The sequence below is a fragment of the Benincasa hispida genome, chromosome 4, assembly GCF_027475165.1.
Source record: "Benincasa hispida cultivar pf3 chromosome 4, pf3_genome.v1.1, whole genome shotgun sequence".
Lineage (NCBI taxonomy): Eukaryota > Viridiplantae > Streptophyta > Magnoliopsida > Cucurbitales > Cucurbitaceae > Benincasa > Benincasa hispida.
In genome coordinates, this window is record NC_143481.1 from 64580483 (window position 1) to 64652571 (window position 72089).

The 72089-nt window shown below is 32.1% G+C and overlaps 2 protein-coding genes, 1 non-coding gene and 1 pseudogene across 5 annotated transcripts; 2 read left to right on the forward strand and 2 right to left on the reverse strand.

Moving 5' to 3' along the window:
- Positions 1-27486: 27486 nt before the first annotated feature.
- Positions 27487-29248, reverse strand: LOC150036891 (uncharacterized). Its single transcript, XM_090313265.1, has 3 exons — positions 29018-29248; positions 27923-28229; positions 27487-27729 (listed from the first exon to the last, which is right to left on the reverse strand). Exons 1-3 carry the CDS (start codon positions 29246-29248, stop codon positions 27641-27643), a joined length of 627 nt encoding a protein of 208 aa, XP_090169391.1. The 3' UTR covers positions 27487-27640.
- Positions 29249-53976: 24728 nt separating this feature from the next.
- Positions 53977-54057, forward strand: LOC120076925 (small nucleolar RNA R38). Its single transcript, XR_005481672.1, has one exon. It is a non-coding gene; the product is annotated as a small nucleolar RNA R38 (small nucleolar RNA).
- Positions 54058-58745: 4688 nt separating this feature from the next.
- LOC120076604 (flocculation protein) lies at positions 58746-64333 on the forward strand. 3 transcript variants are annotated; one of them, XM_039030482.2, is made up of 5 exons: positions 58809-59499; positions 59613-59655; positions 59857-59972; positions 62225-62465; positions 62761-64333. In XM_039030482.2, the coding sequence occupies exons 2-5, from the start codon at positions 59638-59640 to the stop codon at positions 64102-64104; spliced, it is 1719 nt and encodes a 572-aa protein (XP_038886410.1). In that variant the 5' UTR covers positions 58809-59499; positions 59613-59637; the 3' UTR covers positions 64105-64333. The 3 variants fall into 3 exon arrangements, with proteins under 3 accessions (XP_038886408.1, XP_038886410.1, XP_038886409.1); XM_039030480.2 differs by lacking the exon at positions 59613-59655 and having other exon boundaries at positions 58746-59499; XM_039030481.2 differs by lacking the exon at positions 58809-59499 and having other exon boundaries at positions 59506-59655.
- Positions 64334-70067: 5734 nt separating this feature from the next.
- The window catches only part of LOC150036892 (uncharacterized), a 3176-nt pseudogene continuing 1154 nt past the window's right edge, over positions 70068-72089 (reverse strand).

Genomic DNA, 72089 nt, shown 5'->3' on the forward strand with positions numbered 1-72089 from the left:
GTGTTCCTAACCATATTAAACTTAACCTCGATCCTTTAATCTTGTCGGCAGGTGGGGTCGCACTGAGGTACAGTTGACAAACTTCTAACCAGTCATCGTACATCACTCCGGTGACCGGCTCACCGTCAACAGGTAACCCCAACAACACTTCTATGTCTTGTAGAGTGATAGTACATTCTCCAACAGACATATGAAATGTATGCGTCTCGGGCCCTCATCTCTCGACCAAGGTTGTGATCAGACGCCAGTCCAACTGAATAAATCATAATCTGGCAACCCCATAGAATCCAGATGTGCGCAATAGTGGTAGTATTCGAGGGTAGAGCGGGATAGTGCGCTGGAGAACTGCCTCTCGACGTCTGCAAGATATTTCTCCAATAATACGATCTCGCCATACAACAGATGATCGATGAATAGACTGGTCGTACAAAACATCGGGATCAACAGGTCCTGGGTTTAAAGCTATGATCTGAAAGAAAAAAAAAATATTTATTTCTCAATTAAAAAATATTTGTTTCTCAATTAGAAGAATAATGTACAACTTAATTAAAAGAATTATGTACAACTTAATTAAAAGAATAATATACAGCTTTATAATAAAAAAAATTGAATATACAATAAAAGTATTTACACTTAATTAAATAAACATGATAAAATAAGTATTTATTTCTCAATTAAAAGAATAATGTAAAACTTTATTGATTACAATAAAAAAAAAATGAATATACAATAAATTATAATAAAAAAATTGAATATACAATAAAATGAATATATAATAAAAAAAAATTATTTATTATTCAATCCCTAACTATCTGGAGCCCGTCTTAGTAACGAAGGACACTTCCTTCAATTATGTCCTAACTGGTTACAAAATCCACATCGTTGTCGAGTGGCTGGTTCTGTCCAATCCATCTCGTTGTGATAACGTGAACTTTTCGGTCTACCAGGTTTTCTCAACAACGATGGATCAGGATGTAAGACGGGCATATTAGGGTGCGTGATCCAGTAATCTTCATGCGGTACAGGTTGAAATTGAGGAGAGTAACATTCAGCATACGTTGACAATTTGTAGTAGTCCTCAATAAAATCTTCGTAGTTCATGTTAAAATGTGAGCAAACGGCCATTAAATGTGAGCATGGAATGCCGAATGCTTGCCACTTGTTACATTAACAGTACCGCTCGGACTTGTTTAGCCTCAATATTTGAACGTTTCCTCCTTTGGCATTGAGACTATGACGTCCGATCTTCACATGAAACACACCTTCATACCGATCGTATGATTGTACTTCATGTTTACTAGATCATGCAGCCCATTTATTTATTTTTTCGTGTGAATACCTGGATTTTTACTCCACTTAGTATTATAAAATATGTTTGAAATAAATTATTAATAATATATATATATAATATTACCGGGTGTATTTATCTTGACGCTCCAATGCATCCCTTATTTCTTCTTTTCTTTTCTCGAAATAGTTCACGCATTTGAAGAATGTTATCCGAGCAAGAGCATTTATAGGCAACATTCGAGCTCCTTTGAGGACTCCATTTATGCATTCTGATAGATTTGTCGTCATCCACCCATATCTGAATCCTCCATCATGTGCTTGAGTCCATTGCTCTAAACTAATGTTGTCAAAAAAAAAAAAAAAAAAAAACTCAGACAGCTCCGATTTATTCATTTGATATCTTCAATTTCTTTATTGAACTTTCGAATTTGAAACTGACACCCGGCACGATAAACATAATTTCTCAATGAATTAAATTTATACTTTTTATTGAAGTTGCTGACGATATGTCGTAAGCAGAAACGATGGTGACATTTCGGTCCCGTTCAACCATTTGCTGGATTCTTCACTACTGCGATTATACCAGCATGTCAATCTGAAATTAAACACACCTCTTCGTGTGTTACAATTTCTCTCAGGTTTTTCAGGAACCATCCCTATGAGTCTGCAGACTCTTCATCAGCAACGACAAACGCAAGTGGAAGAAGATGGTCGTTCGAGTCAACTGATGTAGCAATCAACAATTTTCCTCTATATTTGTCGTACAAGTGTGTACCATCTATCTGAATTATCGACCGACATTTATTAAAAGCTTCTATACAAGGACCAAATGCCCAAAATACAGAAGTTAGGATAACATGACCTTCAGTTTAAACATATATAACCACCTAGGTAACAATTTGTAAGATTCATCCCAATCACTGAACACTTTAGCCAACGCTTTTCTTTTGCACTCCCATATCCTATGGTAAGGAACATGATATCCAAACTTTGATTTGATGTTGGATTGCAGTTGTGCCACACTAATAGATGATTTTTCTCTTACGACATCACAGAACTCTAGTGCAATCATTGATGAATCCAATTGCACATGACTTTGACTTAGTTCTGAATAAAAATAGTATGTTGCTTATCGTACTTAGTGATCTTGAACAAACCATACGATTTTTTCTTTATTGCACGAAGTCTCCACTTGCAACCTTCCTCTCACTTCTTACACCGATTTGTCCAAATCGTCATTGTAGATTCAACAACCTCATATGGTGCATGACATTTTATTGCAAAACATTTGACCGGGTGTTGTGGCATTTCCTTGTCTTGACAAATCATTCCTTTATACAATTGAGTATTGTCAACGTCCACAGGGCTACAATTGGGTCATGTTCTCGAATGCTATCCAGTACATTCATATCCAAATCATTGAATGTATCTGAAAGCATCTCATGTTCACGACCATCGAAATCCAACTCTTCAAATTCATCATCTGTTTCAGTTCTGAAGTCTCTGTACAAGGTGTTAGCCGCCATATCTTCATTATCACATGGCGATACAACTGACTCTAGATCAGGATCAATACATTGAGTTGGATCTTCAAACTGGTTAAATGATGTATCAGGATCCACCCCTATCCTATTTACATTTACATACAAATGCACTAAATTCGACAGTGACATTGCCATTGAGAACATCAAGTTCATAGCTTATGCATTCGAAATAGGGAATGACATAAACCTTATTGATCCTGATGGTTCTAGATTAGGATGTCTATATATTATTTCTATCTGATTTGTTCCCATATCTACACTAAGTAACATCCCAACCATTTCAATGAATTGTTCAAATACAATTCCATTGTTCACATTTATGCTAAAACTCCCACTTGGTGGTTGGTCAAAATCAACTCCATCAATACCATCAATCATATTACCATTGTAAACAACAAAAATCCCAAGCATTTGCCTACCATTTTCTAAAAAAAAAAAAAGACAAACATCAACTTTTTGTATTATACTTTTTATAAGAAGTATATTAAAAAATATTAAACTTTTAAAAAAAATCACAATAATTTTACTTTTTATAAGAAGTATATTAAAAAATCACAATAATTTTGTATTAAACTAAAAATATTAAACTTTTTAATTTATAAACATAAACTTTTTAAGTTTTATGAACATCAACTTTTTAAACATAACAATAAATTAAACTTTTTATAACTATTTTTAAATATAACAACAAATTAAACTTTTCAAATTACAATGAGGTAAACTTTTTAAAACTATTTTTTCAAATTTAATACAAAATAAAAAATTAAATTAAATTAAACTTTTTCAAACTATTTTAAACTATATTTTCAAAGTTAATACTAGAAAATCAAATATCATAAGAAATATATTAAAAAAAGCACAATAACTATCACAATAATTTTGTATTAAACTATAAATATCAACTTTTTAAACATAACAATAAACTAAACATTTTAACACTATAATCATCAAAGTTAATACTAAATAAATCAAATATCGTATGAATAAACTAAACTTTTCAAACTATACTAAACTTTTTAAACTATACTAAACTTGTTAATTATCACAATAATTTTGTATTAAACTATAAATATCAACTTTTTAAACATAACAATAAACTAAACATTTTAACACTATAAACATCAAAGTTAATACTAAAGAAATCAAATATCATATGAATAAACTAAACTTTTGAAACTATACTAAACTTGTTAACTATCACAATAATTTTGTATTAAACTATAAATATCAACTTTTTAAACATAACAATAAACTAAACATTTTAACACTATAAACATAAAAGTTAATACCAAAAAAATAAAATATCATAAGAATAAACTAAACTTTTCAAATATCATAAGTTCAACTCACAGATTCGACGGTAGTTCTCTTTTTTCCTTCAAAGTGACAACGTTCACCATTTTTTCCTGTTATTTGTTATCTGACAACAACTACAAAAAATTAAAAAAAAATAGAATCTATAAAAAATTAATAATATAAGAACAAAAATAAAATTTATAATTATTCTTAAAAAAAAATAATTTAGTAGAGTAACAAACCAGTATAGTTTGTGATCAAGGGTTGTGTGAGAACAATTTGTATGAAACGAAATACAAGAGAAATGAAAATGGAAAGCAATGAGTTAAAAAATGGGAGGAGAGGGATATTAAGAAGAAGAGAAATGGAAACGGAAAGCAAATGGGAGGAGAGGAAGATGATTTCGAGGGTTGAACTTTCGACCTACATAAGTCGAAAGTTCAACGTTTGACTTATCTTCCTTGTCGAGGGTTGAACTTTCGACTTATGTAGGTCGAAAGTTCAACTTTTGACAACCCTCCATGCAAAACTAGCGCTCCATTTTTCTTTGCTTATCGAGTTCTCAACCTTCGACCTCCATATTCGTCGAATCCTCAACCCTTGACTTCTAGCCTCGAACAGACAAAACAATAACATTTCTCTAATTAGTTTCAAAACCACCTTATTTTGCTAATAAGTTTGCAAAACTACAATATTATAATAAAAGGTCTGAATAAAGGAGGCTGTTATTTTTCTCTATATTTTATATGTTTGTGTATGAATATTTACATAGGTTTAACCCTTTTCCCAAAAAATAAAAAATAAAAAAATAGAGGTTTAATATTTGTATCTTTATTTCTTAAAGAAGTAATTATTATTTTTTTTTACATAAAGAAAATTGAAAATTTTCAATGGGTGAAAATCTAAAATGTATAATTAAGGACATGCTTTCAACATATGAAACATTGTAGATATGGCAAAATTCTCAAATTAAAATTTTGGTTTATTTCGTATTCCAATTTTGTCCTTTTAACAAATTCATGTTCCTTGGTATATCAGTCAACTTATATATATTATATTTAAAGTATATCAGTTGTGTATTTTTTTTCATTGAACTATATACTTTTTGTATTATTTGTTTGTAACAATATGAGTTATTATTCACTTTAATTTTTGTATTTGCTACAATTGTTTATCCCTTTTGTATTTTTATCCTTTCTAAATAATATTGTTCCTTTCATTTTTAAGTAGAAATGTGCAATAGGTTGGGTAGATTCAACCTAAAACTGATTAATACTCAATTTAATATACTCATTGTGATAATTTGGACATGTTTGGAATAAGTAGAGAAAATAGTATTTTTCAAAAAATTCATTTTTATGATTCTTTAAATACTTAAATAACTAATCATTTTCAACTGTGTATCGATATTATATCAAAAGTATCAAGTGTATATCAATAGTGTATCAATTGTATCAAATGTATCATGTAGATTAAGCTTGTTTTTTTTTATTATTTTTGTAAAAGTAATAAGTCTGGACTATGGGCCTAGTTTTAAAACTTATTTTGCTAAATCTACAAGTTTGTTTGTGTATGAATATTTACAAAGGTTTAACCCGTTTCCCAAATAAATAAATAAATAAATAAAGAATAGAGGTTTAATATTAGGGTCATTTTAAATATAAAAAAAATATTTAAAAATATTGACCCTTTGTAGTAGAATAGTCTAAAAATACAAAGCATTTTGAAAAAGTCTAAATATTTTTTAGATTTTTCTATTTATAAGAATTTTTCAATATCTTTATATCTTAGAGAAGTAATTATTCGTTTTTCTTTAGATAAAGAAAGAGGAGTAATACGGATTTTTCATATGGAAACTGAAAATTTGTGAATATGTCAAATTATGTAACTATATAATATATAATATAACTTCTTTTTGCATATGTTTGGAAGTTTTCGCTTTTAGATATGTTTTACAAAACTACTATTTTCTAAAAAAGAAAATAATAGTTTTGAAAGATTATAAATAAAAAAAATATTATATTTATATATATATATATCGTGAAAGTGAACTTCGTTCGAAAGTAATAATTTTGTAACATACATTTAAAATATATAATTTTTTCAAAGTGAATTAAATTCAATTGGCATAAAGTAGGTTAATTTTTTTTTCTTTTTTTTAAAAAACATATATTTTTAAGACTAATTGTTTTAAATGAAAAATTGTTAAAAATATTTTCAAATATAACAAAATGTCATTATTTGTTAATGATAGATAGTGATAGACATTAATAGATAGATGTCAATGTTAGATATTGATAGATGTCTATCAATGTCTATCGCTTATAGATGATAACATTTTGTTATATTTGTAAATAAGTTGCTTAGTTTCCTATATTTGAAAACAACCATTTTTTAGATTTTTTTTAAAATTTTTTTTAAAGATATTGAAAATATTGAATTTATCCTTAATTTATGAATTAAAGTTTTTGGGTCTAAATGGTTTAATATATTATCATATTTGAGAAATATCTAAAATTAAAATTTGTGTTAAAGAAAAAGTTCTTTCTAGTTTATCTCTAAATTTAAAATTGTGTGAAATAGATTTGTGTTATTAACTCTACTAGTAAGCTTATACCATCAAACACTTAAACTAGTCTAAAATCAGCTTGTCATACTAGTTAAGGATTGAAATTAATTGGAATTCAAATTTGAAATTTCAAACACTTATCTTTTAAAAGAATAATAGGAAATTGAAACTATAGGAATATCATGAATAGTTTTTATTAGTATAAGGGAAATTTAATTATTTTTCTTAAACTAGCTTTTGTTTAAGTATTAAACTAAAAAGAAAATTAAATTGAGACTTCAGTTATAATTTTGATAATAATTATTATAATCAACTTCGCAAAAGGTCTAATCAAAATAGAAAATTGTCTTGAACTAAGAAAAAGAAAGCTTTTGAATTTCAAGCAAGGAAGAAACAAGAAGGGAGCAAAAGGGAGAGAAGTGATTGTTGATATAAATACACAAAATGGTGTTTTAATTTAACAAAATTAAGAATTAAAGAACATAATAATGATGATGGATAAATGAATATTGAATAATAGTATGATGAAACATTTTGTTTGGTTATGTGGGTAACAAAAGAAGCAAAAAAAGAAGAAAAAAAAAAGTTAGGAAAATATATAAGAGAAAATTAAAGAATAAAGTGGAAGAAAGGGCAATCAAGTCAAGCATATATGTTGAAGATATGATATGGTATATAATGAACAGTGACCAAATTAAACAAAGTTATAATGGCCAACCAATTAGAATAAGAGAGAAAAGAAAAGTTATCAAATCAAGTTTAAAGTTGAAAAACACATTTTCAAAATTTTGGTGAGGTTTTGTACAATAAAATTAATAATGGTGGAGGTGGAAGATGTCCACTCTGTTAAAAGGCTTTGGTTATCCAATCTCCTTCAATCTCCTCTCTTTACACTCAACTGTCAAATCAATGCTTTTTTTTTTTTTTTTTTTCTTTCAATTTTAACCCAAGAATCAAGATAAGTATTGCAATCCTAATATTAATTAAAAAAAAGTGTTGTAATTTTAATAAGTATTCACTTCCAATATAGTTTTTTTTTATTCTTATGTATTTAATATGAGAATATAAAATGAGCAATAGTTGGGTGCATCTCAAAATGCATCGATCTCTATACATTTCATTATTATCATGTACATGAAAAATAAATTAAAATATTTCAAAAAAGATGTAAGAAGAATTTTTTATGTGACAAATTATGATAGAACAAGTTAGAGGGATGCACAAAAATAGGTGTTACCCCAGATGCACATATGTGTTTTCTATATAAAACATATGTAAGATAGAAAATTGACAAGGCAATAGGTGAATTATTGGATATTGAATTGAAGGTATCAATATCATGGGTCCAACTTGATGAAATTATATTAGATAAACATGTAGATTCATCTTAAAACCAACTGATTATTAGAAGAGTATTTTTTTTAGTACAAAGGAAAGAAACAAAAAAGAAAGACTTAATAACAAATTGAATAAAAAAAAAAAGGTTAACATCTGCCCAAAGAGGGTGATCTTCCAACGAAATAGCCGAAAACCAAAACTTTGATATGGATAGCTAACTCATGAGTGATAGAATTACTCCTGTGGTTGGCCCATAGAAAACAAAGAATTGAACCACTATGATGGAGATGACAAATAGAGCCAAATGAAAGTTTGAACCTCATAAGCAAATTTGGTTTGCCTAATTAAAAGCTACCAAAGAATTTGGGAATCATTTTCGACCTAGAGTTTGGCCATATTAACCTCTAGAGTTGTAAAGAGGGCATGAAACAAGGAAAGGGCCTGAACAAGCTCAATAGATCCCGTTATGGAAAAATGTCACTTCATAGCTAGCAAAAAATAATAATTTGAGTTGTGAACAATAACTCTGTTAATAACATCACTATTCATGAAAGCCACATCAGAATTCATCTTAAGAGAGCCAGGAGGGAGGTCGTCCAGTGAGAGGCCTCTTCAATAATTGGGGTAGGATTTGGCCAATTGGTCGGGACCTAACCAACTTAACTATCCATAGCTTCCACCATGTCCTCCGCTCACCGAATGAGATGATAATTTGGCAAGATGTGCCCATCAAAGACTAGAGTATTGTGTCTGTGCCAGATGGCGGAGGCAATGAGTGAGAACACACTACAAGAAAAAGACGATCTCCCAACGTTAGAGACCACCGTCGGGAGATGCACTATCTCTGACCGCCGTAAAATAACCGTTTGGAGTTACTTATAATTCCTGATTACGTGTAACCAATGTTGGGAGTTCTGGTTAAATATGGCCTACCTCCCGATGGGTTAATTAGTACATCAAGAGTTATGCATAACTCCCAACGCTATTTTTATGTAATCAGGAGATACATTTCAATGTTCCGTGATGGGCCTGGGAGTTTGAAGATGCGTAACTCCCGATGCCAGTTTTATGGTATTAGGAGATAGGTTTCACATCATCACGTAACATCGAGTTTGAAGATATATATCTCTTTGACATATTACAGCGGCAAGAGATTATATGAACTCCTGACGAGTAATTTCTAGCGTTGGGTGTTAGGCATAAATCTTGAAGCTACGTTTTAAGCATCGGAAGATACCCTTTAAAAATTCTAGATCCATCAAAGATCTGGAAATCGATCTTTAAATACAGCTAGGGTTTTGGGCAATTTCTCTTTGCCAATCTCTGTCTCAACACCTCTCACCGGTGCCTGTAAGTTGATTGCCACCGTCGTTCGTCGATCTTCAAGGTAGGGTCGTCGTGTGGTTATCAGTCAAGCGCCTTTGTCGCCTCTCTTACCAGATTTCGTGCTTTTTTGGGTAAGTGCTCTATTTTTCTTTTTTTTTTTTTTTTTAATTTTGATTTTGTTCTCTTTTTCTTTCCTTCATTGAGATTTTTGGATATCTTCATTGAGTGTTGTCAGTTTCGTTTATTTGCCTTAATTTTGATTTTAGGTAAGTGCTTTACTTTTCTTAAATTTTGCTATTTTATCCTAAAATTCCCAACAAGTTGAAAGTGATGTTGAATTTGAAATCTACATTATTGGAAGTGATTCTAAACTTAAAATCATCGAGTCAAAGAGGTTGTCATCTTATTGTATTAGGAATTTTACTGTTGAGAATTGTGAATCTACTGTTTTTACTTCCTTTTCCTTTTTATTTGTTATTTTCTAGAGCCTTAATTTTGGATCTATAGAAATTGTTGAGGTTGAAGTTCGTATATAGTAAATTGAAACTAAAGGATCCCATTCAAGAGAACCTTGAGCGGAAGCGGGATCGTCCGAATTTCCATTTTTCATATAATGAAATTTTTACATAAAAGAAAAACAAATTATGCATTTACATAATTCACAACATGCTTAATTAAAAACTTGGGATTTTAGAAACCCTTACCTTTGAAGACAGAACTTCAAGAATCTCTCAAACTAGAAACGGGTACTACCACGATGGCGACCTTGGTATTCTTAGGTAGAGAACCCAGGAGCAGTGGGCTCTGGCTATTTTGGAATGAGAGAAGAAATTGATAGAAGATAGGAGGATAAGAATTGTGATTGTTCTCTGAGAAAATCTCACACAAAGAACGTTTCTGTCTTACTAGATGAAGAAGGAGATTTTCTCCTATCAAAAGCCAAATACCACAAATCACCCACTTACGTGGGTGGAGAGAAAAAAGAGGGGATGGAGTTGTAACTTATAATATAATATATAGTAAACTACATGTTATATCAAATATAACGTATACCCCATAGTTTTAATATTGTATCATATACAATATAACCTATAATTTCTTTTATCTCTCATATGACATTTAATATAAATTACTTTTATATTAAATTTAACAATTATGAATCCAATTTATATAATTAATATTTGAATCTTATTCAAATAGTTATTTCCTTTCACAAATGCTATAATGTATCAAATACATTATAATAATTATATCATATATAATTAAAATAACTTAATTATATCATATATAATTAAATCCCTCAATTAATTTGAACAATTCAAACTAATCCAAAAATTGATTCTCATTTAATCCTATTGAGTTACTAAGGGGACGTCATGGACCTATAGCTTGAAGCTCCAACGGTACATGCTTTAATTAAATTATTCACCATCCATTAACTGTCGAGCACTCCATTAAAGATCGACAGCTACACTCTTCACACTACAGATATATTTCCGTGTCCATGGGATATAACCAATCAACAGTGCGATGACCCTTCACAAATTGCTCGTAAGTACAGTCGGGCCAAAAATACAGTTTTATCCTTGTAGTTACATCTAACTCCTTAAATACCACTAATCCCTCTAATGAACAATAGATCATAGTCCAACATGACTAAACTCCTCTCGAACCAAGAGAGTGTGTGGCTAGGGATGTCCATTTACCCCACGGGGTCGAGGCCTAGCGGGGACCCACCCCAAACGGGGCGGGGAATCCCCGATTAGACGAGGAATGAGGGAGGGAGTGTGGATAATGTTTTCTCTGTTGAACGGGGATTATATTCCCCGTCTCCGTCCTTGACCTCATCCTCGCCTCGCCTTGATGAATATATTATATAATTATATTTATATAATAATAATTACTTATTATTGTTGTTATTATTATTATTAGCAACTCATATTCTGTTGACATAAACAGAATATGAGTTTATATAACTATTATTATTATTATTATTATAATAGTTATAGTTATTATTATTATTATTTTATGTATATACTTTTACAAAAATTATGGTATAAAAAGTTATTTATTTTCTAATTTTCATTTCAACTTTTTCGTACTCTAATATATTTCTAAATTGTTTTAACATTTAAGGCTTTCTACCTTGAGCCATAAACGTTGTATTATTTAAATGGCAAGCTTGACTATGATATTGTAATATTTAAATTTTAACTTTTAGAAATTATAGGATTAAATTATATTTTTACACATATAATAGTATTATTTTTATACTATTTTATTTGAATGAAAAATTTATTGGAAATAACTCATTTAATATATATAGTTTTATTTGGTTGAGAATAAACAAAATTGATAAAAATGAATATATTAAAAAAACAAACGGAGAAATTTTCCCCGCGGGGAACCCGATCCTCGCGAATTCCCCGCAGGGAATTTTGCGGGGACGGAAAATGAAATAGGGGGTAGGGATGGGGATAGGGATGGGGAAACCTTCCTTGTCTCCGCCTCACCGCATGGACATCTCTAGGTGTGGCATTACATTGTTCAAGCCCCGGAATCAGTCGGGGTAAATTTATCTACTTACCCCAACCTCAGGGAAGGTGTGTAGCTGTGTTCCCAGCTCTCCAATCAGACGAATCCCCAAAATGGTAGGCTTATTGAGTCAGCAATTTGGCCACTCTTATCCATACAAATCAAAGGACTGCCTTCATAAGCAGGAGTTCACAACTCATTCAAGATTCAGGTCATGTTACCTATGGTCATCCTGGTGAAAGAGATACCACAAACTTATTTGAATATTTAATGGTTGAAGCACGTAAAGAACTCTACCCTGGTTCTTAACAATTTTTGTCCATGAAATTTTGAGTGAAGTTGATGCACATCAAAGTTCTAAACGGTTGGAGTAAAAAATTGTTTGACATATTGTTAGAATTATTAAAAGCAGTGTTTCCAGCTGGCACCGCTATATCTACTTCTTTTTATGAAGCTAAGCGAAAATTGGGTGACTTAGGCTTAGGTTATAAGTCTACTCATGCGTGCAAATACGATTGTGTATTGTATTGGAAAGAATTTGTAGATTTATAACAATGTCTAGTTTGTGGTGAGTATCGATACAAAGTTAATGATGGCAAGGGTAGGAAAATCCCACATAAGACATTACGTCATTTCTCATTGATATCAAGATTAAAGTAATTGTTTGCATCGAAAGAATGTGCTTCTGACATAAGATGGCATAAAGATAAGTGAATTGAAATGAAGGATGTGTTACCACATCCAGCTGATGCATAGGGGTGGAAACATTTTTTATCGTGAATTTCTTCATTTCGCTTTAGATCTCTGATATGTTTGTTTAAGATTAGTTGTAAATGGGTTTAATCCATTTAAGAATATGAGTACTGTTAGGATTTGTGTCATATTCTCAAACGGACACCAATCCTAACATCAATCCTATAATTAATATTTGAATCATATTCAAATATTTAATTCCATATGCAACTTTCTCTCATATTCAACTTATTTATAGTATTTGAATATGATTCAAATATTAATTATATGAATGAGATTCATTAAGTGAATTTAATATAGATGTGATTTATATTAAATACCATGTATTGTTGAGAGAAAATACATCTATAGGCTATATTGTATTTGATATAATATGTAACTATAGATTATGTGTTATATGGGATATAACATATAGTTTATATATATATAAAATAAGGTTGTCATTATATGTAAAATTATTATTAATTTAATTTTTTAAAATTAATATAATTAATTAAATAGAGGGAGTTACAACTTCCTCCCCCAATTTCTCTCAGCCAAATACGTGATGAGAGGGAAGTGCTCATTTTGATCTTCTTCCTGGAAAATACTGAGAGAATAGTGCTCTCTAAAAAAAAAGGTAAAGAGAAGAAAAGTTCTTATCTTCCCTCTCCTCCTCTCCATCTCATTCCTTCTTCCAAAGTCCTAAGGCAGAGCCCACAACTCATGTCATTCCCAATCCCTAAGGGGAATGAATATAGGAGGCTCTAGTTGGTGGTGTCCTTTCTGGAGAAGGAGATACATTTGTGACTTGTTCGAGGGATTCTTGAAGAAAGTGTTTTAAAAAGGTAAGGGTTTCTGAAACCCTAAGTTTTCCTTTAGTATTGCATGCTATAATTTATGTAAATGCATATCTTGTTCTTGTTTAACTGTAAAACTTATATTCAATGAAAAATGGAAATTGGGATGATTTTACTTTCGCTCACGATTCTCTCCTCATAGAGTTCCTTCAAGTACTTCATATAGTATTTAGGATGTAGTGATAATCCCTTATAATTTGCCACCTTGGAAATGCATGAAGGAGACAAACTTCTTCATGTCTTTACTCATACTTGGTAAAAATCTCTTGGAAAGGAAATAGATGTTTACTTGCAGCTGTTGATTGAAGAGTTTGAAAGAATTATGGACTATTAGTGTGCGAACTTATGAATGTGTTACCAGTGAGTTTTTTCAACTATATGTGACCTTATTGTGGACTATTAATGACTTCCCTGCATACGATGACTTATCTGGGTAGAGTCAAAAGGTTATCAAACATGTCTTCTACGCAAAGAAAATAAATTGTCTTTCAGGATATGTGGGACAATATCATTCATGGGACATTGATGTTATCTTGTAGAAAATCATAGTTGGTGTAGAAGTAGGCAACATGATGAAAAAGTTGAACGTAGACCTCCTCTAGTTGTAATGAATGGAAAAGAGATCTTACAACAAATAAATACATGGAACTTTCCTATGCTTAGGAAACATCCATCTTAGCAAGATAAGAAATGAAAAGAAGTCCTTCCTGTAAATTCAATCTAAGCTGTAGGAAAAACTAGATCGAGAAATGGGACGTGTTAACCTATTTAAAGAAACATACTCTAAAAGTGGCAAGTTTGTGAATCAGACAGCTGAGGATGCACAAGTAATCAATTTGTTTTATTTTTAGTTTGTAAGTTCAATCACTCGTACTTACATAACTTAATCAATATGTGTAGAAACAAATGTTAGAATTACAATCTAACCCCAACTCCAGAAGGTTCCCAACCACTAACAGAGGACGAAATTTGTGAGACGGTTTTGGGTAGACAACCTGGTCATGTAAAAATCTAGGTTGGGGCCCTAAATATAAGTTAATGAGGGGTAGCAACTCATCGAGTTCGTCATCTACTCAAGAAATGCATGATAGGGAGGTGAAGGAACTAAAAGCCAATGTGGAATAGTCTCAATTGAAGATTAAGGAACTTGAAGATGTTCAAAAACAAAGAAGAGCGGATCATGTAAGACAAATGGAAGAAATGAAAAAAAAAATGATTGAAGATATGATACAATCACAGATAGAAGGGCCATCAAATTAGGTATGATTACTTCATTATCTAATTGGCTAATATGTTGCTATCCTGCAGTTATAGTAGCAAAGTAGTTATGTCTTACTAGTAGCTTTATGATAATGAATTGTTGATTATTCTGCAGTTATGATAGCCAAACAATTGGATTTTTATGTGTTTTGTGGAGTTTTTGTGTGTGTTTGTAGAGGCTTATGAAATTTAAATGTTGTGTGGGGTGAGTTGAGATTAGTTATATTTTTTTTGGAGTTCAACTTGGAATTTTTTTGTATGTTTGTGGAGGTTTATGAAGTTTGAATGTTGTGTGGGATGGGTTGAGATTAGTTAAATTGATTTTAAAGTTCAACTTGTAGTTTTTGTATGTTTATGTAGGTTTAAAGTTGAGAACATGTAGCCTTGAAAGTGTGTTGATTTTCTTTGTTTTGTAAGATTGTTGAATTCATTTTTGTTTGTTTGTGGAAGTTTATAAATTTTGAATATTGTGTGGGGTGGTTTTGAGATTAGTTTTCAAATGAGGGGTTGAGAGTTCTTTTTACATTTAATCTTGATATATATAATAATGTCCTCTAATTAATGTAATTGTAGGTAAACTATTATTTTGGAGATGTTGTTTGGAAATGTTGTTGGAGAAGTTGTTTGGAGATGTCATCAAACTTTCTTCTATGTATTCGTCGAGACATATTTGTTTTGTAAAGCATCTTTGCCAACTTTTCTCTCTTTTTGGGTAATAAAGAATACTATCGACTTTGTTTGTTTATTTGTTTTATGTGAACACGTTTGATTTGCTTAATAATGTTCTAAATTTTATGTTATTCAGATCAAAATTTTTAAAAAACAGAAAAAAGGAAAAAAAAAAAAGGCTTGGATAGTGCATTATTTTTCAACGAAGGCGTCGGGAGTTCCACCATCTCCCGACGACTACTAAATCCTCGAGAGTTTGATGTAAGAAACCCATTGTCGGGAGATCAAAGAACTCCCAATGGCTTTTATACATCCGTCAAGAGTCCATAACTCCCAATGCAGTACACTAGGCGTTGAGAGTTATTATTAACTCCCAACGGTATGTATACGCACGTTGGGAGTTGATCTTCTGACATACTTTTTACCATTTCTTGATGATTTCAAGCATCTAAAAAAGGATATTTTCTTGTAGTGAGATCCTGATATCCAACAAGTTCAAAATTTTACAAGCCCTACACATAAAAAAAAAAAAAAAAAGAAGAAGAAGAAGAAGAAGAGAAATAACATCAGAGTAATGCATGTAAAAAAGATGATGAGTCAGAGACTAGGGAGATCAAATTGGTTTACTTCCCTTGCATTTCTATAGGGTATGGATACAAGATTCATGGTGCATAGTAAATAAAGGGCAATCAATGATACAACGGCCAGTCAAGATAGAGCATGTTGGAAAAGAGTTGAGGTAAGCATGCCACAAAAATATTTTTCTCTTTTGTAGGATAGAAATGACCCACATCGATTTTCAAAATTTTTCTATGTAAAGATTTAAGGATGATGATGCTTTGACAATCAACACCTGAGCCAGCTTGTACCAACTTGTGACGGAGTTGAATCCGTTTTTATCAATAATCCCAAAAGAAACTATCCAGCAAGAAGGAAAGCAAAGATGAATTCTCTTGATGAGCTCAACATCTTCCCGACAGAATAACTCATGTAATAGTGCCTGATTCTATTACAAATAAGGCTACTCACCAATGATACAGTTAGGGGCTGAAGTAAAGAGAGAAGCTTGAAAGTAGTTTCTCTATGGGTCCACTGATTAGAATAAATATCAATCGATCAATCATCCCTAACCATCCAACGACTACCTTTAAGACAAACTCACAAATATCCCATAAAATACTCTCCCAAGTATAGGAAAGACGACAACCCATATAAAGACGAATAACTCTTGTGCTTATAAAAATTTAGAAGTCTCTTCATCTTTTCGACATGGGATCTTCAACAAATTGAAATTTTAGGATTTAAATTGATATAATCTCACAATTTCATGGCCAAACTTGAAAGTTCCCCTTGTTTTAGTCTGCCCCTCATCCATCCTTGTTGGAACTTTTTTTTTCTCTACCCTCGTATGCTTTGAGTTTGGTATCGGTTAGGTAAGTATAAAATCGTAGTATAAGCTAACATGCACTTTAATGGGAGTATTACCATTTGCATACCAAATGAGCAACTAGGTCTATTCAAACTTAAATTTTGTTTGTTATTCTTTTCAAATTTATAGTCATAATATATGAACCCACCAAACAAAAAAAAAAAAAAAAAAGTTTTATAAGTTGAAATAGCAACCACCCTTCCATTCAAAAGAATAAAAGAAGATAAAATTCATCAAGTTGTTATCTTTGAAGAGACCTCGACTAATAATCTACAATATTAATCAATAAAAATAAGATAAAATCAAACAACAATATTCTACATTATAAACAAAGTGACAGTACTGTTACAACGTCGTACCAATATCATTAATCAATTATCTCTTTTTCGAATAATTTACATCACACCACTAAAATATATATATTCAACAAAGTCTTTGAATTCACGAATACATTGAAAGGGGTTGGAACATTTCATTATCATGTTAATCGGTGTTAATATTGCTATTGATATCCATAATTTTTAGTCCAATCTCATTAAGATGTGTTTGAAAGAAAGAGGGATAAAAAAAAAAAAAAAAGAGGGACATGGTGTTGATTATAAGGAAAAGGACATGAGAAAGTAAGTCTTCCATTGAATTGAATTCAGGTGGGGAATTGAAAGGGAAAAGCCAAAAAAAAAAAGGGAGATTGTGGTATGGGCTTACTTTTATAGAACAAAACAATGAATCTTTTTTTAGGGACAAGGGGCAATGGACTCTCCAAAACCATTAATATCTACTTGTACTAAAAGTTTTAAAATCATGTTAAAACAAAGCAACAAAAGGGGACCTCCTTATATTTATTTATGCAAATAAATAGCTAGTTGGTGCTCCATTATTGTTTAAAGGGGGGACATTATTTCATTTTTGTTTCCATTCTCACTTCATTCTCTTGTAGTGTACATATAGTGAAGCATTATTATTATTATTATTATTATTTAGAGATCCAATATAAAGTTGTACATGCATATCTTTTGTTTTTCTCTTTATTTTTTTTTTTTAAAAAAGTCAAATCTAATTACTTTCTCCATGTTTTTATTGTGTGTGCTAGTTCTAAAAGATTTTTAATTTGTTGGACAATCTAGAATATACAACTTTTTGGATTTTCAAGTTTGTTCTCGTGTTAACTTTTTCAAAATCGTTTTGTGTTTGGATTTTCGTTTCATTTTTAGTTGTTTTAAAATCACTTATTTGAGTTATTCAATTGAGAAAAATATGAATTGAGATCCTTTATACTTTATATTTCTGCATTTTCGTTTGGCTAAGATTTAATAATATGAAAAATAATGATAGAAAAAAATCAAATAACATTTATGTATATGATTTAAACTACTTAAAAAAAATTTCTATCTAATCTATACTTGTACATGAGATTGTAATTTTGACCTATAACTATGTTTAGAAATATTCAATAGAGTACTTGAGTACTTGAGTTGAATATTTTCATTTTGTAGATTATTTTTTTTTTTTTTTTTTTTTTTTTTTTTTTTTTTTTGGTGAGGAAATCATTTTGTAGAGTCAGGGCATGATGGAGAAAAAAATTTGAAATAGTCTAAATAGCTTTTGTTTAGGTCCAAAAATTAATTTTGATTTTATGGAGATTTCTTTTAAAGTGTAAAACTAATTAACATTAAATTGATTTTCCCTTTTAGATGGTTGAGAATATGTATTAGAATTTTTTTTTTTAAATATGACAAAAAATAATTTTAACAATTTCGTAACTACTTCTGAATAATGTTCTAATATATAATAATTTGCACTTGAAAGAGAAATTCACACGTCGAGTTTGTGGATGAGCATTTCATCTATAATTAATTTGAAATTTTGTTGAAAGGACAAATGTACTGAGAAAAAACATCACTTTTTGTTTAAAAAAAGACTTTGTGAATTGTGTCCTTTTAATTGGATTACTACTATTGCTTGAAAATGGTTTGTTAAGTCTGTATTCTTTGAACTAAATTTTATCCAACTCCATTTGGGAGAGGAAGGGTAATAAAAGGAAAATGGAAGCCATGCCTCATGTAAGAGTATAAATAAATTATTATAAATATTATGATAATAGATGCTCATGTTTAATCTTTATTGACCATGTGTCATATCCTATTTGCTAAAGGTCCATGAAAATCAGAGGAAGTGAAGAATTTAGAAAATTTTCTTATTTTAGATTTTCTTATTTTATTTTATTTATATATTATGTTTAATTTATTTTAATATTTATTCATTTTATTATTATATTATATTATATTATTTTAATATTATATTTTATTGTTATCCGTGTTCCCGTGTGCTTCTCAAGTTCACAACACGTTATCAGCACGAGCTCCTATTATTTTCTCGCTAAAGGTAGGTCTTAAAGGTATATCGCCCTTGATATTGACGACAATAATTATTTGTCATGAGTGTTTGATACCGAAATCCACCTGGATGCTATGAATCTTGAAGAGACTATTAAAGAAGAAAATACGACATCTAGTCAAGACAAAACAAAAGCTATGATTTTCCTTTGTCATCATCTCTATGAGGGATTGAAAATGGAGTTTTATAATAAAAGCATATCTTGTGGAAAAATTTGAAAGAGAGGTATGATCATAAAAAAAAACAGTTATTCTTCCAAAAGCTCGTTATGAGTTGATGCACTTGAGGCTACAAGATTTCAAATCAGTAAGTGATTACAACTCTACATGATTTAAAATAGGTTCAAAACTATTGTTATGTGGAGAGAAAATTACTGATGCTGATATGTTAAAGAAGACATTTTCTACATTTCATGTCTCGAATATGCTCATGCAATAGCAATATCGAGAGTAAGGTTTTAAACAATATTCTGAACTAATTTCATGCCTTCTCGTCACGAACAAAATAACGAGTTATTGATGAAAAATCATGAATCTCGACCAACTGGAATAACACTATTCCCTAAAGTGAATGTTGTGAATGTTAATAATCGTGAACATGGTCGAGGTCATGACTGTGGTAGAGAAAGAAATAATTATTATTTTTGTGGTGGTCATTCTAATTATTGAAATTTTAAAAGAACCACACAAAATGATTATTACAAAGGAAAAGCAAAGCAAGAAAGAGTCCAAAAAGTGTTGAAAATAAATACTTCCGATGCGGAATGACTGGACAGCGATCACGTATCTGTCATACTTTAAAACACTTAGTTGATCTCTTTCAAGCATCCCCGTGGAAGCAAATTTTGCATACCAGGATAATGATATATTTGACCCATCCCATATGAAAAATTTGGATGGGACGGACTTCTTTGAATTTCCTGAAGAGAAAATCAGCAGAATTGATAGATCATCAAATGTTTTCTTTGACTTTTAAAATATCTAGACTTATTTATTTATTTATTTATTTTGTTTATCTCCATGTTTTTTTTCCTCTTAGTAGATGCTAATATTTGTATATTCCAAATGTTGTTTTTTTTATTGTAATTATTTTCTTTTAATGAAGAAATCTAGATTATTTTCATATGTTGAGTGATTAAAAAAAGAATAAAGAAGATCTACGTTTGGCAGACAGTGTTACTACACATACAGTACTTACAAATAGAAAATATTTTTCTAAACTGATAATGTTGGAAGCAAAAATCAATACGATATCAGGTTCTGCAAACTTGATTGAAGACTTTGGAAAAGTAAATATTATTTTGGTTAGAGGAACAAAATTACAATTGACAATGCATTGTTCTCTAGTCAATCAAAGAGAAGTCTACTTACTTTTAAAGATGTTCGTTGCAATGATTATCATATTGAAATTGATAGAAAGAATAATATGGAGTGTCTTCATATCATATCTACTGTCTCATATGAAAAACATATATTGGAAGAGTTGTCTGCTTTATCTTCTGGATTATATTATACTTATATACAAGTAATTGAAACATATGCAACAATAAACTTGAAGTTCATGAATCTAGACATATTTACAATTCGGTATGACCGATTGGGTCATCCAAGATCTATAATGATGAGAAGAATCATTGAGAATTCAAATGGACATCCATTGAAGAGCCATAAGATTTTTCAGTCTAATGAATTATTATGTGATACTTGCTCTCAAGGCAAATTAATTAGACCATCACCAGTCAAAGTGGTGACTGAATCACCTGCATTTTTAGAACAAATTCATGGTGATATATGTGGACCTATTAACCCACCAAATAGACCATTTAAATATTTGATGGTATTAATAGAAGCATCTAGTAGTTGGTCACATGTGTGCTTATTATCAAGTTGAAATTTTGCATTTGCAAGATTACTTGCTCAAACAATTATGTTAGGCGCACAATTTCCTAATTATATAATTAAGACCATTCGTCTTGATAATACTGGTGAATTTAGATTCAAACTTTTGATAATATTGTATTCAATTGGGATAAGTGTTGAATATCCTGTAGCTCATGTTCATACACAAAATAGTTTAGCAGAATCATTCACAAAACTTTTGCAATTAATTATAGACCATTGCTTATGAGAGCTAAGCTTCCAACATTTGTATGGGGACATGCTATTTTGCATGTAGCGTCACTTGTACGTATTAAGCCAGTATCTTATCATAAGTACTCACCATTACAATTAGCTAATGGCCATATTGCTCCACCACGTACTAAGATGAGTCATCCAAAGAGGTTAGAAATATATATTAGATATGATTCCCCATCAATTATTAAATATCTTGAACCACCGAGAGGTGATGTATTTACTGCACAACTTTTTTATTATCATTTTAATGAGACAATTTTTCCAACATTAAGGAAAAAAATTAAGAAGTTGAAAAAAGAAATTACATAGAATGCATCGTTATTGTCTCATTTAGATCCACGTATAGATCAATGTGAACCTGAAGTTCAGAAGATAATTCATTTGCAAAATATAACAAATCAGTTAACAAGAGCATTTATAGAAGATGCAAAGGAAGTAACTAAATCACATATACAAGCTATAAATATTCAATAAAAAATTGATATCCCAACATAACAAGTTGTCACTAATGAGTCTGGAACACGCCAAAAGTGTGGTAGACGAGTGGGTTCCAAAGATAAAAATCCTCAATAAAGAAAAGTAATAAATAGTCAAGAAGACTTGGTTGAGGATATAAATAACCATGAAGAAATCTTTAACATGACTAGTGAGGAAGGCGAAATGAAATACCTAAAGATAATAATGAGATTTTAATAAACTATGTCATGATAGGAAAAAAAATGGAACCGAACTAATGTAGTTATTGACAACATTTTTGCATATAATGTTGCTCTTGATATTATATTTGAAAGTGATGATCCTGAACCAAAATCTATTGAAAAATGTCGACATAGAAAAGACTGACTTTAGTGGAAAGAAGCAATTGAGGCAGAATTAAACTCACTTTCAAAAATTTAAGTTTTTGGATCAGTAGTCTGAACACCAGAAGGTGTCAAACTTGTGGGATACAGATGGGTATTTGTGAGAAAAAGAAATGAAAACAATGTGGTCACAAGATATAAAGCAAGACTGTTTTCATAAGATTTTTCACAAAGACGTGGTATTGATTATAAGGAGACGATTCTCCAGTGGTGGATGCAATTATATTAAGATATTTGACTGTGTATTAAAATCTAGACATGCATCTTATGGATGTAATCACAGCATATTTATTTGGATCTTTTGATAATGATATTTATATGAGAATCCTAGAAGGATTTAAGGAACCTAAAATATATAAATCAAATTCCCGAAAATTTTATTAAATAAAGTTATAGAGATCGTTATATGGAATGAAAAAATCAGGACGAATATGGTACAATCGCCTAAGTGGATATATTTTGAAAGAAGGATATCAAAACAATCTAATATATCCATGTATTTTTATAAAGAAATCACAGTTATGATTTGTTATTATAACTGTATATTTTGATCATTTAAATATAATTGGAACTCTTGAAGAACTTTTAAAGGCAATAGAATATGAATATCTAAAGAAAGAATTTGAGATGAAAAATCTCGGAAAAACAAAACTTTATCTTGACTTACAAATTGAGCATTTAGTAGATGAAATATTTGTTCATCAGTCAACTTATACTGAAAAATTTTTGAAAAGGTTTATATGGACAAAGCACATCCATTGAACATTCCAATGGAAGTTTATTCACTAGATGTGAAGAAAGATATATTTCGACCTCGAGACGATAATGAAGAACTTCTTGGTCCTAAAGTACCATATCTTAGTGCAATTGGTGCACTTATGTATCTTTCTAATAATACAAGACCAGATATTGCATTTTCAGTAAATTTACTAGCAAGATATATTTCTTTTCCAATAAAAAGACAATGGAGCGGAATTAATCATATACTTCGTTATCTCCGAGGAACGATTGATATGGGTTTGTTTTATTCAAATAAATCAAATTTTGATCTAGTTGGTTATGCAAATTTTGGATATTTATCTGATCCACACAAAGCTAGCTCTTAAATAGGTTGTCTATTCATAGAATTGTTGCATCGTGACGGTCAGTGAAACAGACTATAATGATTACTTTCTCAAATCATGCTAAAATTCTTACCATTCACGAGGCTAGTCGAGAATGTGTATTGTTAAATCAATGACTCAACACATTCGTGAAATATGTGAGAGAAGGAGTTTAGAGAACCTAATCGCATCCACATCAAATATTCGGTTGACATTGATATAAAGAAGGCATGAAAATATTAAATAACCTTTTTCTTATTATAAATATTATGATAATATGCCAATTAGATGCTCGTGCTTAATGAATATTTTGACCATGTGTCATACCCCATTTCCCAAAGTGTTGTTCATGTGTCTCGACATTACACATTATTAGTGTCCATGTAATCTACCTTCTATTTGTCAAATTGTTGGCATCTCGTGGGTTTGGAAGACACATATTGGGCAAATTCCGTGAAAATTGGAGAAAATGGAGAATTTAGATAAATTTCTTATTTTATATTGTACTAATTTATTTTATTTTGTTTATTTATATATTATGTTTATTTTATTTTTATTTATTATTATATTATATTATATTGATATCTGTGTTCCCGTTGTGCTCATCAAGTTCACAACATAAATGTATTAATTAAATATTTTTTCTTTTCATGGACCATTAACTAAGAAAAATACTTAAGTGCATCCCTGACAACATCTATCTTCGTACATCCAACTAAATTGTTCGATCATAATTTGTTGCGTGACAAATTCATCCTATTTCTTTTTTTAATGCAAGTGATGAATCAAGATTCACAAGTATTATCCAATGACTAAATACTTATTTTCTCAGATATAGATATCAATATTCAAATTAACCACAAGTCTCTCCATGTAAAAACTCTATTATCCTCCATTTCCCCTTCCCATGTCTCCTTTTTTTTTTTTTTGGCTCAAAATAAAAATCATAACTTCTATTATTATAAGAATACACTTCTACATGCAAATATATATATATATATATATTATATAATATATATATATATATAATATATATATATATATATATATATATATATTTATATTTAAATCTGGCTAGTGAAAGTATTTTGGAGTTAATGAGAAGTAGAAATGCATGAATGAGGGTGTATTTGCGATAAGTATGATGAAACTTTTAAATTTGTTATACGTTGCAAATTTTCACCCGACATTCTTGAGTTTTTCCTTGTTCAATTAGAAGCATTGGATCAAAACCATGCCACACAAACCCAAGGCCCAAACCCAAGGCCCAAACCCAAGGGATTCTTTTGAAAATAATTTGGGCCTTTTCTAATGGGCTACGGTATCTGTGGGTTTTGGGCTTTTTGTTATTAATGGGGATATTTAGTCACATAGCATCGATTACACCTTTCATTTGGAAAATTAACAAAACACCAAAATTTTCAGAAATATAGCAAACTACCTCTTTTCCCGTGATCAAATTTTTTTGAAATCCTAAAATTTCCTCCAAAATCAGTAGATATAGTGTAATTAAATATAATTGGTTATAGAGTTGATAATAAACATAATTTTATTTTACCAAAAAATCCAGATCAATTGATTTGAATATTGAATTTTAATCAAATCAATATTTTCAAATATGAATTTATTTGGTTACTTTGTTTTATCCACGTATTTTCCATTTTTGTATTTTAGATTTTATTTTTTAATATCAAAATATCTCAATTTATCTCATTATTTTTAGTTTTTTTTTCCTTTTTTAGGTATCTTTCCTTTCTCTAATTTAAATATTTTCTCTCACTCAATCTTATTTGATTTGCTTTTTTATATCTATAGTCATTTGAACTCTTTAAATGCATTTTATTTGAAAATTTGATTTTTTCAAATTGATTATCATATTTTTGTTGTTTTTCTAATTGATTTCAAATAAACCTCCATAATTCTTATTTTTGGTTTGTTTGAATCCATTCTAATATTTATTGTTCTTCCAAATAAGCAACCATAACATTTTGTGATGTTTTGTTTGAACTTTTTCATCTTGCTATGGCTTTTCAACTATCAATTTTTTTTTATTGTGGGATGATACCTTGTGTTTTTGTATAGTAAGTGGGATGATACCTTGTAGGAGATATATATTTCCTTTTCTTAATAAATATTCATATCAAACTCAAATCTTTTGCCCCTTCTCCAATTAATTAAATAAACCTAAAAATAAATTCACCAACTTTAAATCACTTCTTTCTCCAAAAATTCTAAATCTCAATGTTAAATTTTAACTTTCCAAACTAATTTGAATCCAAATTTACAAATCTTTTTAAGTACTTGATTTAATTAGTTCCAAAATTAAAAAAGGTAAAATCTTAAAACCACAATTTCCTCTTTTCTCTTTCAAATTTCACAAAAACTCAAAATTTCTTATACAAATAATTCAATTATCCCTTCCAATTAATTCAAAACTCATACTCAAAGAATCCACATTAACAAATAAAACTGTAACAATTTTTTTTCAAATTCCAAAGATTAGGAAACCAGAACTTAGCAATTTGAGATAATTAACTTAAATTTTCCTAAAAAAAATAGGGATGTTACATTCTTCCCACCTTTAGAACTTTCGTCATCGAAAGTTTAAATCTCGAAGAGCTTTTGATACTTAATCCTCACCTCATTCTCTCGCTTTCGAGTTACTTCATCGATCCAGGTTAATAGTATTTCAAACTTCAATTGTCCATAAAGTTTTATACCTCCTTTCATATAACATCTCCAAATTTTCAAAGGAAAACCAATTGAAGTCGATCTCAAATGCCCGCAACCAAAGAACTCTTAACTTAGGAAGCCAAACAAACTTAGCCTTTGACCTCAAAATATTAATTTCCTTTATCCTATCAAAATAATAAAACCTTCATTAAATGATTTTATTTTCCTCCCACTTATCTTTGTTAAGATCAATAAGTTAAAGGTTCTCTTTTTCAATTTCCAAGTGAAACATACTCTCTACCGAAATATGTGATCACTTCCAACCCTTTTATAACCTACAATTCAACTTCAATCTTCATACTTTTATTAGGGTACTTTCCACAAGTTAACATTGCCTTTAAACTCCAAATTCTCATCCTTCATCTTAGTATAGCTAATTAAACTTAAGCCTCTTGATCGCAATAAGACATAGGTAAAGTCAAAGTACCTTGAGATCAAACATTCGTTCCAACAACATATTTTCTCCCATTGTATACCAATTATAATTTCAACCACCTCACCTTCCTTGACCAATTTATTTCACTTAAGTCTCGTAAGGAATTCCTTATACTATTGCTTTATGTTTCAACTAGTAATTCTTCTTTCTTTTAGATGCATTACATGAAGAACCAAAACACCATACCTTACTCAATCCATCAACTCTGACACCATTAAATTGATTATGACCTATCAATTCTTTCAAAATTTCTCTTGAAACGTTTTGACCTCAATATCTAGTAATCTCTAAATAAACCATCGTCTCTTCCTCGCCTTTTGCATATTTTATAAAGCAACTTAAATCTCGTACCTAGGAATGTGTGCTTTATTACAAAATTTCTTGTAGCATCACTAATTTTTATTCCCTCAATGCAACAAATAATACTATTCCTCAGCGAATTCCCAACTCGCCTACCTTATTCGATGGTTTAAACAAATATATCCTTTACTTTCTTTCTCATTATAGGTTTATAACACTTCATAGTTTTACAAAGTTTCAATATCTATGAACACAAAAATATGTTTGTTTTTGTTAGTTCTTCCATGAATTAACTAACGCCAAATGGCCTTATTGTGATCCTTCGTTCCTTCCATAATACAAAAAGTAATAGTTATCTCATATTAACTCCTTTCAGGTTATTAAACTAGCAATGACAATCATTCATTACATAAAGCTTAGACATGAAAGCTTTCAGACACATTTTCCATAAAACATGTAATGAAGGAGCGTACCTGGCGATGACGAGGAATCCATTCATGAGCCATAAGGACAATCTGGACTGACATAGTAAGTCAGTCTACAGAACCCAAAACATGGGCTCTGATACCAACTGTAACGACCCGACCCCCTAGGACTCAAGTTAGGCCGTTACTAAACACATGCATGTATGGAACTTAAAACGACATCCTTTTCTAGTGAAATAAATACTAAATAAATAAGTTGAACTCAAAAGACCTTCATTAAATTTAGATATTAAAAACATACGATAGGGTATCCATAAATCATAAACGATAATAAATAGGTCTGAAAACAAATCTTAATAGTAAGTTTCAAACATCAAATTGATAGTTGAAAAACATGGAAAGAAATCTAAATATCATGAGCGGAAGCATAAACCTGGTCCCCAGTGGCTTGTCCAAGGATTCCTCTTGTCATTCGCCAGTGTGTCCTACCCTTACCTGAAACATAAACATGAGAAAGGGTAAGTATAAAATACTCAGTAAGTAACCTCACTACTGGGGTCAGACTAGGCCTCTATGTCCTCTAAATGCCTACCTCGGGTGGAACATAAAAATTTCTCTAGTCCTCATGGGACACATACATACATGCAAAATTGGTTTCTATCCTACTGTAGTTGAGTATGCCCACTACCTCTGGTAAATCTCGAAGGAAACACAATATGGTGAATCCCGAAGGAAACACAATCTGATGAATCCCGAAGGAAACACAATATCTGGTAAATCCCGAAAGAGACACAATCTGGTGAATCCCGAAGGAAATACAATCTGGTGAATTCCGAAGGAAACATAATATCTAGTGAATCCTGAACACAATATCTGGTGAATCTCGAAGGAAACACAATATCTGGTGAATCTCGAAGGAAACACAATATCTGGTGAATCTCGAAGGAAATACAATATCTGGTGAATCTTGAAGGAAACACAATATCTGGTGAATCCTGAAGGAAACACAATATCTGGTGAATCTTGAAGGAAACACAATATCTGGTGAATCTCGAAGGAAACACATTACCTAGTGGGCATCTAACTAATCAGTAAAGACATTATCATAGTCTCAACATCACAATGGTTTTATAACATACATATACACCTCAACATCATGCATATATGCCTCTATATCCTCAATATCAAATACACCCTCAGCGAATCAAGTATCACCTCTTACTAACATGCAAGTCTCTACGTGCACAAATAAATCTTTCAGATTCTCATACAACAACATATATCAGTCATACTATACTATCCATCTAACATATTATCGTTCTGTCATAATATTCATCTATCATGCTGGCATATATCTAGCAATTGAATCTTTGTGAAATTCTTGAATCCTTAATCGAGCTAAATATTTGAACAACTAACCCCTTCTAATCTCCACAATCTTTGAATTAAGTTAAGTACATAAACCAAAATCAAATTTAACCTTTAGGTTCACACCTAAGCGTTTAATCACGCCAAAATCAGCAACAAAACTTAATAACTTAATTCGTATAAATTACATTCGAACTAAACAAGTCACAAAACCCCAAATCTTACCAAAATTCTTGCCGAAATCACCTTAACTCTGTTTGATAGCACGCTAACGACTTTTTAAACTCCTTCAAACTTTCAAATTCAACCTCCAAAATCACGATTGAAATGATAATTAAACACGTTATTTATTGGGTATTCAAGATCCTTAAAAAAACCATGAAAATCATTTAGATCTTAGCCCAAAACTACGAACCTCACGACGACGTTTAACAGAGGACAACGACTGGAAGAGAGGAGGACCAACGGCGAGCCGATCCTGTGACGTGAAGGACGGAGCGGTGTGGTTGCAACTTGACGGAGGAAAGGATGTGGACGCCGGCGGTGCGGCAGCCGAAGTTCGTCTAAACCAGAGTGAAAATGAGAAAGTGGGGGTTTGAAAATTCCATATTTCTTTTCTTTTTAATTCTCCACCACACAAATACATAAATAGTATATATATATATATATATATATATATATTATTTCATTTATTTTTCTTAAATTCCAAAACCCATATATATTCTTCCCTTTTATATATATATATATTTCCTTTCCTTAATAAATATGTCATATCAAACTCAAATCTTTTACCCATTCTCCAATTAATTAAATAAACTTAAAAATAAATTCACCAACTTTAAATCACTTCTTTCAAAAAATTCTAAATCCCAAAATTAAATTCTAACTTTCCAAATTAACTTGAATCCAAATTTTCAAATCTTTTTAAGTACTTGATTTAATCTTTTTCTAATTTATTACTTAAATTTTGGATCCAAGTTCCAAAATTAAAGAGGGTAAAATTTTAAAACCACAATTTCCTCTTTTCCCTTTCAAATTTCACAAAAAATCAAAATTTCTTATACATATAATTCAATTATCCCTTCCAATTAATTCAAAACTCATACTCAAAGAATCCACATTAACAAATAAAACTTCTTCAACTGTAACAATTTGTTTTCAAATTCCAAAGATTAGGAAACTAAAACTCAGCAATTTGAGATAATTAACTTAAATTTTCATAAAAAAAATGGGGATGTTACAAAGATTGATTTTAATCTAAAACATGCACTTTGTGCTCTTCGTGCTAGACGTGGATAAATCATGGATATTTAGCTACTTGACCATCATAATTCAATCATAGCATGCAAGAGTTTTACCACAGTAATTTACTGCTACTATTTTTTATATACATAAAAATGAAGGATAGATATTGTGTTAATACAGAAAATTACTGTGTTTTATTGAAGGTTAATATATATTAGAAACTAGAAAAATTGAAAGCTTATAACTTAACAAAACTAGTATGTTATTAATAGTAAAATAAGTATTAACTGCTATGCATTGCAATTACCCTCTCACAGTTACCTCTGGAGTCAACAACGGTTGAGACGTGAAAGTATGACCGGAACTGATGGCGTTCAAGCCAGAGAGATTCTTGAATGATAGGTTAGAGGGAGGGGTTGAGTTGGAAGAAATAAAGATGATACCATTTGGGGCAGGGAGGAGGATATACCTAGGATTTTCATTGAGGTAATTGCATTTGGAGTATTTTGTTGGGAATTTGGTGTGGAATTTCAAGTAGAAGGCTTATGGGGAAGTTGATTTGTCTGAGAAGCAAGAATCTTCTATTACCATGAAACATCCATTGTTGCCTTCTTGTCTCTTAGGGTTGTTGGCTAATTCTTTTACTTTTTCAGACGTTTGGAAGATATATATTTTTCTTTACCATGAGGTTGCAATAAGCTTCTTTATTAATAATTTGCACAGAAGTGCTTGCTTTGAGTTTGCTTGAATGTTTCCTTGTTTCTACGTATTCTTTCATACATATTGGAAAACTTCATCTATTATTGTGTGAGAAGTTTGAGATAGTTAGAGATATTCAGAGGTGAGAATAGGAATCTTGTTCCACATCTTCCATTTGATTCTTCATCCTAGCTTAATTTTTCGTAGGATCAAAGTAGAGATTTTTTATGTAATTTAAAATAATGATGTGGTAATTGTGATTGGTTGAAGCTTATAACATCGACAAGGTTGAAGACATTGTATTCCTAAAAGTAGGTATTCAGACAAAAACAGTGACAACCAGATGAAAATATGCAAAGGGTAAGCTTTCTTTCCCTCGTGTTTAATTTAATTGTTAAAAGTTAAAGAAAATCATATTGAAAGATTCACAATGAACAATAATATCTTCTGGGTACACCTTCAAAAACTCCTCTGCATATTTCCAATCTTTAGTATATTGGAAACTATACATACTTTATGGTCTTCTCCAAATCTCCAACACGATAGACAACATGAAGCAATCTCCTCTCATCTTTTTCTACCCACTCAAGAATATTTTTAGGAGTGGTTGTTGTGCTAGCCTATGATGCATATCCATTTACGGTCGCCCTCATGGTGTTATTACACTTCAACAACTTCGAAGAGTTTAAACCAAAGAATTGTGCTAGTGGAACAACTATATAACAACTTAAAATCATTCTCTCTAGACATTTGTTTCTAAAATAACACAATATTGTGGCCTAAATTAACTATAATTCTCTTGTTTTGTTGGCCAAACTATTCAGCATAAACGGGCTACTTCACTTTAAGACTCAACCCAACCCACTGAAACCTTCAGCTCGGTCCACTAAAACCTTCAGCACGATCCAAAACTGATGAGTCAGTGGGATTAGGAAAGATTTTCCTTCAGCCTGATGATAATCCTTCTCTGCCACACACCAGCTGGGTCAGAGCATTCAATTCTGATTGAAAATTACTTTGAACGCCCTATCTAAGAGAAGTTTGAAGGCTACAAGAGAGAAAAACCATTTCTCTCTGAGTTCAACCTTGTTCTTGAGGGTTTCAGAAGGGAAGACGATATCCTTGAGCTTCAAATCTTCAATCGTTTACCTGCATGTAAGCACAATCTTGTAGACTATACTAAGAGGAACTAGACGATAGTTAAAGGAGAAAGAACACAAAAAGTTAAGTGGTTCGGCCAAGGGCCTACGTCCACTGTGTAAAAAGGAAGGTATCTTTTATTGCTTCTTCTTTGAGTTTTTCTTTACAGAATGAATACGCCCTCTCATACTCTCTCATTTTTTTCCCTTTTATACAGATTCTTATTTTCAAAGGAAGAAGCTTATAGTGAGTTGGTGGTTACAAAAGACAAAATAGAACGAAGAATCAAAGATAAGCTGACTACTACTCTTTTTATCTCAGTTCTTTCTGTTAAAAATATTTATATCGTCAGGAATCAAAGTTTGCAAATGAACGAAAATGAAACATATACCAAACCTCAAAACAGAATATGCATAGCTTTCCATTCGTGAGCATCATAGAGATAGCAAACAAGACAAGCCTAATTTCTCTAATGTTGCGTCTTACTGTTTTTCTATCATTGTACCAGAATTTCATACGAAGATTAATAACAGGCAAATGATTGAACTATCAGAGAAATACTCGAAACAAACAACAAATAAGTGGAAATTGAAAGAGATGAACAAGAACCTGCAAGTACCTGAGTTCTTGATCAAAACACTTGAGTTCGGCGAGAATGCGATGCTTTCCTCTGGAGTCAACAATGGGTCCGTCTTCAATGGAAGCCTCAGAGACGAGCTGTTCATCCAGAGACGCACCATTATCGTAAACCAAAATGGTCGGCGGAGAACTTGACGGATCTGAAGAATGAACAACAGTTGATGGATCTGATGAACGGACCATGGTAGATCTAACGGAGTCGGTGGGGCTTGACGATGTTGATGGAACCGATGGCGAGGGCAATGTACCGACGGAGATAGTGGGGCAAGGGTAGAGTGTTTTGGGGGAGAGAAAATTTATGAGAAAGGAGGGAGAAAAAGAAGTTTTGAGAAATGAAATTTAAGGTTTTTACTAAAGGGGAAGAATAAATAAGGGTATGGCTACCATGTTGGAAGAGAGAATATATTTTAAAAAATAAATGGGTATCTATAATGTCGGTTTTAAACTGATACCCTATCTTCAATTTCGGTTTAAAATTGATATTAAAGATTCGCTTTTTTCTTTTTTAAAAAAACCGAGATTATATATTCGGTTTTACTTTTTCCAACTGACATTAAAACCCAAAATTCTTGTAGTGTTCTTTTAAATGAATAAAACCGATGGATTATATTTGGATGTTAATTTAGTCTAAAAATGAATAAAATTGAACATGAGTTTAAGTGGAGATTTGATTAATGAAGTCAATAGTTCATGAGGTTAGTACTCACAAAGAAGATGAGAGGATGAGCAATAATAATGCTACAATACTCTCATAATCATCCCTTTCCAACTTTTCCTTATCCAATGATAGAGTATTAGTACTTGTATAAAGTAAGTAGGGTGTAAGGAAAAATTAAAAAAATCACTTAAATCCACTTAAATCGCTCCTCGGGTTGAGTTGGAATCGATCGACTTGGCGGTTTAATTTTGAAATTAAAAAAAAAAAATCAAAATTTAAAGTAAAAACATGGATAAAAAGTAGATAAGAAAACAAGAAATTTAAAGGTGGGATAAACATTTGTAGCTTAATTTTAAAAAATAAAAAACAAAAAATGAGTATTAAAGGGTATTTTTAAAACAAATTGTTTTGATTAGGTTATCAACTTTAAGGGTGTTCAAATAACCTGAACAACTCGGACTACACAATCCAAAAATGTAAAGGTTGGGTTGGGTTAGTTTTGTTTTTAGATTGGGTTAGGTTAGACTGACCTAACCCAAATTTTATATATATTAATAAAATGTGTATATATATTTCTTCTTATTTAAAGTTTGATTACTTTTTATTGATTAATTTGTGAATTTTTGATATTTTCTTTTAAAAATGTTATTTAATTTGTCTTTAATTAAAGTTTGCAATAAATATCATAGATATTTGATATTTAACATTTGAATTTTATGAAATTTTAGTTATTAGTCATGTGTGGTATATAAATTTATATATTTTAATTTAAAAAATAAATTAGAACTCGACAACCCAAGTCAACCCAACTCGAATTTTAAGGATTGGGTTGGAGACTTTATTTAGGTCATTTGTGTTGCTAACTCAATCAACCCGAATTTTTTAGTTGGTTCAAAAAACACTTTCAACTCAACACATTGTTTCTAAGAAAGAGAAACAACAAATCAAATAAAAAATTCAAACACTCAAATAGGATTGATTATCCAACCGGCTTCAGTTGCTTTGTTCCCTAAAATTCATGATTTTTGTTCGTTAGTGAAAAGCGGGATGAACCATTTATTTCAAAATACATGGGGGAACAAAAGAAAGGTTAAATTTTTTTCTCTGTTTTTTTTTTTTAAAGAATATTAAAAAGGATCTATTTCAATATTCTAATATAAATTTATAAAGAAATGCGAAAGTGTAAATGTCTTTTTAGGATTATGACCCTTCCACAGCTTGCCCGAATATTCTTTTTTGCAAAACACAACAAACACTTATTCCTCATTTCCCTCATCTTTTTTACTTTATAAATTATAGTATAATACTATTATGACGAAATCAAATTAATTATGGAATTATCAAAGTTACATTTTTAATATCTAAAATCACTTCTATTTTATAATAGTGGTGTTTGACAGTGATGGAGAATATGGTTTTGACTTTATTTTATTTTTAATAGGTTTTATATTGGCGTGAAAAAAAATATTTAAAAAAAATTCATTTTAATTTAAATATTTTTGACAAATTTATTGAAAATATCTGGTTGTCAAATATATCATTTATTTTAATGACTTATTTTTTAAATTAATCACTTAAAAATACTTTCTAATCATTCTTACGTGATGTGAGAGGGATTTTCTTTTTGAAATGATTGTTATGACGAATAATTATAAAAAAAAAAAAAAAAAAACATTCAATGGTTAATTTGTTTCTTTCTACCTTTGTCTCGACTCTAATTTTTCTTGCCCTCTCTCAATTTTTTCCCTTTTATAATAATGATCTTTATTTCTAACTTTATTTGCCCTCATCCAATTTTATCTATTTTCCCTCTTTTCCTTTCTAATATTTTTAAAATCTTCTTTACTTTTTATCTCTCTCTTTATTTTAATTCTCTACAATATTTGTTTGTCTTTTAACCTTTTTCCCTTTTATTTTGTACCCATTTTGCTAACTTTTTCTTTCAACGTTGGTCCTCTCCTCTTTACCTTTTTTCCTTCCTCTAAATTTCTCTCTCTTTAGAAATTTAAAAAAAGTTTGTCTTTTTAATTTTTTTGTCCCAATCTAAAAACTTTTACCCCTACTCTTAAATCTATTTTCCTCTTTCAAACTCAAAAGTTAGACAGATAATTTCAAGTAGTCTAATCTCGAAGTAATACTAACGATAAATTTGAATTTTTTCGAAAAAGATCACCTCCAAGTTAGCAAGAACTGCACACCAGTGTGGTATAGACCACCCACACTTCAATATTTAGATTAGGAAGTCCAAAAATTCATTTTAGTATGAGTTTCTAGTGAAGAGACGACTTACTTTTTTCTTTCTCCTTATTATCTTATTTATAGAGTTGGGTGATCGAACACTTCTCTTTTTAGGATTTTTTCTTAAATCTCTAGATTGAAGGAAATCTCGACATGAGGAGGTCCTTGAGTGAAAGCGGATCGTCCAAATTCCATTAATTATTGAATACAAAAATTTACAACAAATAAATAATGGATATGCATTTAACTATAAATTACAACATGCTTTTGAAAAAGAAATAAGTTCAATAGTTTTCACATTTGAAGAACCTTTCTTCATGAATCCCTAAAACAATCACGAATAGAACACCTTCCTCTTGACACTTCTATTTCTCGCACGAACACTACCAATCGAGAACCTCTATATTCTCTTATGGGATTAAAGGATTCAAGCAGAAGTTTTGAGTTTTGCTTGAATCCTTGGTAGAGGGAAGGAGAAGGAGAGGATTGGAGGAAGTTTTTCTTAGAGAACTTTTCTTATATGAAATCTTGGTACAAGTTGAATCTCATCCATCCACTTTTGTCACTCGTTAGTTAATTTGAGAGAATGTGGGAGGGAGTTATAACGCCTTTCCCTTTTTATTAATTTTAAATAAATTAATAAAATATATAATAACTACTTTATTATATATACACTATATGTTATATCAAATATAACATAATATCTGTTGTTTTATATTGTATCAAATGCAACATAAACTATAGTTTTTATTCTCTCTTAACTAAACGTAACATTTAATATAAATCACATTTATATTAAATCTATTTATATGAATCTCATTCATATAAATGATATTTGGATCATATCCAAATATTTAATTCCTCTCAATATAAATCATATTTATATTTAATTACATGAATCTCATTCATATAATTGGTATTTGAATCACATTCAAATTCTTCTTATAATGTATCAAATACATTATAATTAATTATATCATATATAATTAATACCCTCAATCAATTTAAACACTTCAAATTAATCCAAAGATTAAATCTCTGTTGAGCTACAGTGGGGACTTTATGGACCTGTAGATTGAAGCTCCAATGGTACCCGAACAATTAATAAAACTCTTTAATTAAATTATCTAACATCCGTTAATTTTCGGTCACTCCACCAAAGACCGACAGTGCACTCTTCGTACTACAGATAAATTTTTGTGTCCATTAGATATAACCAATCAATAGTGTGATGACCCTTCACAAATTGCTCATAAGTACAGCTGGGCTAAATACCACTTTGCCCCTATAGTTACGTCTAACTCTTTAAGTACCACTGATTTCTCTAATAAACAATAAGTCATAGTCCCACTATGACCAAGTCCTCTCAGGCCAGGAGAGGGTGTGACCACTATGTTCAAGACCCGAAATCATGTGTAACTGAGTTCCCAGCTCCCCAATCAGATACATCCCCAAAATGGCAGGCTTGTTGAATTGGCAATCTGGCCACTCTCACCCATACAAATCAAAGGACCGCCTTCACAAGCAGGAGTTCACAACTTCAAGTCATGTCACCTATGGTCATCCTAGTGAAATGTAAGTCTCTATTATTAACGGTGTTATATAAAGAGTCTAATCATTTCATGGTTCGGTCTTATACAAACTCTTTGTATAGGAACCCCTGTTCGCATGTCTCCACACGAATGATCAAGATCAGATTATTTGTAGCACTTTACAACACTTGTAACACCTACAAAGCGGGCCGTATCCGTAGTGTTACTAGGATAAGGTGCCCAACCTTATCCATCTACTACAGACCATTTAGGTTATCATATAAACAAGATCCATTTGTATGTCTCTACATACTTGTTTAAATTCATAAAATAACCTCGGATCTTAGTTTATTGGATTTAGTATATGCTTATAAAATAACACTTATTTTATTATCAACAATATGTTCATATAGAGTTTATAAACTATGAGATTACAAGGAGATTTGGGATACCATTCCCAATATAGATATATTCTTTTCTCTTATAACAACATCATGTGAAAAATGCTTAACTCGGTGGGCTCAACCTTACCTGAGGTTGAGGCTGAGCAAGCTGACCTGACTTTAGGCCAAGTCAACCTCTTCTTGAGGCCGATCGGAATAATTTGGCTTTAGGCCAAATTAGTCCTTTTTCTTAAGCCTATTCCACCCACTTTGCTCAATAGTTTGTTCATTTATTGTTGTTAAGTTGCTTTTATCCTTTAATCCAAAAATCACCTAAAATACTTTTTGTTTTTTCTCTCTTAAAATTTTATCTTCCTCCTTTTTTTTTCTCTCTTTAACATTTGTTTATACCACTCTAATTTCCTCTCTCTCGAATGTAATACTATTTTATATAATTTGATGACTTTAAAATATGCACAACTTCACAATATTGTATTGAATTAAAAAAAAAATAGCCATAGAGATTAGAAGGAATAAAGAAAAAAACGTAATTGAGGAGTCAAGCGAGATGGAGAGAGATGAGAGAAGGTTACCAATATATTCTAGTTAAATATTTATTGGGATTTTATTCAAACATGGACTCTCTCCATATCTCAAAATGCTATTCTAGATTTTGAATATTATGTTATTGAATGAATAAAAAGTTATGATGTATTAATTTAAATTAATGATTTTAAATTTGAAACCAATTTTAAATTTACATGTGGTCTCGAATTAAAATTAAAGACATAAAAGTTGGTAAATCAAATGATGCCACTTATCTACATATTGATCCACCTAGCAATATCAACTTGTCCAATCAAATTAAGTCATATGGTGTTTGGTTTTGAAGCTAGGTTAGCTCGAACTTATTTAAATAAATTAGGTAAAATTTAAATAAAAAGTCTATAAAAATGATTAAATTAAGTCTAAGTCCAAAAGTTGAGTACAACGTCAACCAAGCTCAAGCTCAAGCTCATACAAGGTTTTCCCAAAACTCTATAACTAGAGGAGGTCACCCTTAATCATTCGAGACATTTAGTCAAGAAGTCAGCACCGAGACATCCATTTTGTCATTTTCATTCACTCAGAATAATCAGAAGCCAAAACCTTCAATAAGAGTGTACAAGAGTCGAAAGCTAAAGAATTCAGAGAATTCTATGATTCAAAATTTGGAAGAATTAAGACTCTAAAGATTAAAAAATTAGAAGATTTCAATAATTTGATCGTCTCTTTACAACCTACAAGTTGAAGATTCAATCTTTCTAAGCTCAAGAAAAAGCTCACAAACTGACCTATACAAATTAATAAGTTAAAGGTTGATTCAAGATATGCAAGTTGACCAACAAGCTAGTGGTCGATCCAAGTCGATCAACAAACTAGAAGCTAATCCAAGTTGATCAACAAGTCATACATTGATTCAAGTTGATCAATAAGCTAGAGGCCGATTCAAATCGGTCACAATCCATAAATATTTAAAAATTAATTTCAGGCTTTTTGTACACCAATTTGAATATTATTTTTCATCATATTACAATGGTTCAGAATTGTATACGTTCAAATGTTGGTAGTGCAAAATATTAATTGGAATGACCAATAGCATGAACGCCAAATTTAAAAAGTATTAGGGAAACAATGAAAAAAAATAATCTATTGTTGTATGTTGCTATTGTGTTGGATCCTCGAGAAAAGATAAGATTTGTATCTTTTTGTCTTAAAAATTTTTTCGGTCAGAGGTTACCAAATCTATGGGAAATGTAGTGAAGCAATATTGTAGAAGTCTCTTTCATGAGTATATTAGTACTCGAAGTGGGAGTGTGCCTAGTGGTGGTAATAGTACTAATACACCAATTGTCTCAGCCTTGGATGCCATTATTGATTATTATCTAACTGAAAAGGTGGGTGAAGACTTTGTCTATGATGCAATTGACATTGATTTTGAAGGTGATGAGACTACACTTTTCGAACAGCAGGCAAAGATTGATATTTATTTTTTGGAAATCAATGTTAAGAATGAAGGTGATTTTGACATACTTCAGTAGTGGAAGATAAACAGTCATCGGTTTAAGGTTCTTAGCCGTATGACTAAAGATATTTTGACAATTTTAGTATCTACTATAGCATCTAAGTTGGTTTGTAGTATAGGAGGACGTGTTGTTGATTCATCATGTTGTTCATTGGCTCCAAAAACAATGGAGGTTTTCGTCTGTACTGAAAATGAGCTAAATTCTAGTCCAATGATTTTGAAGTTCACATGAATTGGAAGAGGTTTCATTATTTGAAGAAGGTATTTATTCAATTGTTTAACTTTAAACTTTAATTATTTGTCTTTTGTAATTGTAACTTGTAAGTTAAAAATCTTAATGAGGTTGTCTTTCTCTTCGTAATCAATTATATGATTCAAAGCGATTATGGATAATGAAAGAAAAAAGATTGAAGACCTTCCAAATTTGCAAAGTCGTCACTTATCAATTAAGCATTTATCATTGACTTACCAATTACTTTGGTTGTATCTATGATGAAGACTTGTAATGATTGGTTGTATTCGTGACACACTGTTTATGACTTTATGTTGTAATTTGGTTGTATTTGACATTCGCAACGTACCATTCATTTTTGTTGTAATTTGGTTTTATTGACATTTGTAACCTATGAAACACAGATACGAATATGATTGGATATGGTGATTCGTCAATTTCTAAAAAACTAAGATACGGATACGTCTAAGGATACGTCACTTTTTTTTATATATTTTTTAATAAATATATTTCTGAAAAACGATGATATTGATATGTTGAAGATACTTTTTTTAAAAAAAAAATCTAGAATATAGATAAATTTAGCATACAAGTTAATAACAATAGCACAAAATAGAATATAAACACTGAAATACAATACAAAAAAAGCAACATCTAAGATGTTGAAGTACAATAGTTAATAAAATGCAATAGAAAAGTGACTCATATTGCAAAGAAGAAGAAGAAGAAAAGATTAGAAAGAGAAGTATGAAGATAAACGAAGAACTTATTGTTGAAGACATCCAAATGGTTTATATTTTGGTGGATTTTTTGGAGACTCAAATGTGAAGATGGAGATTAGATTATTCTAGTCTATAGTTTGGTCCGTTATTTATTTATTTGCTTTTAGTTTTGGACTCTAGTGGTGAGCATTTTAAATAGGTTGTCTAATTTTAGATTGGGAAAGATTATATGAGTTACTTGTCTTTTTTCTTAAAAAAAAAAAGTATGAATAGAAATAGATACATCAAATCACGTGTCAGATACGTATCTAGAAAGTATCTGAAAATATAGATACGTCAAATCGTGTGTCAGATATGTATCTGTGAAGTATCTGGAAGTATCGGTATCTGATACGTGTCTGATACTGATTCTTTGCCTCGCATGAAGTATCTGTGCTTCATAGTTTGTAACTATTTATGTTGTAATAGGAGGCTATGAACAATGTAATTTGTATTTTCTAATATGAGGCTATGAAAATGTAATTGATGTTTAATAATACAAATTGCAAACAGATTGAAGAAGACACTCTTGACTCTCATATTAGCTTTGTTTTCAAATATATGTGCTTCTTTAAGCAATTAAGCCAACACAATCACAAACAATGGACATTTTAAATATAATAGCATATCTACCGAAGCAAATACGATTGCCTCGATAAGATATTCCTTTCATTCTTCCTCTATGGTGTTTACGAAATCTGGTTCTTTTGAGGTTATAGTTGATGGTTATTTCTCAATTCCATCTCTACTACAGAACCGGACATGAGAGTTTCCTCTCATCCAGCTCCTCGTGAATGAAACGATTCAAAAAAATATACATGTATTTACTGAATAATAGATTGAATTATGGGATTCTTTGAGATTTCATTTAATCAATCTAGGATTATCAAATCATATTAATATTTTAATATCTCTCGTGAGTCTTCCATAAGTATTAAAATTTATAATAGTATCTTAAATTCTTAATCACAATCACAAATTAAGAGAGAAAAGTAACCATGATTGATAAGGCAATATTCAATTTAAATTGACTAACTAAATTCACAGTGAGAGAAAGGAAGGTTAACAAATACTAAATTTTTACATAGTTCAAGCCTAAGGAAGCCATGGAGGGGGAAAATGAAAGTTTTTTTTCTTAGACATGAAAAAAATCTTAAAGTTAAATTACCCTTACTTTTACTATTTCATTTCTTATTTTACTCAACTTCAACTTCTATAAATCTTAAAATTAGTTTTTCCAAACCTAATTTTTAAATTAGTTGGCTCTTGATAGTTAATTTTGATTAGTATTGCTGTTACGATAATAATTTAGAACAAAATATAACTTTTTACCTAATATTATAATAGAAATAGCTAATAGTACTAAATAGTAATTAATTAAATATAGCATTTTTATAATTAATTAATTAATTAATTAATAACTTTTTTTAAAAAAAAAAAAGAAAAAAGGGAAAGGGACCAAACCGACCATGCAATGGTCGAGGGCGGTTTGGTCATTTTCTAAACCGAATATGGTCGGTTCGGTGTTGATTTGGTCGAAAAATCAATTCCAATCGACCGATGTCCACCCTTACTATCAAATACAATAAACACAATTTCCCTTATTTAATATATCAAATATATTAAAATTAATTTGAACACTTCAATTTTTTTCAACTAAATTGATCTCAAAGAAACGTTATGGACCTACAAATTATAAGCACAATGATGCAAAATTAATTAATTAAACTCTTTAATTATTAAATTTTCATTCATTAACTATAGGTCAATCTATTATAGACATATAATTGTATATTGTGCATTGTAGGACAAGCTGTGTCCATGAATATAATCATTATAAGCAAGTCGATTCTTCATGAGTTGTTTGTAATTACAGTTGAATCAAATGTTTACTTTACCTCTGTAATTACATTTTGCACCTTAAGTACTGAAATGCACCTAAAATGTATATTATTTGCCCTTGATTTAGATAGCTTTTATATGATTTTAGTGGATCTGATGTTATTTTCTAGTGATTTTTAGGGTCATGTTCGGGATAGAGATTCAATGTCAAAATGAGCCAAATGAAGTCAAAGCCGAGCCAAACATCGAAAGAAGGGAAGAATAGTGGAAAAAAAGACCAAGTTTGTTGCTTGCGTAGCACTGACCTGAACACATTTTTTAGATGCGAAGTGATGCAATAGGTAGTGAAACGCCGCAATCTTGTCCTACAAAAAAAGGAAAAATGTGCAACTTTTGAAAAAATTTGCCTATTTAACTTAGGGTTTTTGGCCCTCCACCTAAAACGAATTTTGGAGTCTTTTTAGGCATAGAGAGAGGACTTAGAGTAGAGTGTGGAGTCTTCTTCATGTTGGAGATATCGAAGATCGTTCAAGAGCTAAACCTAACCTGGAGGCACGATCAAAAGCCTGATAACTCTTTCTTTCCTTTTGTATTCCTAAATTATTTTCGGTATTTCGGTATTCTTGATATGGTTCTGTCTATGAAAGCCTTGTTAGGCTAAATTTCTCATAATTTTAGGGGTAGATGAATTTTTAGGTTTAAATGTTGAATACTTTGCTTCTTGAATGATAGTTTGAATTTACGCTTTCTAGCATGACTGTTCTTAATACATTTAAATGTTTGATCAATATTTGAATAACTCCATGATTTAAATCTTGCTTTAGCAAGTAGGGTTTAGATTAGATCATGCATGCTAGACTTTCGTTTGAACACACCGAAAGGGTAGTCAGATAATGATAAAGATTGTTGTTGAAGAGTCTTAATGTTTTGCTCAATTATCTAGTTTCAAGGAATTAGTAATTAGTAGTTAAGTGAAAGAAAAGATTGTTTTCAAAAGATTCAATCCGAATAAAAGACTTCTAGATCTAGATGTTGTGTTAATTACTTCATGAGTCAAAGTAAGTATGTTTAATAATGCCTTCAATGAAATCTATTTCCTAAAACGTCTTTAGGTTGATAATATTCATATTTGATCAATTTTATTGCTCTTTTAGATTAGTTAAATTTGTTTCTATCGAAGTCGATCCCCTAAATAAGATTGAAAGAATCTTTGAATAGCTAAAAGTGAAGGAAATCACAAACAGAGATCTCCATGAGCAGCGGAAGTGGATCGTTCTAAATTCCATTCAAAATTGAACATCAACAATCAGTCACAAAACGGAAACTCAAAGGTCATGCACAATACAAAATTACAGCATGCTTTTCAAAGAGATCAAGGGATAACAAATGCATACCTTCGAAGACTCATTCTTCAACCTCCCTTGATCACGAATGCTCGATCACAACGACCGCAACACAGCATGATCAACAACAAACTCGAACTTAACGATCTTCAAGATCACGAACCCAATGAACAACCTCTAAAAATCTTGAACTCAGTCGAGTTGAGTGAGAACACCACCACAATGGCTACCTTGGTATTCTCGATGTGAGAATCCAGTAGTGTGGGCTCTGTGTGGACTTGGTTAGATGAAGAGACCAGAGGAATGATAATCGTGTAGACGATTGAGCAAGTGGGAGATAATAAGGGTCTATCGTATAGACGAATGCTCAATCATGTAGAAAAGGCAAGCTATCTTGTAGCAAATGCCCTGGGATCGTTTAGCAAATGACCAGCTAAGTGAACTATTATATAGTGTCACTCCACGATCGTTTAGTCTCTCTTTCAGCTATCGTTTAGTGAATCCAATTCACTTGACAGCAAACTGTGAGTTCCTTTTCCGAATTAAGCAACTCTTCTAATTTTAGGAAAACCTTTTTCCTTTTTATCTCACGGTTACCATAAAACCACCAATAACCTCCCATTCAATTGGTTATTAACAAAAAAGAGATAATTATCCAATAATTAATATTATTATAAATAAATAAGATAACCAACTTACCATATTATATTTATAATCTATAGTTTTAATATTTCATCTCATGAAACATATAAACCATAGTTCTTTTTCTATCTTATGATACTTAATGTAAATTGGCCTTGTTGTACTTACAAGCGATCTGTGAAGGGCTATCGCACTGTTGATTGGTTGATATGGATACAGAAATATATTTGTAGTGAGAAGAGTGTAGTTTTCGGTCTTTAGTGGAGTGTCCGATAGTTAACGGATGGTGGATCCTGTGACTAAAGAGTTTAGTCAATTATTCACGTACCGTTGAAACTTCAAGCTACAGGTTCATAAGGTCCCCTTGGTAGTTCAATGGATTCAAGTTGAGAATCAGTTTTTGGGATTGATTTGAAATATTCAAATTGACAAGAGGAAATTCAATTATATATGATATAATTGGTGTGATGTATGAGATACATCAAGTGGAGGATTAATGTAAATATGATTTATTTCAAGCACCATAAAATAAAAAAAAGAACTATGGTTTATATGTTTCATGAGATAAAATATTAAAATTATAGGTTATAAATATAATATGGTAAGTTGGTTATCATATTTATTTATAATATATTAATTATATGATAATTAATTTCTTTTTCTCTAATAACTAATTGAGTGGGAGGTTATTGGTGGTTTTATGGTAACCGTGAGATAAAGGGAAAAATATTTTTCTAAAATTAGTAGTTGCCTCATTCGGAAAGAACTCACGGGTAAACTATCAAGTGAAAGAGTTTCACTAGGCGATAGCATTGAGAGACTACATGATTAGCTAAGCGATCGCTTACCTTTGACTATGCGATAGTCATTCAGCTTATCGTAGCTAAACGATCGTTTAAAAGTTGACAGTACGATCATTGGCCTTTTGATCGTAGCTTAACGATCGAGTGACAAGTCTATGCGATAGGCTGCCATTTACTAAACGATTGAGCACATCGTCTATGCGATAGAGAGTGTATTATCTCTCACTTGCTCAATCGTCTACTTGATCGTATACCTCCAGTCTCTTCCTCAAACCAAGATCATACAGAGCCCACAACTCATGGATTCTCACATCGAGAATACCAAGGTAACCATTGTAGTGGTATCCTTACTCAGTTCGTGGATCGAGTTAGACTTGATTGGTTTCGTGGAGGCTGTGTTCGTTGTGTTCGTGTTGTGCTTTGGTTGTTACATTCGAGCGTTGCTGTTGTTGGATGCATAAGAGTCTGTTCGAGGGATTCTTGAATAATATTTCTTCAAAGGTATGTATCCTCCATCCCTTGTATCATCCTATAGCATGCTGTAATTTCTTGTTGTGCATGACCTATTAGTTTCCGTTTAAAGACTGTAATGGTGTATGTTCAATCTAAATTAAATTTGGAACGATCTTTTCCGCTGCTCATGGAAATCCTCGTGTTTGATTTCTTTCAATGTAAATTTGATGGCATTTTTGTAGGAATGTATCAGCAACAATGGAAGCAACAAGGATCATTTAAGCACTCTAATTCATTAATTTTGGCAAAATATAAAGATGTTCTTGCAAAAAACAAGTGAATTTCATGATATACCTTTGTAGAACTTCTTCAAAGCTCGATCTCCAACTGCAATCTTCTCCAAATCTTGTTTTAGACCACCTCAAGATCTTCCCCACTATTCTCTTAGTGCTCTAGATTGAATTGTGGGACTCAAAACAAGCTTGAATCAAGGGATGAAGGAGAATTGCTCATAGCAGCAATCTTGTTGAGGAACCCTTTCTTCAACACGAATTTTCTCTAAAATTCTCTCTTGATTGCATGCCCAAAATTCACTCCAAACTCTTCAATATATTGCCGACCATCATGCAAGGAAGAGAGTTGTATGAGTTGCAGCTCATGCTTGGAGTAACACAAGACAATAGTGATGGCTTTTGTGTGAGCAAATAGGATGGATAATGGAAAACATGGTTTTTTTCATTTTGTGTTTTGCATTTCTAATTTCCCAATTTTATCACAAAATCAAAATTTGATATTTAAAATCTATTTTGATTTTAAAATTGAAAATTTTAATTAATTTCATAAATTAATTTTTGAAATAAAACTTAATTAATTTTATATCAAATATTAAATTAATTTTTACACATATTCATCTTTATAAATTTAAATCATATTTAAATATAAATTATCTTATTCCATTTAATTCTCAAATTAAACATGTAATTATATCTCATATAATTACTAATTCTCTTAATTCTAATTTGAACATTTCAAATTAACTTATCACGCTATTCTAGAGCTAGTCCATTACGAGCTAGTAGGAGAACCTCGCGGATCTACAGATCATGGGCTCCAACGATCCGAGATTAATTGGCTAAATTCATTAGACCAAATTAATCCCTATTCGTTAACTAATGAGTCACTCCATTAAAGCCCATAGTTGCACTCCCCTTACTGTAGATATATTATGTCCACTTGATTTAACTATAATTAGCAAGTCGACCCTTCACAAGTTGTTCGTAATAACGGCTGGGTCAAATATCTGTTTTACCCTTGAGATTACATCTTATTCCTCAAGTTCCTATTGATCCTCTAATGAACAACTGGTTTGTGATCCAATCACTAAACCAAACTCTCTCAGCCCAGTGAAAGGGTGGGGCCCATTGTTTAAGACTTGGATCCAGTACTTGAAAGAACAACCTTTCTTCTATCCTTAAATCAGGTAGGCATGAACTCCCTCTTGCACCCTATGTCCCCAGCTATCTATTAGGTCTTACCCCTGAAATGGGAGTCTTGTTGAGCCGATGTTGTTGAGCCAACTCTCACTTATGCAAATCTAAGGGTAGTCCCAAATAAACAGGAGTTCATAGTTAGCTCAGGATTAAGATCGAGTTACCTAGGTCATCTAGGTGAAATAGTCAGTCTTATACAGTAAACAACGTTATAAAGTAAGAGTGGCTTATTTTTTGGTTCGATCTTATGCAAACTCATTGCATAGGATGCCCCCACTCCTCATGTCATAACATGTACGAATTAGGATCACATCGTAGTAGCACTTTACAACTCTTTGTAACAACTACAGAGTAGGCCACATCCAATGGTGTTCCTAGAATAAGGTACCTAGCCTTATTCATGTACCATAGATCATTTTTACTATTTATTCAAACCTGATCCACTCTTATGTCTCCATATAAAGTTCAAGTACTCATGTAATAGTCATAGATCTTAGTTTATTGGATTTAGACTTTTATACAACTTATGAAATCAATAATAAATATATTAATTATATAAATTATTTATCATTTTACAAACTATGAGTTTTAGGACATAAAGCCCAACAATTTTGACTAGGAACAATAAAAATATATTATTACTTTTATTGATGATTGCTCTTATTTCACTTTTTTATATTTGCTGAAACACAAAAGTTAGTTTGATGCTTTCAAATTGTTTGTGACTGAATTAGAATAAGTTTAACAGAAAGTTTAAAAGACTTCGTAGTGATAGGAAAATTGAGTATGACTCAAATAGATTTAATGAGTTCTTTAACTCACATGGAATAATACACGAAAAGACTGCACCTTACTCTCATGAAATGAAGGAAAAGTCGAAAGGAAAAATAGAACTTTAGCTGAGCTAATAGTTGTTATTTTACTTAGTTTAGGAGCTGCGTCTTATTGGTGGGGTAAAATCATCCTTATTGTGTGTTATGTCCTAAATAGGATACCAAAATTTAAAAACAAAACTTCACCTTACGAAGTTCTCAAGAATAAGAAACCAAACTTGTCGTACTTTAGAACTTGAGGGTATCTAGCCTTTGTAAAAATTCCAAACCCTAAAAGAAGAAAGCTTGCTAGTAGAGCCTATGAGTATGTCTTTATAGGTTATGCCATAAATAGGAAAGCGTATAGGTTCTATGACCTAGTAAACCAAGTGATCATCGAATCAAATGATGTTGACTTCTTTGAGGATATATTTCCCTTTAAATAGAAAAATAATGAGAGCTTGGGATCTAGTAGTCTAACCTAGTTAGAAATCCTACCTCTACAGAAGAAGTCGACCTAGAACCTATAAGAAAAAAAAGAACTAGAACCGTCAAGGATTTTGGGGATGACTTCCAGACCTATAACGTAGAAGAATACCCTAAAGACCTAAAAAAAGCCCTATCCTCTATAGATGCTAACTTATGGCAATAAACTATAATGATGAGATGGACTCTCTTGAGTCAAATAGAACTTGACATTTGGTAGACCTACCCCCTGATTGCAAAGAAATAGGTTGTAGATAGATCCTAAGGAAGAAGCTTAGACCTAATAGAATAGTTGAAAGTTTAAAACCAGGTTAGTAACAAAGGGCTTTGACAACGAGAAAACATAAACTTCTTTGATCTCATCGATCACTAGAATTACCTTAATCCATGTATTTTTTTTCTTTAGTTGTCCTAAATAACCTCGTAGTACATCAGATGGACATAAAGACCGTTTTCCTAAATGGTGAACTTGAAGAAGATATTCATATGGAACAACATGAGGGCTTTATAGTCCATTGTCAAGAGAATAAAGTTTGTAAGCTAGATAAATCTCTTTATGGTATGAAACAAGCTCCTAAGCAATGACATTAAAAATTTGATAACCTAATCTTATATAAAGGTTTCAAGGTTAATGAAAGTGACAAATGCATCTACTACAAGTCTAAAAAAAATCTTTGCACTATCTTGTGTATGTACATAGATGACTTGTTAATATTTGGGTCGAACTTGCACGTCATAAATGATGTAAAATCTATGTTGAGTGCAAACTTGTTGGGAAATATGCCCTAAAGTCTCGTGTCCTGTAGTTTGTAAACAGTTTGTATGAACACTTGTGATGTATAATATATGATATTTACTTCACTTCTTGACTTTGTACATTGGATGTTTTATTTGCTTTACCAAAAACCAATAAACTAAAATCTTTGGTTGTCATTATGTAACTTAAGCATGTATGTGGTGATATACAAGTGGATCATGTCTTAAGTGATAACCAAAATGGTCTGCAGTATATAGATATAAGAAGGAAACCTTATCCTGGTAACGCTACGGATGCGGCCCACTTTGTGGAACAAGTTACAAGAGTTGTGACTTGTTACAAATGGTCTGATCTTGATCATTCATGTGGGGACTAGCGAGCGGGGGCATTCTATACAAAAGAGTTTGTATAAGACCTGACCACGAAGTGTTAACGTCTCGTTATATAATGTCGTTCATGAGAGAGACTTCACTTCACTAAGATGACTATAGGTAACATAACCTCAATCCTGAGTGAGTTGGGAACTTCTGCCATTGAGGGCGGTCCATTGATTTGCATGGGTGCGAGTGGCTATGTCACCGACTCAAACCTACCACTTTGAGGATTCGTCTAATTTGGGAGCTAAGAACTCAACTACACAAGATGGAATTCACTCCTGCTCTGGAGCAGGGGTAAGTAGATAGATTGCTCCTTAAAGGGCTAATCTTGGGACTTAAACGATGTGGCGCCATACACCTTCTCGTGGTAGGACTATATTGTATTGTTCATTAGAGGGATCAGTGGTACTTAAAGAGTAAGATGTAACTATAGGGGCAAAACGATAAATTAGCCCAACTATACTTACGAGCATCTGTGAAGGGTTATCGTACTCATGATTGGTTATATCCTATGAATACAAAAATATATCTGTGGTAAGAAGAGTTCAGCTGTTGATCTTTAGTGGTATGCCTGGCAATTAACAAATGGTGGATCTCGTGGCTAAAGAGTTTAGTCAACTATTCACATACCGTTGGAGCTTCGAGCCATACGTCTATAAGGTCCCCTTGGTAGCTTGGATATAAGTTGAGAATCAGTTTTTGGATCAGTTTGAAATGTTCAAATTGACAGGAGGGAGTTTGATTGTATATGATATAATTGACTTTATGTATGAGATACATTAATTTGGAGAAAATTAGATATAAATATGATTTATATGAAGTAGAGGAAATACTATGGTTGATATATGATATCAAACTATAGGTTATGAATATAATATAATTGCATTTATTGTTATTTTATTTGGACAGTTATGGGATAATTACCCTGCGTTTTCTCCGTAACCATACGATAATGGGAAATCCAATTCAGTTTTGTAATTGAAGAATAAAATGAAAATGGTTTTCATTTTGAAAAGAGATCGCATATTTTCCCACGGATTGTTCTGTAAGAGATTACTTAGTAATTAGAAGCCTATACGATAGCGCTAGTTTACTAAATGATCGCTTACACCCGTGCGCGCTTTTCTAAACGATCACTTAGGCTTTACTAAATGATCGCTTAGCGCTTGAGCTTTACTAAACGATCGTATAAACGATCGCCTAGCTTTTCCTACACCATCGTGTACCTCACCTAAATGATCAAGCATCTTGACTATACGATAGTCGTTGCCTTCTCCCACTTGCTTGATCGTTGTATACAATACCTTTTCCTCCTTCTTCTACCAAATCCGAACAAGTCCCACACTTTGGATTCTCACTCTGAGAATACTAAGGGCTCTGAGTGGTGGTGTCGTCCCCTTCTCCTACTGTTCATGTGAAGTCGTTCGTGGTAGACGATCGAGGTGTTGCTGAACAATTGTTTGTTGTTTTAGTAAGAGCAAGAGGAGTTCGTTCGTGGAGAGAGCGAGATTTAAGTGAAGAGAGTCTTCAACTGGTAAGTTTCTCCTTCTCTTGTATATTTATCTTGAAGCATGCCAGTAATTTAGTTGTTTAATGCATATCTGTATATGTGAATGTATATGTAGAAATTCTGTCACAATGAATTGGCAAGATCTGCTTCCGCTCATAGGTACTCTTGTATAAGAGTTCCTTCAAAACTTCGATGTGAAAGACTTAGGAGAAGCGAGTGTAATCTTAGGCATAAAAGTAATTAGGTCTGAAAAAGGAATTTCTTTACATCAATCTCACTATGTAGAAAAGATTCTAAAGAAATATAATTACTTTGAATGTAAACTAACATGTACTCTTTATGACCCTAATGTAAAGTTATTCAAGAACAATGGTGACAGTGTTAATCAAACTAAGTATGCAAGCATCATAGTCAGTCTTAGGTATGTTGTTAACTGCACTAGGCCTGATATAGCTTATACTATAGGATTATTTTGTAGGTTTACAAGCAGACCTAGTATAGAGCAATGGAATGCTATAGAAAGGGTTATGAGGTACATAAAGAAAACCCAAAAATCTAAGATTACATTATCAGAAGTTTTCCGCTGTCTTGGAAGGGTTCAGCAACGCTGACTGGAATTCTCTCACAAATGATTAAAGGCTACAAATGGCTATATCTTTAATATAACAGGTAGAACTGTTTCTTGGACCAAGAATATTTTAGCCCAATCAATGATGGAGTCAGAAATGATAGCACCAGCAACAACTAGTAAAGAAACAGATTGGCTTAGAAGTCTGCTATTAGAGATTTTTTCATGGGAAAAATCGGTACTAGCCATATTGATCCATTGCGATAGTACTGCAGCAATTACAAAAGTTCAGAACCATTATTACAACGAAAAGAGACGACAAATACGTCGTAAGCACAATCCATTAAAGAGTTCCTCACTATTAGTGCAGCTAAAGTAGATTATATATGAATTGATGAAAACTTGGCAGATTCTTTGACGAAAGGACTGGTAAGAGAGAAGGTTTTCAAAACCTCAAAAAGGATGAAACTCATGTCTATAGAGAGAGGAATCACTGAGAGGAAAATCCAACCTGTAGATTGAAGATCCTAAGAAATAGGTTCAACGGGTAATAATTGATCACAAGTGATAAAATGAATCATGCTAAAATGAACACAAAGTTCCCTTTCTATGACCTAGAGTCTAATCATGATATCTTAAAGCATAAGAAAGGTTGAACTTGGTTTTTAATGAGATCTATATTTGATGTCAAGTGTGGTACCTAGCTACAAGAATACTCTTGATGGACTCACCTATGTGAATGTGGAAATAGGAGCCGCTTCCTATGGAGTTTTTAGGGAAACTCTGTAGAGCGTTCACTAAACTGGGATACACAATGAGCTTTTGAATTACACCCTCGAAATGTTATATGTGACATGTTGTTAGAGATAGAGTTCAAAATCAAGAGTTACTCTAGTTTTTTTTTTTTAATTGTCTACATAACGTAAAGGTTCAAGTCGTAAGACACCTTTTCTTATGCACAATACTTTAAAAATTGATATGGCTCGATGAAAAAAAATGCTTTTCTTATGTTTTTAAATTTTCAAGTGGGGAATTGTTAGTGAAAATTTAGGCATTTTGAGGATACAATATTGCTTAGTTTGGGAAGTGGAATCTTCTTTTTATACTCTCACCCTGAGTTTGTGGGTTTGGACCCTAAGAGGTACCCATATTTTAGAGAGAGTGAGGAGATAGGCAAATGTGGGTATGGTGAACATCCCATGCACGCACCACTGTTCATCCGGTCGAGCGGGCAAAGTGGGTGGGGTGTGGCACGCGTGTGTTTGATTTTTTTTAAAAAAATTAATAATTATTATCTTACTTTATTTTTTTAAAATCCTTCATTCACTTCACCCGCTTGCACCACAACAAGAAAAACCACATTTCTTGACGTTTGCAATTTTAAATACCTAACGTTTTTATGAAAAAAATGTCAAGAAATAGGTGATTTTAAAGAAAAAACGTCAAGAATTGTTTTAAAAAAGCAGAAGGTTGTGCATTTTTCCAAAAAATACAGTACTTGATGTTTTAAAAATGTCAAGTTCAGTTAATGGTTCCTTGACGTTTTCAAAACGTCAAGAATACTAAAATATACAAGGCAACGTTGCAATGCTGAAAAGTAGCATTGCAAAGCTACGAATTTTGATGGAAAAAAGAAAAACGTGTGTGTCTCACCCAAACAGCGTTGCAACGCAACGCTCTCAATAGTATTGCAACATTACGGGTTTGACAGAAAAATAAGCGCGCCTTGCAATCGCTACGGGTTTCCAGCCGATTGCTCTTCTTCCTTTTGCGAAATTTCTACAATTCCTTGTGAAATTCCAGTTATCGCAACGCTCTCAAGACGACGAAGCTTCAAGTTGTGTTGGCCGTTCGTCTTCCAAAAAACCTAAGCGATTCGAAATAAAAAAGTGGAATGTTGACACTCTCTAGGCTTGGGGTATTTCGAAACCCTAATTTCAACTTTTTCGATTTCTTTTTAATTCATTTTTCTTTTAGATGTTTCTTACTGATTCTTCTTATCGTTGTTGTAATATCATCTTAATTTACTTGAGTAGATATTGATGTTGATAACTGTGCAATTTGTAGAAATCACGTAATGGATCTTTGTAAGTTGAAAGAGTTTTGAATTTTTCTTTAATTCTAGATGTGGTTTTGGATGATAATTTGATGTATAACTATGATTGGTTTGGTTTTGTATTTAGGTATTGAATGTCAGGTGAATCAAGCGAGTGCTATTAGTGAGGAATGTATTGTCACCTGGGGTATGCTATTACGCCTCTGAAACCTTAATTTTGATTTTAGTTTTCTTGTTTGAGATGGTTTTGAAGCTCTATTTTCTATATGTTCTTTTTTTTTTTTTGAAGTATGTCCAATTTTTTTTTTTTTGAATTGTTTGTGTATTTGCAATTGTAGCAGCCTTGAGATTTTAGTCTCAGTGATTACTGATATTTATTTTAGCCTTGATAGTTCCATAATATTTATCAGTTCCAGAATGTTTTATCTTTGAATAGTTTGTGAATTAGTTTTTGATATTCAAACTCCCATAATATCCCTTTTGCTCTTCCTTATTAATATACACTGAAACTCATTTTATCAGTTTTTTATCAAATGTTTTCTTGGAATTTTTGTATTTTTCATTGACTATGGGAATGGATGGATGATTTAAAGGGATAGTGCAAGTTTTTCAATGAAGTTTTGGTTTATGATTCTAGTTCAAACAATGTGGATGATGAGAACATGAAATATCAGTTATCCCTGTCTGATGCTTTGATGCTGATGATTCATGATCTGATTCCTTAATTAAGTAATTTTCAATAGTTTACAAAGAATTTTCTTTTACAAGGAAACTTGTTTTCAAATTATTCAAAGAATTTTCTTTCCTCTATGTTTTATCTTTTCCCTTAATTTCTTACCTTTCAACCAACCCCAAGTATCAATAATGAAATACCTTAAATAATCAATTTGCTTGATTAATTTAATTACATAATTGATTAATTGTGTAATTGCCGTTTGTTCAATTAACTAATGTGATGACGGTGGAATGAGTTTATGGGTTGCTCATTATCATACCGTACCAAATGGATTGAGTTTCATTAAACAAAAAAATCCACTTCCCCTTTCAAATCAATAGTTGAAAGGGGAAGTGGATTTTCTTGTGTTGAATGCTTGTCTCTACTATTTGAATTACGCAAGAGTATGACTTTACTTTCCACATTGCTTAATCCAAAAAGTAATATTAACAAAATATATTCTTTATTTTGGAATGCATTTCATCGATTTGTAATAATTGCATTGTCATGTTAGAAACGAGCATTTTGTTGTCTGATCATGTTGTTTGTGATGTTCACTTCAGAAAAACTGAGGAGCGGAAGCCCAAAGAGCAAAGATTCAAGGCAAACGAGAACAAGGCTATCATGACAGAGTAATAACAACATGAATATGTAGGTTCTAGGTCATATTGTAGTCAAGTTTGAATTTCTACAATGGAACCAGTTTTCATATTCCTTGTACGTTATAACATTATGCAATTGGAGCCTTTCTTATTTGAAACCTAAAGGCATGATATAACCTAAACACCTATTTCTTTTATGATTTAGAGTTTTTGTCTCTGGTAAATGCTTTGCTTATACGGTTGTTGATGGAATGATGAAGCAAAGGTTTAATGTGTTTAATGATTATTCAATGGGGTTGGTTGAGGAATGTAGAAAGAAATGATAATTGAAGTGGATTCATCTTTTCCATTCCTTTTTGATTGTTGATTGAATGCAGGAAAAACAAAAATATAATTAAAAAAAAATATTAAAGATATTGGTGGAAATTTAGTTGATATATAAGATTGAAAATGGTATTGTTTATTTGATTGATGAATGTATGTCATTTATATACCAAATGTGGTTGTTGGATCAAAATACAGTAGCAGTTATAGGTAAAAATGTCAAAATACAGGAGCAAGCAGGATATATCTTGACGTTTTTTCATTGTCAGGTTAAAAAATTTCTTGACGTTTTTTTCCTTGTCAAAAACGCTCATATTCTTGACATTTCAAACATGTCAAGTGTCAGTGTTTCTTGACTTTTTTAAATGTCAAGTGTCACTTTTCTTGATGTTTTTAAAACATCAAGAAAATCCACATTCTTGACACTGGTTTCCTTAACGTTTTTTAAAACGTCAAGAAGTGATTCTTGATATTTAAAAAGCGTCAAGAAACATTGTTTTTGTAGTGCACGTTCAGTGGCTCCACACGCTTTACGCAACTACACGTTCATTGGCTGTGCGGTTTTTGCGCTGTTTTTCATTGACCCTCTACGTCTATAAAAGGTGTAAGCCTTTAAGCATTTCAACACAACTCATTCTTCCATTTTTTCCCTTGAACTCTTCTTCATTTAGTTTCCGAGCAAGTCAGTCTAAATGGTGTGAGTTTTCGATTGGTCAGAGTGCAACTTCGATCGAGACAATTTTATCTATTATGGTTGTTTTAGCCTAAGGACGACGTGACAATTCCGTAGAACTGCTTGCACATTTGGGCAGAGCCCCAAAACTTCTTAAAAAGAGAGTGAGATTTGCGGCTCAACCTGTAACAAGTTTCTATTTTATGAGTTCCATTTTCTGATTACTACCATTCGTGACCATTTGTTGCTATCATTTTCTATCCATCGGAGGGTAGCGAATTCAATAGTTTTCATGGTAAAACAAAGTAAAGGTAATTCAAAGAATTGAATCCATAAGGATGCATATCTGAATTCCATAGCAGAAGTTTTGTTGATTCGTTTTAGTTCATCTAACAATAGCAAGGCCTTATCAAAGCTTTAGGGACCTCCATTCTTTATCCTATTTTTGTCTTTGATGTTCTTAAAATAACATAAGAACATATTTTTCCCAGCCTTTTCTATCTTCACATTTTCAACCACATTTCATATCTTTGGTATTCATAGCTTTGAAAATCTCTGTGTTGACACCTTTATTTACTAAGATTTTGCATGCCAACGTATCTTCCAACTACTTTTCGAACACATCTATGTCATCGTCTTCGATATCTATTCCTCCCCTTTCTCCTTATTAGTGAATCCGAGTTCTTCAATATGTTTGTATAATATAAGCATTCTCCCTACATGAGCTCTTTTCTTGTAACCAGCCATGTAGGGAGAATGCTTATATTATACAAACATATGGAAGAACTCGAATTCACTAATAAGGAGAAGGGAGGAGGAATAGATATCGAAGACGATGATATAGATGTGTTTGAAAAATAGTTGGAGGATACATTGACATGCAAAATCTTAGTAGATAAAGGTGTGAGATTTTCAATATAATTAGTTATACAAGCAATGTTTGTATAATTTTCTCAATATAGTTAGTTAGCTAGTATATCATAAGCATTCTCCCTCCAAACCACACAATCACTATAGGATCTAGATTCACATAATAGATAACTATATAAAATAAAATTCGAAAACAAAGATAGTGTTAGTTTATTAATTTGTTCTGTCTTGAGAATGGAGTTTTTTGAGCAAGTAAACATGTTTGTGTGCAAACACAAATATATATTAAAAAAACATTGTTTTCAAAAGTCTAAATTGAGAAAATTATTTTTTGCATAAGAAACCATGATTCTAGGTGAAGATTAATGGTTTAGGAAATTGAAGAATGTGAGCCGCTATAAAAAAAACTTTTTTTTACAAGATATAGCAAAATTTTCGAATTATCAATGACAGGCGTTGATAGACTGATAGACATTGATAGAAGTCTATTAGTATCTATCATTGAAAGTTATAAAATTTTGCTATATTTTGTAAATATTTTAGTTTATTTTTTTATCTTTAAAAACTTTTTTTTTTAAGAAAAAGATGTAAATTTATTTATTAAAAAAATAATAGAATTTGGAAAAAAAAATGAAGATATTTGTTATTCACCTCTTGGAAAAAAAAAAAAAAAACGTAAATGTCAAATAATATTTACCTTTTTATTAATAGCTTCTCTTCTTCACTTGGGGAGAATTATTCTCCAATTTCGTAGTTATATAAAAAGGTATATATAATAGTTCAAACTAAGCCATTTATTTATTTTATAAAGTTAGAGCAAATATCACCATGAAAGTGGGGGTAGAAGGGGGCTGTGGACTAGCTAGGTCGGTTTGGCTTATTACACCCTTAATTAATTTTAGCTTATATTATATTTAGCGCGGGGCCCAATTTAAAAGAAAAAGGAAAATAAAAAAAAGTTTCAACTCTCAAACTTCTTTTTTCCTTATATAACTAACCTTGTTTTAACATCAACTAACCCCTTGTTAATTTGGACAAGTTTTAATCGAAATTTTTTAATGGGTTGTTTTTAAATAAAAAAAATAAACCAAAATATTTATAAAAAATAAAAATTTTTAGAACTTCTATCCGTGTCTATTTCTAAATTTTGTTATATCTTATAAATATTTTCAACAAATTTTCCATTTGAAATAATTTTCCTTTTTTAATTCCATCAAATTATAACTCAAATTTAGATAAATATTACAATTTAACCAATATCATTGTAATTTTAATCCTTACTGAGTAACCCAAATTTACAATGTGAAATCTTAGATAAAATTTTAAAGGAATAAAAAAACATTAGAGCTGAAATTTACAAAACTTGATAATTATTCAAAAGTTAATTTATGCATTGATCAAATCTTTTTACAAAATTTTATTTAATGGAAATTAATGAATTTATGATTATTTTTATACTTTTTTTCTATAAACTAAACGCAAATTAACCAAAATTGAATTCATAGTAAAATTTGTAATACATATATAAATTCAAAGGTCAAATTTAGTGGAATTAAAAATCTAAACTTCAATTGATGCAAGCTGATAAGGTTAGAGATAAGAATGTGTTTCTCTAATAAAAATATATTGAGTTTTTTTAAAAAGAAAAATATATTAAATTTTGAAAAAATATCAAATTATGTATAGAAAAAAATATTGATAGACAAGATAAGGAAAAAACTTTTATAGGAAGATTTTTCCATCTTAATTAATAAGGAAAAAAACTTAGGTGTAGTTATTATTGTATCCAATTAAAAATCGACGTGTCAATTTAAAAAAACTTAAAATATATATTTTCTGTATGGAGCCTAAAAAATATAAAAAAATTGAAAGAAAATAAAGTAATTGATACCTTCAATTTTTAACATTTTCTTACGTCGTTTTCTTTTTCTTTTTTTGGTTTTATGAAAACAATAATTTAAATACTCAATTATTGGTGAACCAAAAAAGAAAAAAGAAAAAAAAAAGGAAATTTGTAACGCAATTTGTTGTTGCTTCGTCAGTCACTCGTGCCCAACAGGCCTTTGCCAGTTTCACGGATAAGAAATGACGTGGCAGTTGGGCCCCACCGAAAACGCTGGATGGATTTCGGATGGCCGTAAACCCTACACTGTGTGGGGCCCGGCTGACGTGGGCTTTTGCAATACCCACCGGATCTTAAACCGACTTTATATTCTCAATTTTATATCACCCTTGAAGTCCGCAAGGCAGGTCCGTTTTATCTCGCACACAACAAAATATCTAATCCTTTCTATATATGTCGGTCATTGCAACGTATCTTCCTTTCTTCTCTTCATTTTCCTCCTCTGCGATTGTAATAGCGATTCCTTGTACCGCTTCCTTTCCATCTGGATTACGATTGATTCGTTTCTGATTGTAAAATTCTCTCGGATTTCTGTTTGTTCGATTTAATCTTCTTTTCCGATTTGTTTCGTTGGTGTTTGAGGCGTTAGGATTGATTTGGAAGTGAATTTCGGTGCGAGGAGGAGCTCGGGATTTTAAATCTTCTTGCAATAATCTTCAAATTTCTTTTCTATATTCTTACGAAAGTTTTTAGGTTTCTCGATGTCAAACCCTAGAAAAGAAGAATCGATCGCCAGCAACGTTAACGATGGCGCCGATCGTGATAACGTTGAAGAATTCGGGGACTCATCTCGCGTTGGCGGTGTTTCTTCGAATGCTGTTGAGGTTTCTGGAGGTTCGCATGCTTCGACGAGGGAGATTAACCTTACGGAGCGGCTGACTGATATTCTTGTTGATGAAGGAGATGGCGATCTGTTGCTTCAACAGAGCGATCGGGAAGATAGGGTTATACGGTGGCTTCAGGCGCTAGATATGCAAGTCATGGGCGCTTGTCGGGCTGACGAAAGGTTGAAGCCGTTGTTGAAGATGACTACGTCTAGCGGCATAGCGGAAGATCGTCTTCTTGCTCAATTGAGTCAGGTTTGTGCTTAAATATGTATTGATTATTCTAAGTTTTAATATATGGCGGATTTTTAATTGTCAACGATAATTCGCTGCTTTATATTCCATGCTTGTTCTGCGGTTCTACATAGGACTCCTGGTGCCGATGGAGATGGCATGGAATCTATATTTGGCGTGAGTAAAAAAGATTGAACGATTTTTTTTTTTTTTTTTTCAATTTCATTTTCGTCGCTTCAATTTGGTGGCCTTCCCTCCGTCGTTCTAGATTCTGTTTCACTCTGTAGTACTGGTGTTATTAGGTTTTGCAGTGTCTAGTTCCGCGTCTTTCATTTTTCCTTTTCGCTGATGCGATCCACCTTCATTTTCGTAACTCAGCATTTCGAGCCGGTTGAAGTTGGCATTCTAGCGAGGTGTTTCTGTATACCTCTCGTCTCTATTCGTGTTGGCAAAATTGACAAGCAAGGAAGCCTCCTTTGCCCTACGACCACTAGGTAATCATTTCATGCGATTGTTTCTGCTCTTTCCTATTCTATTATCCTTGAATAATATGAATGAGTGCCACTCTGATCAGAAGCAAATAACTAAGAAAGGAATGCATATGTTTACTTGGTTGTTTCTCTCGCTATTTTTTGATGCGTTTATTATGTTAGAACACTGTAATAGCATTATAGGGCGAGGGATGAGAATTTTTTTTATGCCACTTGACTCGCTGATGTTTAAATTCGTTTGATTCGGGAGAAGGTTAATTGACTTTCATTTTCTAAATTGCAACTTAGAATGCCTAATTTGCAATATCCATTTATAATCCAATCTCTTGATATGATATATAAGAAGACTTGGCACCATCGTTTCTATTTTGTTAGTGCGTAGGATTCGCCTGTTTAATGCATGTATAGACTCTGAGTTCCTTGTCCTGTTTCTGTGTAAAATATATTTGGTTCTTGCTTGACTTTGTATGATTTCAAATTGTTGCTTTACTAATATTACTTGACTAGGTGATTGTTAGGACGGTTCTTGTTGCATTTTTTTTGTAAACAATTTTTTTTTTTTTCATTTTTTCAGAGTATTTTCTTCTACTTTTACAAGAAATGCTGAGTGTATAACGTTGTTGTAATTGCGCACTTTCACATTATACATCTTTGTTTACTTCATATTGGCTCTATAGCACCTGGTGAATCAAATATGATAACAACTGCCACAACACATGTAGGGTGTGTCCCTATGCTGCCCTGGGGTAGCTTCTATGCTTTTTCTTCTTCCCATGTATACTCTTTTGTCTTCTCGTGACTGTATTTCTACCTCTGGTCTATTGATCATTTTTTGGGGGATGGGGTCTAATTAGGATTTTAATTAGGAGTGCTTTTAATTCTATGGTATAACCATATAATCTTACTTGAAAGTGCGTAATCAGTGGTAATTTTCAGATTTAGGACTCTACATGTTAGCCTACTAATAGCAACAATGTTCATTCTTCCAAATAAATATATCTTTTGGTTTGTAGGTAAAGTGGGCGTTTTCTATTATGATCTCTGAATTATGAGGAAGTAAAGGTAGTTTCATGCTCTTATACTATAATAATAGCTTGCTCCTGTTTTTTTAGTTATGTAGGGTTGCAACTTGTAATTAAATTGGGATTGTTGGAATGGGTGTTATATATGCTGTATTCTGTTATTCTTCTAACTTCTAACTGTTCAGAGCAACTCGTTACTTTTCCCCTGCTCCATTTATCTTGTCTTTTCAACTTATGCTGAATCCTTTTGTATTGACCACTGGGAGCCTAACTGTTTGTTATGAAAAAAATGTAATGATTTGGTTCTTTCTTGAAGAAATTCTAGATTTAATTATTAATTATTAGTATTGATTTATATTTGTACCTAGTGTCGTGTCATATAAACTCTATAGGTTGTGCGATATTTTTAATTGTTAACCTTAAATCAAATTTAAGGTTTTTAATTGAAGTGAATCTTTCATCATTGGAACGTCTTAACCGTTTTAGTGTTGAACCTTGTTCAGGATGTCAAGTGTCCTTTTGCATTGGAACTTTTCCCCTGCTCCATTTATCTTGTCTTTTCAACTTATGCTGAATCCTTTTGTATTGACCACTGGGAGCCTAACTGTTTGTTATGAAAAAAATGTAATGATTTGGTTCTTGAAGAAATTCTAGATTTAATTATTAATTATTAGTATTGATTTATATTTGTACCTAGTGTCGTGTCATATAAACTCTATAGATTGTGCGATATTTTTAATTGTTAAAGTTAAATCAAATTTAAGGTTTTTAATTGAAGTGATTCTTTCATCATTGGAACGTCTTAACCGTTTTAGTGTTGAACCTTGTTCAGGATGTCAAGTGTCGTTAGTATCTTTCTACATTTATTTATTGATTGTATTATTATTTTTTTGTGTTCAGTTGCTTTTTGTGTGTGTCATTAGTGGTGTACTTAGCAGTGAAGTAAAAAGTTATTTCAATTGATTAATTGATTTTAGATGGTGAGGAAATTTCAAATATTGTTGAGGATTTGGTTCTAAATAAACGAGATAGAATTTGAATTCAAGTTTGCTATCTGATTCTTTCATTTCAGAAATTTATGGATGTTTTTTGGTTTTTGTATTCCACAATTTTTTCTCTCATTTTTATTTCTTTTACCTCTCTTAGGAATTTAGATTCTACTGTTAAGATTTTGATTTATTGTCTAGGATTTTTTTCCCACTTCTAAAAGATCTATTTTGTCAATCATCACAGGGGAAATTTAAATCTAATGGTTGTACCATCATCTGACTTTCGACTCTCATTCATTGGGGATAATGGCCAGGTAGAGAGATTATTCACTCTGAGTAACAGATCGTCAAGTGCTTCCATTACAATCGATGAGATTGAATCTGATAATTCTGGCCGTTCATTTGTTATCAAAGCAAATGATCAAAATATCTATTTTTGGTGCTCAGAGAAATCAAAGCTCTTGGGAACTGAACTAATTCTGAAGGTATTTGTACTTCTGTATTGAGGATAATGATGAGTAGTTTTTTTTTGTAAATTTCAGTTTCAATAAGTAATATGAATAATTGACATTTTCTAACACTTCACTCGTGAAAAGATCATGTTGGAAGGGGAAAAATGTGAAGCTTTTGTGCGATTTATTTTTTCATGAGTTGTGGTAGTGTTATGAATTGACACTATTTATTATGATGGTTTCCTAATGTTATGACTGGATATATATTTAGAACAATTGTGTTTTGGTTGGTTGAATATTTCCTTATGTCTCTTATCCTGTATCACAGATGAAAGATTTACTGCAGAGGAGGCCTTCTATTTCTGAATTAACTGGAATCAGTGAATCACGTCTTGGTTGCTTTGCAACACGCCTTCGTGCCTATCTTGTGGAGTCAACTGTTGCTAACCACCATCCAGCAAGTTCTGCAGACTCGCACTCTTCAGCAGACACCACTAGAGAGTCATCTCATTCATCTCATTGTGGACAATCATCTGTGTCATCAAAATCTATGCGGTCAAGAAATTCTGGTAGTCCAGCAACTAAAGCAAATTCTGCACACCAGGGTAGTCTTAGCCCGAGGTTGAATTCCTTTAAAGAAGGCCTGCCTAAGACATTGCTTTCTCTAAGAGATGCTGCTAGGGAAAAATTCAGGAGACGTGGAGAGAACTTGGGTTTAGATAACCATATTGTAGCATCATCGATTTCCACTGATGCATTTTGTTTGAATTCTGAAACTCAAACTGCAGATTCAAGTTGCCCATTATCTCCATCAAACTTTTTGGAATCATTGGGGAAATTAGCTGCCCCAATTCCCGCAAGTTCATCTCTTCCTTGTGTGGTTTCACCTCTCTTTACTCCTTACTATTGCTGGTGTCCGGGTGCATCCTCAATTCTGCAGCGAAGAGAAGAATCTAATCAACTTCCCATCCCATCCATAAGTGCATCTTCTCTTCCGCCATTTCCTTCGATGTTACCAGCTTCTACACCTTCGAACTTATCTGTCCCAATATCACCTTTAAATCTAGTTGATTCTCCATCGGTGGATTTTCCTGCTCTCTTTCCGGAGCCACTGGTCCGTTTGCCTCTGAAAACCTCTCAGCAGATCCCGACCTTCACTCCTTTGTTCTGCGATCCTATTGTTCATGTTCCTGTAATTGATGTTTGCTCTTCGGGTCCAGGCTACCTTGTTAGTGCTGGCCCTACCATTTCAACCTCCATTCCGCCACTGCATCCTAAACTCGTCAATCCAATGATACCTACTACTGATGTAGAAAAGGATGCTAGAGAGACACTGCGTCTGCTCATCAGCGGCTCAAGCCCGGGTAACTCTCAATTGATGAATGTACTCCCGGTTGTTCTAACAGATTCTGAAGCAAATCAAAGTTTATTTTTGACTGGAAGCCGTGGTCTGTACAGTAATGCTCGAGACATTGATGTAATTGCAAACAGCATTGCTTCTCTAGGCATTGTTTCACTTTCAGGGCAATCCACAAGTGAGCATGTAGGGAAGAGATTTAACATTGACGGTTTGAATGGCCATTCCGATGACAGCTGTGATTCAGAAAGCTCTTATTTGGATGGCGATGATATGCTTTCCCCATCTCACTCGAAGGAAAGGAAGTCTGGTTGATAGAAATTTTACCTTCATACATTCATTTCTTCTTTGTAGATCTTTGGTCGCTTTTGTTGCCGTCTGCTAATATGTAGATATGTTGCCTTCTGTTTTTCGAGTTATAATTAGTGTAGTTCACCAAAAGAGGTTGGTGAGTTCGTTTTTTGTTCTGTACGTCTCTAGTTTTGTTGCCTTAGTGTATGTTCATGTTTTATTCCCATCAATGCCTTCCGATTTCGTTCTTGCATTGCGTTACTCTTTGTGGGTGCATGCGATTTTCTTTGTTCACAAATAAGAAGGCTTATTATTTAGGTTTAAAACGTTCTTGTTCTTATTCATATTCAGTATGTTAGGGATGCGCATTGTAATTAGAAGCAGCAAAATTCGTTCGCTCATTCATTTATTATATATATATCCACGGCTGTTCAAGAATTTCATCAAGTAAAATCTTACAAAACGTACGCCAACTTATAAAGAAAAAAGAAGCAAAAGAAAATGGAGCCCGCCAAAAGACTTCTCTTCTAATCTTTTGCGTGAAGGGCTTGATAAGATCAAGAAAAGGGAGGGTACGTCCTCTAAACTGATGTCGCTTAAATCATTTGTCACTGGAGCTGCACTAAAAAACTGCCATTTAAAAATGCTAGGAAGATATCTACCGAATTCAAATACCTCAGTGATGGGAACTTACCTGTGCTTTTCCCTTTCTATGGTAGTCAACAAATCAGAATTGGTTTCAGATTCAGGCTGTGATACGTTACCAATGGAATCCTATTGGGTTTAATATTATACAGATCTGGATGTAATCTGTATTATTTGGAATGGTGATGGAAAATTCTTATAGGAACGTGCAAGAAAAGGATTGGTGAACTCAAGAATTGTATTTTCTTTGGAAAACTAGAGGCAGCAAGAAAGAATTGGTACTATCCATGAACATATTATTAGAATAGAAACAAAGATAACAAATGAGTTGAGATAGTAATATCACCGATTCTTTATCTTGAAGACAAGTCCAGTCCTCCTCCAAGTAACTTTAAGGTGGGGATTTGCTTTCCAGATTACTTATCTCTGGAAAGCGTGTGAAGTACATATATATCGCTACTTGTTAGAGTTATCGAGTTACGTAAGCCTAAAAAAACTGAAATTCTGTCCTTTTTTCTCCTCTAAGACATGTTAATAAATAAGCATCATACATTTTTGAAACTAAAAATATACAATCTTTAAACTTCATAGACTTAACTCTAACTTTACGTGGTACACGCCAAAGTGATTTTAGCTTAATTGATCTTTATTATATCCTTTAAAATTCGAGCTTTAAATTCTCATTCACCATTTACTGTCTTGATTTTATATCAATTGTAAATAATTCATTATTGTTTGATTTAATAGATTAAAATTACACTTTGGATTACTGTATCTTTTAAAATAATTATTGGTAACTGTGTTTTTAAACAAATCGACTGTTGTATGAAGCAAATTAGTCTTAGGTAAATTTTAGAAACATAAAAAAGAAACTAATACTGTTTGGTAAGTTCAAACAAGATTTGCCGTGGCTTAACTATAATGATTGAATAAGATATTATTTAATTATTTATATAATACTTTTTTATATTAAATTGCAATTAGTTCTTTACTTAGAACTTCTATAATTTAAGTTACAAACTACATTTTATCAGAAAAATATATAAACTACATCAGGCTATTTCCATCAATACTACGATAAAATGTTGGAGAAAATAATGGTTGCATAAAATTGAAATGAGCAAATGATTTTTGAACTTGGGTATAAATAAAATGTAACAAAAAAAGAATCACGTGACTATTGGGAAAAACCTCCCATTTTTACTACAGGAATAGGCAGAAAATAATAAAGAAATTAAAAGAAAACAATAAAATTGAAAACACAAGAATTTACGTAGAATACTCTCAACTCGGAGAAAAATCACAACCTAACAAAAAGAAATCAACTATGTGAAAATTTGTTACAATCACAAAGAACAATTCTCTTCCCTGACCCCAATTATAATAGCATTCTCTCAAAACTTTTGATTACTCACATATTTTTTTTCCACTTTTAAATTAGAGAATACAAAAGAAATTTAATTAAAGTTAGCACACTAAACTTAAAAGTGTTTCTAACTGGACGACTGAAAACCAAAGGCATGCACTTTTAGAGGCTTGGAGCCCATGACTTTCTTAAAACTTTCCAATGTAGGACAAACCCATGATTTTTCTAAATCTTTTCAATGTAGGACAAACCTATGACTTTCCTAAATTTTTTTGATGTGGGACAACTGCACTTCTAATATTTTACCAAAAACTCAACAAATTCCACCTTGGCAAGATATTTGAAAAATCCACAACTTTTCCAACGTTTATTGTCTTCACCGACAATCATAATTCTCATCTCATAAAATTATAACCTACTTCACCATAAAAAGTAGACCACTTGAAATACCATCTCCCAAGATTTTCCTTTTTTGTGACATGTTCGAAAACTTTGCTGATATTATGGTACAACTTCCACCTACTTGGATCACTTGGAAGTCCTTTAGCCATGAACATAACTTCCACCACACATCTTGCATAACTGCCAAATCAATGGCCGTGTCCAAACTTGTGAAACCGCTAACATCACATCCTTTATCATGGTAAAGCAATTTTCTTCACGAACAAGCAGCCTCTCGGACACCACCACTCAATGACCTTGGTATTCTCGATGTGAGAATTCAGGAGGTGTGGGTTCTGTTGGATTTGGTAGAGGGAAGGAGGAAATAACGATCACACTTAACGACAAAACAAGTGGGAAAATATAGAGTCAATCGTATAGACTGTGTGTTTGATCGTTTAGTAAAGGTATACGATTGTTTAGGAAATCAGGTTTGATCGTCTAGACGATCGTTTAGAGAAGTACGCTTAGGCGCGCGATCGCTTAGTAAAACTTACACGATCATTTAGTCAACAACGCGTGTACACGATCGTTTAGACAAACACTTGAAGTTGTTGTGTAGTCTCTCATGAGCTAAACGATAGGCAGTGTACTCAAATGATGCGATCCCTACAAAATGAAAACATTTTTCATTTTATCCTTCAATTATGAAAATTGAATAAAACCTTCCATTTTCACGCACGGTTAAGGAGAAACCACCAAAAATTATCTCATAATTGTTTTAATTATAAATAAATATAATAACTAACTTATCATATTATATTTATAACCTATAGTTTTAATATCACATCATATGCAACATTTAAACCATAGTTCTTTTCTCCTTTACTTGATATAAATCATATTTATATCATTTTCTTCCAATTAATGTATCTCATACATCATATCAACTATATCATATATAATTGAACCAGTTTAATGATATCATATATAATCAAACTCCCTTTTGTCAATTTGAACACTTCAAACTGACCTAAAAACTGATTCTCAACTTGAATCCATTGAGTTACCAAGGGGACCTTATGAATCTGTACCTTAAAGCTTCAATGGTACGTGAATAGTTGACTAAACTCTTTAGCTACGAGATCCACCATTCGTTAACTTTCGGGCACTCCACTAAAGACCGACATCTGTACTCTTCTCACTACAGATATATTTCTGTGTTCATCGGATATAACAAGTAAATAGTACGATGACCCTTCACAGATGCTCGTAAGTACAACTGGACCAATTTACCATTTTGCCCCTGTAGTTACATCTAACTTCTTAAGTACCACTGATCCCTCTAATGAACAATACATTATAGTCCTACTATGAGTGGACACCTCTCAGGCCATGAGAAGGTGTGTGGCGTCACATCGTTCAAGCCTCGGAATCAGCTGGAGCAATCTATCTACTTACTCCTACTTTGAGGAATGAGTGAATTCCATCTTGTGTAGCTGAGTTTCTAGCTCCCAAATCAGATGAATCCCTAAAGTGGTAGGTTTGAGTCGGCGATCTGGCCACTCGAACCCATGCAAATCAAAAGACCACTCTCAAAGGCAGAGTTCCCAACTCACTCAGGATTAAGATCATGTTACCTATGGTCATCCTAGTGAAGTGAAGTCTCTGTCATGAACGACGTTATATAACGAGACTATACACTTTATGGTTCGGTCTTATACAAACTCCTTTGTATAGAACACCCCCGCTCGCATGTCTTCACATGAATGATCAGGATCAGACCATCTGTAGCACGTCACAACACTTGTAACTATCTACAAAGTGGGCCGTATCCGTAGTGTCACCAGGATAAGGTTTCCCTCCTATATCCATATACTAAAGACCATTTTGGTTATCACTTAAGGCATGATCCACCTGTATGTCTCCACATACATGCTTAAGTTATAATGACAATCAAGGATCTTAGTTTATTGGTTTGTGGTAAAGTAAATAAAACATCTCATGTTTCAGACAATAGTGAAGAAAATATCTCATATTATTACATCACAAGCGTTTGTTCAATACAGGTGTTTACAAACTACAGGACCTAACGAGAGTTTAAGGCATCAACCCCAACAAAGCGGGTATACCACAAGGATGATTTTTGTATTCTTTAGAGAAAGTCACTGTCTTCCTTGACGTGAAAGATATCCCCAGCATCCGATCCAAATCCATTTGATGAACCTGCTATGTTTTTCATGTGCCCAGCCTATCTGCATCCCCAACAACCTATCTTCTACTTGAAGGCTCCTCTTTGGACCTTGTTGGAATCACTCTTGAACTGCATTGGACCACCATCACCAATCTAAATTGTATCAACACATCCTTGACTTGCACTTTCCATAAGCCAAAGTTGATCCTTCCATCAAATTTCTCCACATCAAACTTTATTAAACTCATAAAGCTTGACACACATCTGCTTTAGTCCTAGAAAATTAGCAAATAGTGAAAAATTCATACTATTCACGAAACATCATAGCTCGTTTCAAGAATTCTTTTCTGATGTGGAAGCTCAGACAAAGCTGCAACCACAGAGCATATTCAGACATTCAAGAAACTACGAATCCGACACTCTGATACCATATGTTGGGGACAACAACCCTCCAACTATCTCTACAATGGTATGATATTGTCAACTTTAGGCATAAACCCTCACGAATTTGCTTTTGGTTTCACCCTAAAAGGCCTCATACCAATAGAGATAGTTATCCTCACTTATAGAACATGATCATTCCCTTATTTAACACCAATGTAGAACTTTAGTCGCATTCCCAATAATCCTCCTCTTGAACAAATGACCACATAGCCTCTCCTCGAATAGTCCTTCATCTATCTAACTCTTATCTAGGCTAGCTCCTCTTCACTCGAGCACACCGCCTATCCAATAGAGTTCAACCACAGATCAATACCATGACTACTTCAAGGCTCCACTATACATCTTTGTTCAGTACTTGAGAATTTCTACCGATATGGCTAAGTTAGGGGGTATAACTCTGATGCCACTTGTTGGAAAAAACTTCCCACTTTAACCGTAGGAATAAGTAGAAAATAACAGGAAAATTAAAAACATAAGAATTTATGTGGAAAACTCTCAACTCGGAGAAAAACCACGGTCTACCAAAAAGAAATACACTATGTGAAAAATTGTTACAATCACACATAACAATTCTCTTCCTTGATCCCTATTACAATAGCACTATCTCAAAACTTTTGGCTACTCACACCTTTTTTCCCACTCTTAAACTAGAGAATACAAAAAGATTTTAATTCGAGATAGCACACTAAGTGTAAAGTGTTTCTAACTTGGACAACTGAAAACCAAAGACATGGATTCCTTTTATAGGCTTGGAGCCCATGACTTTCTTAAACCTTTTCAATATAGGAAAAATCTATGACTTTTGTAAACCTTTTCAATGTAGGACAAGCCTATGATTTTCCTAAATCTTTTTGATGTGGGACAACTGCACTTCTAATATTTTGCCAAAAATGCAACAATAATTTATTTTTCTCTCATCAAACTTGTAGCAATATTGTATCGTAGAGCTTCTAATTCTTAAATGTGAAAATAATTATTCCTATAACTCGCTTCAGAAATATTGATGTCGTTTTCTATTTCTTCATTTACATCATCATTATGGACATCCCATTCTTTCTCAAAATGACGATCATTTTGATCATATTTTCTTATATAGTTGTGTGGCACCATAGTTGCAATAATTATCTTCACTTACTTCTTAAAGGATAATTAGACATATCTCTTAAAATTTTCCATCGTTTCTTCCACACTCTAAAAGTTCATTCAATGGTTGGCTGCTTCTAAGAGAAAAATGTGCTTGGTTGAATATCTCTTGGTAGCCCAATGGTTGGCTACCTCGACGAAAATCAAGAAGGTGACATCTCCCTCCTTTATAATATCCCAAATATCCTTTTATTTGAGGGTATCCAATATCCACTAGATAATATTTCCCTATTGATATAATTTAATAGTATAATTAGGAATTTAAAATAAAAAATGAAAAATACTTATTATAAGCACAAAATGTTACCTTCAGGTGGCTTTGGAAAATTTAAGTCATAAAGCAGACATGAATATTCTTGCATCATGAACATTGCCTTCCCAACCAACATATACAAATATAAAATGCATATCAAAATCACAAGAAGACATTATATTTTGAGTTGGTATTCCTTTTATTCTAATAAATAGCACTTGATCTTCAATGAGTATGGACGCACGAACATGTACACCATCAATTACACCAATGCAATCCTAAAGAAATAAACAATACTGAGTTGTATTGGTTTTTATCCTACTTGTAAAAAATGAATAAAGTTTAATAATCATAACTAAAATACAAACATACCCTAAAATGAGGCATATATCTTGAATCTCTTGCGATTTTGTCAGGTATGTCTTTAAATTTTGGGTCTAATGGCTTTATTATGTCTATAGCCATGAGACATACAATGTCTAAGATGAAAAATTAGGTGGATCTAACAAAGAATACAATGTCAAGTACGATGTCACAAACAAATGTATGACAAGTGGGCAACATGAAAGCAAATAGAAAAATAAGGACACAGAGATTAGTCACCCAGTTCGGTGCAAAAACACCTACGTCTGGGGGGTAGTGTACCCATTGGAATGAAGCTTCACTATAAAGAGTTTAGCAATTACAATGAAAGTACTTATCTAATAGACTCCTTCTTCAATGACTTGTGTATAGCTTTCTCTTGAATTTCAATTTCGGCTCCCCATAAGTTTGAGCCCCCTTTCACTTCCACAATAATATTTCAATCTTTGTATGAGATCCCCTCAATACAACATACTTCGGATCTCCCTAAGAGTGAGATCTCCTCATATTCATTATATTTAGGCTCCACCTAAAAAATGAGTTTTCATCATCTTCAACATACTTAGGTTCCCCCTAAATACAATATCAAATCAAACTCTTCTCAAGTTCTACAATGGTACCTATTTGATCGCAACCTTTTTGGTGTTGCTCCCAAAAGATCGCAAATCAAGTAAATTTATAAATCTCCGAACTAACAACTTGTACTAACTAGTAGCACAAGTAGCAAGTCTGGGGTCGAACCATAGGGAAACACAGAAGATTAGTTCCTTGAAGTTCATTTTTAGTTAAAGTGGTACATTGGGGAGGGGATTTTGGTGTGGATTTGATAAGTCGAAATGCATAAAAGTAAATTGCAATAAAATGAAAGATAGAAATGCAATTAAATGAAACGACGTTGCTTAAGAGAATTTGCTCAATGTCACTCCGATCATCAAATTGCTTAAATGTAAATTTAGGTTCTTAACTATGCCTAGCCCAATTGATTGGACATCCAACCAACGGTCCTAATAATCTAATTAGCTAAACATGCTCAAATAAATCCATATTAAACATGTTTACCTAATCGCATTACGCTCTAGGGCTTACGCTAGGATGAACACTTAATTTCCACCGCCTAATTAAACATTTAATGTGGTTTTCTCTAGGTTGATAGGGCAATACTCTTTGTCATAAACAACAAAATGCAAGCCTAACTAACCTATTGCCTTTCATGGATTAAG

Coding starts and splice junctions, on each gene's coding strand:
- LOC120076604 (XM_039030480.2), top strand. CDS start 59,122: ATGTCAAACCCTAGAAAAGAAGAATCGATCGCCAGCAACGTTAACGAT. Junction 59,973..62,224: donor CTTTGCCCTACGACCACTAG/GTAATCATTTCA, acceptor CAATCATCACAG/GGGAAATTTAAATCTAATGG. Junction 62,466..62,760: donor GAACTGAACTAATTCTGAAG/GTATTTGTACTT, acceptor CCTGTATCACAG/ATGAAAGATTTACTGCAGAG.
- LOC150036891 (XM_090313265.1), bottom strand. CDS start 29,248: ATGTATTTGTGTGGTGGAGAATTAAAAAGAAAAGAAATATGGAATTTT. Junction 28,230..29,017: donor CTGTTAAACGTCGTCGTGAG/GTTCGTAGTTTT, acceptor TGTTTCCTTCAG/GATTCACCAGATATTGTGTT. Junction 27,730..27,922: donor TCCTTCGAGATTTACCAGAG/GTAGTGGGCATA, acceptor TTTATGTTTCAG/GTAAGGGTAGGACACACTGG.